The sequence below is a fragment of the Onychostoma macrolepis genome, chromosome 23 (genome assembly GCF_012432095.1).
Source record: "Onychostoma macrolepis isolate SWU-2019 chromosome 23, ASM1243209v1, whole genome shotgun sequence".
Classification (NCBI taxonomy): domain Eukaryota; kingdom Metazoa; phylum Chordata; class Actinopteri; order Cypriniformes; family Cyprinidae; genus Onychostoma; species Onychostoma macrolepis.
The window spans coordinates 18978670-19050758 of record NC_081177.1 but is presented as its reverse complement, the minus strand read 5'-3'; the positions used below and the strand labels follow the sequence as shown (position 1 = coordinate 19050758).

The window sequence follows — 72089 nt, the reverse complement described above, 5'->3', positions numbered from 1 at the left end:
CTGCCCTCTTGGACGTTGTTGTGACATGGAGTTCATTCACCTGTTTCTGTTTTTGACCATGATAATTTATGTTAACTAAGTTTAAAGCTTTATAGAGTTAAAGTGGATATTAACAGTACGCAAAAGAGTACCAGTTTAATAAAGCTGATTTAAATCTCTTTTAGATGCAGTCACGAGTCGCATGACCGCATTTTAATTTTCACTGCGAAACAACCATTTCATTCATTATGAGTTAGCTTAGTTTTTCAGGACCAAACAATGAGACCCACACATTGATGTCATAATCAAAAAGAATGCAAAATATCTTTCAGCTGAGTTTGGCTATTTAAGGCCTATGTAAATATGACAAGATAATTATTAAAAGGTCAGATATTAAAATAAAGACTTGTATTCTTGAATCACTATTTTTACAGTAAATCCTTTGTCACTGTATAACTAACATATATTTTGCTTTTTTTTGGACACCTTCCATAAGTATACCGAGAGAGAAAGAGAGAGAGAGAGAGAGAGATGGAGGGGGTGGGACGTCATTCATGGTTCATGGGTAGAGTGGGCAAATGGATGAAGACAATGAAGAGAGGGATGTTAGTTGGAGAGGTATACATTACAGAAGACGTCTGCTTGGATAGACACCTATTTGAATGCAACAAAAACATTTGGTATTGGAATGACATTTTTGGAAAATGGGGCAATGACGACAGATTAATATTAGCATAATGAGGAAACAAACTGCAGGGCTGATATAAAAGGTAACAATCTCCAGATGGTGTACTTGACAAATGTGATATTTGTGTAATATATCAATATTTGTGGATTTTGTGAATCCTGGATACTCCAGTTCAGTTGGTATGCTGGTTTGTGTTCTAATTATACACACAGGCTATAGTTTTCCCACTTTAGGAGACTTATGAAGTAGAATGCAGTAAGTAAATTATGCTATTTTACAAACACATGCATTATGTATTTGAAGAGTTTATTTGCAAAAACAGATTTTCTAAAATCATGTTTTATTACGTTATCATGTTTTTATTGTGTTAGCTAGCTGTATTCTTTTCTTTCTTTTTTTTTATTATTATTATTTTTACTTAATCAAAATAACCCAACTGCAGTTTGATTGAGATTAATTGGAATGCACAATGAAAAAAAAACATGATTTTTGAAAATGGTTAAAAACGGAGTTATCTGTTTTTGCAAATGAATCCTTCATTTGCATATGTATATCCTATTGAATTATTCATGCAGAGCAGTTGAATACCTTCCTGTTTTTGGTCTTTTATCTTGTCCGTTTATATTTTAACGGCTGTTTCTTTAAACATATTAATATAATCGTATATTAAACATGCACATATAATGTACGGTTCGGTCCATTTTAAAATGCAAAAATGCATGCATTTGTGCTTGCTCTGGATGTAACACTATCATTGACGCAGTAGGATTACGCACAGGGTACGGAGGTGCGTAAATGCAAATAGCTCTGTTGTGGGCAGCGAATCACAGTTGCGGAAAGCGGAAGAGGGCGGGAACTTAAGATAATACAACCAGCGATTCATTTGCATATAGAATAGTTTGGTTTGTCTTACAAACTCTATAGCAGCGAGCTTTCGGTTTACCATTAACTTTACGCCACTCATACAAAACAAAGCAAAGTATTAATAATTATGAAAACAGATAAGTTATGAATTAACAAACAAGGAGATTCGAGATAAGCATATGTGGGGCAATACCTGAGTATTTTGTTGTTATCTTAGTACTGGTGCTAGTATTTTCTGTTGTTTTTTTTTTTAGGCCACCATAAGACAGAGGCTGTATACAGCAGAGATGAGAGCCCTGAAGTGTTGGAGGATTCTTGCCATACTTACTATCCTACAGCAAACATGGATTTTAGCCATGGAAATTCCTCCTGATGGTGAGGAACTTGTCCACAGCTGGCCTTGTGACCAAAGTTCATTGTTGATTCTCATAAGTTGTTCTTTTAATTAATTTAACATGATATTTTTATGTGTACTGTATATCCCCACAGTCAGGCAGCCTCCAATGATCTTTAAAGAGAGTCCTCAAGACTACATAGTAGATCCAGTTGACCCTATTGTAGTGGAGTGTGAAGCAACAGGGAATCCACCTCCAGTGTAAGTATCCAACAAGCTCTTTAGTGTACACACATTGTAATATATAATTATACATGTCGATTATTTTATTGGACTAACTTGATTACTTGCCTTGCCTAGACCTTTTTTTGGCCTTTGCTTCCCTATGATTTGCCTTTGTTTGGTTGTGTAAAAAAGTGCTAAAATATTGTTTGATCGCAATTTAAAATGTATGCATTGACTGATAAATGACACTTATTGCACTTAGCTTCACATGGACACGTAATGGAGTGTACCTGAATGTGGCTCGAGATCCTCAGGTCAGCATGAGGTGGCGTTCTGGCACATTAGAGATTTTTTTCTATGGTCGTCCTGATGACTATGAGGGTGTCTATCAGTGCACGGCGACTAATGAGTTTGGCTCTGCTCTGTCCAGTTACATCAATCTGCGTGTCTCCAGTAAGCCCTTACACAGCACACAATTGTTAATACACAGCAATAGAATTTGGTAAATGGGTTTTTTGAACATGTCATTTCTGTGATCAGAGGCCCGTACATGGTTGAAGGAGTATCTGGAGCCAGTCTCAGTGGTGGTTGGACTTCCTCTCATCCTTCCCTGCAATCCTCCTGTAGGTCCTCCAAAACCTGACACTTACTGGCTGAACAGCAGTAAGTCTCCGACTCAGATGTTTCTGATATGAAAGATAAAATGATCTAAAGTTGTAGGATGTACACTACCGCTTAAAAGTTTGGGGTCAGTAGTTTTTTTTTTTTTGTACCATTGTTTCCACTAAATTAATAAGCAGCACAACTGTTTTCAGTGATTATTGAAAGAAAACTAAAAGATAATTATTTCAAATGCATTAAAAATTTTACCGAACCCACACTTTTAAATGGTACTGTATCTGTATAACAAGTCTTCAATTTAAGTTATGTTTGTTTAACCTTAAATAAGCCTTTAAATATACTGGCTATAGTTTGTATCCAGTTTCTTCTTTATTCCATAGCCATGGCACCAATCCGTCAGGACCGTCGAGTATCAAAGGCAGAGAATGGAGATCTGTACTTCTCCAGTATTGTAGCAGATGATGCACTTACAAACTATGTCTGTGTTGCGCGGTTCCCCTTCACAAACACCATCCAGCAGAAACCGCCCCTCATTCTGCAGGTGCTTACAGGTCTGTGATGAATTATTTTCATTCTGCTTTAGGATTAAACTTTAAGCAAATCTGGTTTAATATTCCTCCATGCCTATGTCTGTGTGTGTTCAGTTTGAGGAAGAGCCATGATTAAAACCATCTAACAATCTAATGCCATGGTGAGTTAGGACTCTTTCTTATGCTTCTTTATTGTAAACGCTCAACAGACTGATCCACTAACTAGTCACCTCTGCTTTGGCCAGATTTGTAAAGTGTGAAGTTCTCTATCAAATGTGTGTTATTTTATGTCTATGTAGCTCGCATGGCAGCCCATACGGCACCCAAGTTTTTGAAACCCAAAGGAACCATCAGCACAACCATTGCAATGCTGGGGGAAGAGCTTATTTTGGAGTGTTTTGCTGCTGGAGTGTGAGTTTTAAAATCATTTTGATGACATATCTGAGACCAGTTGAATGCAGTTGATTATTTGATTAGCTTGTTGTAAAACCTGCTTTTAACCATTAGTAACTCTGATTCTCTCTTTCTTCTTGTAGTCCGACTCCCTTCATCAAATGGACTAAAGATTGGGAGGAGATGTCCATGACAGGAAAGAAGTTGGAAAACTTTAATAAGACACTTAAAATAAAGAACGTCTCTATGGATGATGGAGGAGACTACATCTGCACCGCTTCAAACAGGATGGGCAGCCTGGACCACGTCATCACTGTCAGGGTCAAATGTAGAATACTTCATTACTTTATTATGACTGTCACTGGGGATTCACCCAAATATGTAAATTCTGTCATTATTTGTTCATTCTTTTCTATAGAGCAAAATAGAGAATTTGAAGAAAGTTCTCGCTGCTCTTTTCCATACAATTCCAGTTAATGCTTCACAGTGACAAGACCACAAAAACACATTATAACAGCACCATAATGACATTCCAAACAACTATATATTTTAAGTATATGGGTAGTTGACAAATAAAAATTGGACTGTGTCCTATGGTGTGACATAGCAAAAATGTAGAAAAAAAAACTTAACATACAAATAGCATGAGAGAGATTTATCCTCAATGTTAGAGTTTTTTTTTTTTTTTTTGCTGTCACACCATAGGACACATTGATACGTCAACTACCCATATGTTGTGTGAGGAACAGACCAACATTTTTGTCTCCATTCACTAAAAATCGTAGAATTTAAAAATCAAATTTGACACCATTTCACCTTATCACATCAGCTTTGACATTTACAACATCATCTAACATAAGTGACATTACACCTGGTTCCATATTCATAGTACTATTCAAAAGTTTGAGGCCTGTATAATTTTAAAATGTTTTAAAGGAAGTCTCTAATGCTCAGTAAGACTGAATTTGATTGAACAAAAACAGTAATATTGTGAAATATTATTGCAATTTGAAATAACTTTATATTTGGGTATATCTTAAGTTTTTAACTTTATTCTTGTGATGGTAAAGCTGAATTTTCAGGAGTCATTACGCCTTCAATGTCACATGATCCTTCAGAAATCATCATAATATGCTGATCTGGTGCTCAAAAACACAAATCTATACTGAAACATAAGCATTATGGAACAATATGAAGATGAATAAATAATGACTAAATTGTATTAAGTATTACTTAATGAATGACAAAATCAAGATCAGTATCTATTCTCAATTCTCTTTCCATCTGCAGCGGTTCCATTCTGGGTGGAGAAGCCTGAGAGTCTGGTTTTGTCTCGTGATGACAGCGGTAGTATAGTGTGTAGAGCTGATGGAATTCCTCGACCCCAGATACAGTGGCTGGTTAATGGAGAGCCAATCAGTGGTGAGAAAAAAACAGCTTCATATACAACCAGGTGCTCTGCTAAGCTTTTTAGTGCTCATTTTTTCTGTGTTCTCTTTAGATGCTCCTAAGAGTCCAGGCAGACAGGTTTCAGGAGACACTTTGACATTCAGGGCTGTGGTTCCAGACAGCGCTGCTGTGTTCCAATGCAATGCTTCAAACCAGTACGGCTATATCATGGCAAACGCTTTCTTGGCTGTAATGGGTAAGAGCTAGAAGAGGCTGGATTGAAAAGTGTAGAATTTACATGCACCATCAGCTTTAATGAGTAATTGCAACTTTACTATGTTGTCTGCAGATATGAGACCTCGCCTGTTAGGTCCCAGAGATGAACTCATTAAAACAACTGAAGGCAATCATACTCATTTAGACTGCCCATATTTTGGGTCTCCGCAACCTGACCTGCGTTGGTAAATATATTGTCTTACTATCATTTTATATTGCCACAAATACAAGCATAAAAACAGGAAATATGTCTATTGTGATGTTGTGAGTAATTGCATAAACAATTTCAAAAGTGTACATAACAAAGTTTCCAATCAACGTGTGTATAGGTCAAAAGGAGGACTAGGTACCTTAGAGGGAAGTCGTCATATAATTCTTCCAAATGGTACACTGGAAATCAGAAATACAAAGCTACAAGATCAGGGAAGCTATGTGTGTGTTGCCAGCAACGTCATTGGACGAGATGAGAAGGAGGTCCAATTAGAGGTCAAAGGTCAGTATCTAGAAGAGCTTCTTCTTTGAAATTTCTTCTTAACATACCTATATTTCATATGCACCTGTGTCCATTTAAAACATCAAAATAATTAGCCAAGAAGAAAATACAAACTTTTTGCTTTATAGATTCTTGATTCTCCATTTTACTTGTAAATGTTTTATGTGTCATAATAACCCAAGTTGACCTGATTGTTTGAAGACATATTTTTATTTTATAGAGCCAATTAAAATCATCCGTGCCCCACACAATACTGTAGTCATAAGAGGAAGTCTGGCTCGCTTTGATTGTAAGATTAAATTTGACCCGACTCTGGATGTCACTGTCACTTGGCTTAAGGACAAGAAGTTCTTGATCTTAGGAAGGAGGTAAACACACATCTGGCCACAAGCACATACTGTATGTCATTCATATTCTAGTGGTTTACTGAATTAAAAGATACTGTATTTAACTGCTTTGTGTCTTACAGAATGACCAAGGATGAGGATTCTCTGAGCATTGCTGACGTGTACAGAAGAGATGAAGGCGTCTACACCTGCAGGGTTAAAAGTGAACTGGAGGAGGTCACTGCCTCAGCCAAACTCACTGTGATGGGTACCAGCACATAGACTGTTTCTATACTTGTATACAGTATAAACATGAGCATATTATTCATGTATACGTTTACTTTTAGATCGTCCAGACCCGCCCAGTGACCTAGAGATATCAGACCCATCAGAGAGGAGCGTTAGACTCACCTGGGTACCAGGACTGAGCAACCACAGTCCTGTTAAAGGTACACAAATACACACATCCACACAAACGTAGATGCAAACAAAATGTTTAAACAATCTAGCCTTACAATAACATAATTCTGAATGAATTCTCTTTTAGAGTACCTGGTTCAATATACCGAAGATCTCCTTGCAGACTATTGGCTGCTGCCAAGCGGCTGGAGGAACCTGTCCAGCTACCCAGGGAACCTAAACTCTGTCATTTTACAGCTGACACCGTTTGTAGAGTACAGATTCCGGGTCATCGCTGTAAACGGTATAGGTCCCAGTAAACCCAGCTGGCCATCTGAATACTACCAGACAGGAGGAGCTGGTAGGTCCTTATTCTATTCTATTCTGTTCTATTCTCGTTCAAAATTTGGGGGTCTGTAATATTTTTTTTTGGCAATCACAACTACAGAAGGAGTACATTCACACCAAGAACGACAACTATAATGATAACAACAAAGATATAGTTTTAAAAATTGTTCTAAATTTCAAAATAGTTGCAAAGTCCACACCACAACTATAATGATTACAGCACAGAGGAACAATATTGATGGAATCACTTTCAGAATGATGAATAATAAAAAATGTTAACAGCCAATCAGAATCCACCTGATTTTAAAGAGCTTGAACATTTAAAGAAGCAGACAGCAAAACTGCAGCATATGCTTATAATAAACAAAATGTTATCATACGTTGACATGGACACTTATAATTATCGTTCTTGGTGTGAACAGGCCATTATTGTGAAATATTATTACATTTTAGAAAAGCTGTTTTCTATGTTTTATACGTTTTATACAATGTAAAATGTAATTTATTCCTGTGATGCAAAGCTGAATTTTCAGCATCATTACTCTAGTCTTCAGTGTCACATGATTCTTTAAAAATGATTCTAATATACAAATTTGCTGCACAAGAAACATTTATCATTATTATCAATGTTGAAAACAATTGATAATATTTTTGTGGAAACCATGATAAATGTTTTCAAGATACTTTGATGAATTCGAAAGAACAGCATTTATTTGAAATATAAATCTTTTCTAATATTATAAATGTTTTTTACTGTAACTTTTGATAAATTAAATGCATTCTTGCTGAATAACTGTTTCAGTTTCTTTAAAAAACAACGTTGAATTGTATATTATATATTGAATTGTGTTTTGTGTCTTTAGTGCCTGATGCCATCCCAAGAAACATCCAAGGAATGGGAAGTGGAGTGTTCAGAAATAACATGGAGATCAGCTGGGAGGTGATGTACTGTTGATTGATGGATGTCAGTTTTGTAGTCAGAGATGCTGACTGTGATGTAATCTCATGCATATGATTTATATCAATTGTGATGTTTTTGTTGTGTCTGAAGCCACTGGAGTACAGAGAATGGAATGGACCGAAACTGGGCTACATGGTTTGGTGGAGACGAAGGGATTCAAGGGAGGAGTGGAAGAACTATACAACATACTGGTGGTGTAGCTACATCATCTATGACACTGACACCTTCACACCCTATGAGATTAAAGTTCAGGCCGTCAACTTCTTCGGCTATGGCCCAGAATCCCCTGTTGTGATTGGCTACTCTGGGGAGGACCGTAAGTTCACATCTATTTCATTAACCCTAAAGTTCTGTTCAACATACATTAGTCAGTGTTTCACTCATTGGGTTCTCTAACAGGTCCTGTTGCCGCTCCATCTGACCTGGAAGTGTCAGACATCGAGGACTCAACGCTGACAGTCCATTGGGAACCAGTGTCACGAGCTGACATCATGGGTGAAATAAAGGAGTACAAAGTATGGCTTCTTAGATGCACAGGTCAGCTCATTTGCATGCAGTAAATGATATGGCCTGCTGATGGAGCTGTGGTTGGTTTCTCAGGTTTATTATTGGAGAGAGAGCAGTCGCCTGCCCTGGCACATTGTGAGCAGGAGGATTAAGACCAAGAGTTTTAAAGCTAATGGACCTCGTTTGTCTGGGACCCTGACTGGTCTTGTACCGTATAGTAACTACAGGATGTATATTGTAGTGGCCAATAATCGCTATGAGGGTCCGCCCAGTAACACCATTGAGTTTCAGACACCTGAAGGAGGTATTAAACTGTTCACCTAACATTATAAAACATTGAACACATACTTGAATTCTTACATGCATCTTCCTTTTCACTCTAGTGCCCTCAATTCCCAGATCATTCAGAATCATGCACCGGCACTATGACACCATTTACCTGGACTGGGAAGAACCTGCAGAACCCAATGGCATTCTGACCGGATATATTCTCAAATATCAGACATGTAAGTGCACTTGCATCACTTTGCATGACTTTTTTAAAAGCATTAGAGGCACAAATTCTCTTCTTTTTTTTAATGTAATTTAAAAAAAAAATGTTTTTGAAAGAAATCTATTAAGCTCACCAAGGCTGAATTTATTTGATCAAAAATACAGTCATACAGTGATACTGTGAAATCTTATTACAATTTAAAAATGTTTTCTATTTTAATGTATTTTAAAAAGTAATTTATTCCTGTGATGCAAATCTGAATTTGCAGCATCATTACTCCAGTCTTCAGTGTCACATGAACCTTCAGAAATTATTCTAATATGCTGATTTGATGCTCAAAACATGTTTCTTATTATTATCAATGTTGAAAACAGTTGCACTGCTCAATATTTTTAATATATAAATCGTGTTACCTTTTTTTTTCTTCAGGATTTTTTTTTTTTATGAACAAAGTTTAAAAGAACAGCACTTATTTAAAATGCAAATCTTTTGTAGCTTTATAAATGTCTTTATTGATCATTAATTGAATGCATTCATGCTAAATAAAATATTAATTTATTTTAAAAAGTCACTAACTTTTGAATGGTAGTATATGTGTAAATTATATAAACTATTCTAGGTCTCTTGAACTACTATTTAGTTCACTGTGGTAAAAAAACGATAATCATTATCTGATTTTCAATATCAGAAATGCACACAAACCTTGTGTGTCTTTTCCCCAAATACCATTACTTAAAATTATGACATTGTTTGTAGTTTTTATTTTTTGTAATCATTAACATTTTGTTGTTTGTTTATTACTATAAAATGACTAAATGACCACACAAATCAGGGTTCTTAATGGTATCTAGCCTTACAAGACTGTGATCATAATTTCTCTGTAGTGAACGTCACTCTGGCTGACAGAATCCAGGTTGAATACATTCCTCCGAACATCACCTATTTCTCCCTGCGGCGATTTGACCGTTACACGCGATACAAGTTCTCACTGGCAGCACAAACCGAGGTTGGAGTCGGGGAGGCGTTCACAGAGGAATCACCCCATTTTACAACTGAGGGTAAGGTGTCTTTGTTTACATTCATATGGTCATTGTTCTGTAAACACGATTCCTAACATGTGTGCATGAACAGAATATACCCGGGATCAAGTGGACATTGTGACGCAGGGTTGGTTCATTGGCTTAATGTGTGCAGTCGCTCTCCTCGTTCTTATCATGCTCGTAGTCTTTTTCATCAAGAGGAGCCGAGGAGGAAAGTACCCAGGTACAATAAGAATTACTTGAGACAAGTTACATGTAATTATTATGCATTATATGTAATATATGTGGCAAAACATTATTTTGTTTGTTTGTTTTTTATAAGTGCGGGACAAGAGGGACTTTGCACTGGAGACATTGGATGATAGAGAGAATGGAACGTTTGATTACAGGTGACTTTGTTTGATTTTGAAAATGTTAAAAATTTTCTTAAGTTTATTTACTACAGACACTTTATTTTCAGTGATGCACTTACATAAAAACAACACGTGAGGATGAAAAATTAATCAATCCTATCATTTACATCATAACATAATCACATTAGCACAGGTTGATTTGGAGTATGTACTGTATACCACAATAATTGTTCCTTTTTCATCACTCCATCCATCACACATTTCTCACTTTGTTTATTCCTCCTTTATTTTTGTTTTATGTCTTTTGCGATTGGACCACTGAAGGTCTCTTGAGAGGTATGATACATGTCATTTTTAACGGTGTTGACTTTTTTTGGTTGTTTAATTAAATGGCTTTATATTTTTACTACAGTACTTTAATACACTACAAATATTCCAGTCTAACGATTAAGTGTTTTTTAAACCATTTTTACACTGCTGTTCAGTGGTTTGGGAAATGAATACTTTTAATCAGCAGATGCATTAAATTGTTCAAAAGTAAAAAATTTCAAATAACTGCTGTTCTTTTGTACTTTCTGCTCATCAAAGAATGGATCACAGTTTCCACAAAAATATTATACAGTAAACATTGATAAATGTGAACTTGAATGTTTCTTGAACAGCAAACCAGCATAAGAGAATGATATCTGAAGGATCATGTGACACTGAAGACTGGAGTAATGATGCTGAAAATTCAGCTTTGCCACCATAGGAATAAATATATTTTTTAAATATATTCAAATAGAAAACAATTCTTTTTAATTGTAATAATATTTTACAATATTAATGTTTTTAAATGCAGCCTTGGTTAGCATAAAAAACTTTCAAAAGCTTTAAAAAAAAATCTTACCACAAACCTTTGAACGGTAGTGTATTTTTAATTTCTTTTTATTGACTACTGTTGTCACGTTTTATGTTTTGTATGTAATGTTTATTTTTGTTGCTTCACATTGTATTCATTTTGACTTTTTGGCTTCTATATCAGGATAACACGAGTGCCCACAATGCCCTATACCAGACGGTACGTATCTCTTTAAGCTTTGTTATGTGCATTGTTTACAATAATGAAGATCTTCCCTGTAAAATTAGTCTCAAATGAATAATTTCCCCCTCAGTGAGGAAGAAAGTCGACAGGGACGAAGTCAAGGTGCGGTCGAGCACATTGGCAGGAGAACGAACAGTGACGACAGCCTCATGGAGTACGGTGAGGGCGAAGAGATCGAGTTTAACGAGGATGGCTCCTTCATCGGCGAGTACACAGGCGTCAGTAAGAGGAACATGGACAGGAGCCCGTACCATGACAGCTCTGAACCCACGTCTCCGGTGGCCATCTACTCTTTTGCTTAGAGCTCATGGTGGGATGCCCACAGTGTCCCGCTGACCCAACGTTACACAGACCTCAAAACACACAACACAAGATTATGATCCATTTAATCTGTCGGACAGGCTGCAAATGAGTAGTGTAGAGGTGTGATTTAAAGCTAAACCGGTGTTTCTGGTGATTTACAGTAAAAGTACCAATCAGTGTTTTCCACAAATCATGTGAGAGGAAGCCAAGCAAAGATGCCTTGATGTGTTTATCATGTTGATAAGAAGACTGAAAAGAAACGGCTGATGGAAGCTCGATTCGCTGAACAAACTCATGTTCATTTTATAAAATAACATTCAGGATCATTCCACACAGATTTACTTGCACAGACATATGAAGAGATGTTGAGCATCAAGAACACCACAGTGCTTTGTTGTTTAACCAGTGTTTGATCTCACTGATAGTTGCTACTAATTCATGCACCATTTTTACTTGTATTTTGTGTTTGCGCTGTACTGTAGGTCACATTAATGGACTACAAACCATTTACTCTCACACAGAATACAATCTAACCCTTCGCTGCTTATTATAGTATGATGTACATGATGTTTTTTGTATATTTTTCGAGTCTGTTAAGAGTACCATCATAAGTGTAATGCTTTAGTTATTAAAATGCATCAAGAGAATTAATGTATTTGTCATAACTGAAGTAAAGTACATAAAAGTTCACAGTGACCAGGGTCTATGAAGCTCCAAAAAGTGCAAAAACGCAATATAAAATCACCATAAAAGTGTTCCGTGTGAGTCATTCACTTTATCTTCCAACTCTTCTAAAGTCATATTACAGATTTGTGTGAGGAACAGATCAAAATATATAATCTTGCCCTTCTCCGAAGCTCACATCTGTCCCACAAACGGGTTTTGAACTACATGAGAATAAGTAAACAATAACAGTGTTTTCATATTTGTGTGAACTGTTACTTTAAGGGTCCATTATGAGTCTGATATGCCAGTATTCTCCATTAGAGGGCAGAATGAACTGACCAGATCCTCAACAAGACCTCTAGAGCAAGCACAGACACGCTTCCACACCTGCCCTGTATTCAAACATTGAGAAAGAACAGTCTGTAAGTTGTTTAGTTTTTTTTAATCACGAAACAGAAAAACAAACATGTCTAACAATACCAGTGCTAATAATCATGTAAATGTTCAAGTTCAGTGAATTATTTCATGCCTGAGTCACATTTCCTGTGCTAAACAAAGAACGTTGTGTGATTTGCTTGTGATAGTGTTACTTAACGTTTATAATAGCCTACAGCATTCTTTGCAATCATTGAAGGAAGTTCACAAATCAGGGAAGTGAAATATTACCACACTTTGTTTAATGACTAGCCAACTTAATTGTTTTGTAACAGATTATTTGATATGCTTAGACTTGTTCCATTTTTCCTCTGTGAAAATTTAGTTATTAAATGACTAAAACAGTCTTTAAAAGTATATTGCACGATGCATCATTTGACCCTGGGAGACTAACAAGTCTAATTGAGTTAAAGAGAGACACAGGATAAATGAGGGATAATGTCTGGGTTAAGCACATAATACATTCAAATTCAAGGTTTCATTGTGGTTCTCATATCAGAGGTCTGTAAATCACCAGTTGTGACCATTCTCAACAATATGGACAGGGGTGGGTTACCTTGAACATTTGTTTTGGTAGTGCATGCCAACATCTGTTTTGTCAGTTACTAATGAGAGCTTATTGTAAGGACCTACAAGTTATGTGCCAACAGGATCACATGCAACACTAATGCCTCATATTTCACAAGAAACAAGTCAGATTAAGCAGAGGAACTGTTTGTCATGTTCTTGTGTTGATGGCCGTTGAGGTGATGAAGTTTTAGCAGAGAATGTGTCAAAATGTGGCTTTCAAAGGAAAGATTGCTATCAAATAGCACACATAGGTTCCTAACTGATGACAAAGAATTAACAGAGCAACCATCAAGTGTTAAACAGTGTTCTAGGTTTATTACATGCTGAGGTTTTTGTTTTGGTCCGATAAATTACTAGTCATACAGTTTATATCAGCTAGGCCTATGTATTCCATTGGTCTTGCGAATTGTTTCGTATGGCTATGAAGAAATATAGAGCTGAGTATCATTACCATAACAGAGAAAGTGATCTGAACTTATTACTGACAATTCAAATTAACTTGTAACATACAAATGGAACTATGACACACTTTTCAGATCCTTGAAGCATGAAGAGCAGGTGATCAGACTGGATAAGCACTGAATATGTTGACACCAGTAGCAATGTAATGTTACCTAGTCAAAGATTTGTAATAGGAATTAATGGTGCATTATATTGCTGCCTGAAAGTTGTGTTCCATAGAGAAGAAAAAAAATTATCTTTCTTTTCTTAATTTCCCCTCTATCTTGCCTCCTAATCTAGATTTCTTTAAGCCTCGTTCAGACTGTCAGCCCAAATCCGATTTTGTGCATATCCGGATGGAATCGGATTTGAATAACTGACTGTCCACACAGCATATCGCAACTGTTCATATCCGATTTGTGTGTCCATAAGCGCTCTTTCGTTTTTACTGAATGTGCATTGGTTTCTATGGTAATGCCGTTGCGTTGTTATGACTAGCTAAAAACAACAGTAACAGCAATACAGATGTTGTATACCGTCGCGGTTGCGCTGTAGTATTAGGGACTACTGCTGGAACGGCAACGGCATCCCAACGTCATATTGCGCGTTCGCGACTTAAACTGCTACTTCGTGGCGTTCTATAACCGTCTACTAGCGGAGAACAGCTGCTTTGCCGTAGTCCTTACAATGTGACAGTTTATGTAGTTAAATGTTGCGTTTTATGGTATATACCATTTAATTCCATCACTATAAGATTCTATCATTAGTCTTTCATTTAATCTGTGTTGATTATGTTTTAAACTTAAGCTAATTTTAACGATTTTTTTTCGACTACGGCAAAGCAGCAGTTGAAGTCGCGAACGCGCAATATGACGTTGGAATGCCGATGCAGTTCCAGCAGTGGAGGCTGCTAAAGTCCCTATTTTGTCTTGTGAGGCAGCGGCAGAAACGCAGGAAGCTTGAATCTGCGGCTTTATTCCGTGATGCTGTCTCCGCTACTTTGCTTTTTTTCTTCTTTTTTTTTTTTTTTTGGTCTCCGCTACTTTCAAAACACAAAGAGGTATGTACTAGAAGTATGTTTTTTTTACCGCTTGACTTGCACTTCGCAAAGACACAAGCTTGTTTCTGCAAAGATGTTCAGCATATTTTCTGCAACACGTCTTGTGTGTTCATGTTTTAAGTGGAGTGAGGACGTGAAAAAGCTACGCTAAATCCGATCTGACCATTCAGACTGAAACGGATTTCCAGAAATGCGATTTGAATAGGATTCCAAACCACATATTAATGTAGCACGAAACGATTTCATGTAGTTCGTTGCCATTCAGACCATTTCAATATGATCGGATTTGAGCTGACAGTCTGAAGGAAGCTTTATTAAAAAAACTGATATACCGATTTTTGTGCAAATCCTATTGAAATCCGATTATATTTAAGTAGTCTGAACGGCAACGAACTACATGAAATCCGATTTGTGCAAATCCGTTTTAAGCTACATTCGTATGTGGTTTGGAATCCATTTCTGGAAATCCGTTTCAGGGCTCTAATCAACAAGACATATGAACTAGCAAGCTCGTTTTGACCAGTAAGTATAATTAAATATACTGAAAATAAATTTTTACATTTAACATAGGCTATGTTTTGAGGAGGATGTTTGGGCTACTTGCATTGCTCGTTTCACATAATCATCGCTACCTGAGGTGTTGATGCCAACTGCAGACACATCTTTGTGCAAACGGGAAAATCATTAAACTTAGATTAAGTTAAAAACATATAGGTATGTATTTCATTAAAAGGCCAATTGTAGAATCATATGCAGACACAATTAATATGCAGCAATCCATAAAACATAACATTTACTTACCTAATCTGTCACATAGTAGCGACTATGGCTAATTAGCTGCACTCCCATAGTAGACTGTTACAATGTACATCACGAAGTAGCACAAAGTCGCGCATGCGCAATCGCACTTTATTTGCCGTTGCATCAGTAGTTGTTGCTTAAAGTCCCTACACTATACTACAGCGCAACCGCGACGGTAAGACAACATCTGTATTGCTGTTACTGTTGTTTTTAGCGTAGTCATAATGCAATGGTATTACCATAGAAACCAATGCACATTCAGTAAAAACGAAAGAGTGTACAATGTCAGGTTTGTGTGTCCATAAGCGCTATGAATATTGTTGTCTCTATATGTAGCAACGCGGCGTTGCGTAACAGAAACGGTGGAGAGACGACTACGCCACCCCAGGGAAATACAGGGGAAGCCTGACAGAAGCCCCTGCTTGACGCGAATTCGCGTCTGTTGTGAAGTGAATTTCACGCCGAATGAAGCAAGTAAACTCAAAATGTTCACGCCTCCAACTACGCGCGATTTATTCGCGCAAGTCGCGTCTGGTGTGAACGCTTCTTATGAAGCTGGGCCTCCACTAGAACGCACCGCTGCAGACTGTAGCGCGGTGACGTCAGGTATCTACGTCAGGTATATATTTACCGCGCATGCGCAAAGTGACGTATGGTATGTCTATGACACGCATGCGCATTGCGTGTGTAATTTGCATTACGTGGTGACGGTAGGTGTTTTTGCGTCGTGCGTGACGTAACACGTCATAAAAACGCATGCGCATACTTAACAGAATACTCTAATAAAATGTAAAAGTATTAAGAACCCTAAGGTGGAAAAAAAATAAAACAATAAAATGTAATACAGCACATATCCATGATTTTAACCATGTCTCATCTCAGGTAAAATGATACGGAATTACAGAGTTTATTCTGTAATATCTGTGTAGTATTTTATTTACAATTTATTAACATTCTGTTGCACTTTACTTCACTGTGTATATTGTAATATTACCCTTTAACGGCGCCTTATATATTTCTTATGAGGCTAGTCAACATTACAAAAGATGCCTTCAGTCGTCAGCTCTAGTGGCGCAGATGGTAAAACGTGTGATTTTTACATTTTGACGCGATCGACACAGGTTCGAATCCGCCTTTTAGCAGATTTTTTTCTTCTCCCTTTTCAAATTTAAAATCACATCAAAAAAGCATTTATTTTCAATAAAAATTAAGGAAATAATCAAAAAGTTGTAAGGGAGGGCTTTATTGTCCCAATAAGGTGATATCCATTTAATAATTTGAATTAAAATTATAATTTACACTCAATACGTTATTATTGCATAACGTTAATGTTTTATAATGTACTACAATACTGAGGTACAGGTAATTACCACTGTTTGCAATAAGTAGTTTAAATAGCAGAAAATCCTGCTATCACTAGCTGCTGCCTTTCTTATTTTAATCTGTCCTCTGTCATGGTTCTTGTTTATTTATTTATTTTGGATAATTTTGGACATTTTCCTTTTGCATTGGCAATTCTGCATGTGAAATATTTAAGCCAATGAAGTAGTTGTAAATTCAATTGACTACATACAGTATATTTTCAGTGTATGCATCCCATTTTATGCATGGTGCCTCCAAAAAAACCAAACTGATAACAGTGATCTTTTTTTAAAATTATTATTTAAAAGAACAAAACAGAAAATATAATTGTATATACAAATATAGATTAAGACTATAGACTATAAACATGACACAAGAGAAAGAAAAAAAAATTGCATCTGCTCATTCTGAAATTCACCTCCATCACTGATAAAACAATCAACCGAGCAGTAGCCCTCAAATTCTTTGAATGAATAAAACCCACACAGGACTCCCCTCCTGTCAGTCCTGACATACCTAGGTGTGCAGTCTTTAAATACAGTATCTCATTGCACCGTAGGCACTGGGTCAGTGAATACGGTACCCGACACTCCTGTCTGTATTGTGCAGAAAATGCACTCCAGTTCACGACACCTAATTTACATAAAATAACAAACAATATTAAATAATTTTGAGGAAAGGCAAAAGAGCCATACAAGGAAAATATTTTAAATGTATTTTTAAATATTATAGGATGGTGTTAGAAAAAGAGTGTTGTTTGCTTTGTCTGTAAAGTACCTAAGAGATTCAATTTATAATCATCATTAACCAACTAAATTAAAAAAGTTTGTCAAGTCAAAATTTAGGTTGGCTTGGCTTGAGAAAGCATAGCCTGAAACAATTTGAAAGTTTTACAGTTGAGGGCAATACAGTCTATAAGGGGAAAAAAACAAAAAAACAGATAGTTGAGATGAGACAGACAGAAAGATGAGAAGAGAGACAGACACTCAAATACTTTTTACAGTATTCACTACATGTTAAAGAACTATCTGTCTAGACATATGAAGTGGGCCTCTTCTCTGAATTTCGTCTCACTGATAATGTCCCTAAAAAGTCATGAACATGAAGGTAAATTTAAGAGGTAACACTTTACAATAAGGTGTCATTTGTTAACACTAGTTAATGTATTAATTAACATGAACTAACAATGAACAATAAATTTGTTACAGTATCTATTAATTTTGATAATGTTAATGCAAAAGATGACAAATATGAGAAACATACATACATACACACACACACACACACACACACACACACACACACATATATATATATAAATGTATGTATGTATGTATTTATTTGTAAATTTTTTTGCAATGCATGCAATTCATTACTTTATTAATATAAGTATTTCTGCTCTATTTTAATACATCTTTAAAGGCTAATTTTAGGCGAAATAAGACTTTTAAAGACCAGCAGCAGAATCCCTGTCACGTCGAATACTAACACATATCATAAAACATGTCATAAATGTTTGAAATCGCACACATTTGCAATGACACTCTCTATGATTATGACCAAAGCATCCTTACAATTAAAAGCCAACACAAACGCACATTTTTTAGAAAACAAAAGTAAGTGAATGAACCATTATTGAACCTGCGTATTTACGGTAAATACATAGGTAACGTAGGTACGTGACGTCACCACGCTACTGCGCCTGTATTTTATAGATATACCATACGTCACTTTGCGCATGCGCGGTAAACACATACGTGACGTAGGTACCTGACGTCACCGCGCTACAGTCTGCAGCGAGGAGTACTTGAATGATTGAGCCACCAGGTGTGATCAATGACAGGACGCCACTTAACGCCAGTGGGCGTGTCTTCCCATTTCTTCTTCTCTTGGTTTTAAAGGTGCTGTATGTAGGATTTTGACTCTATTAAAGCATAAAAATACCATAATATGTTTGCAGATATTTAAGAAACATGCTAAGTTAACATACTTGTTTATCTGAAAAACAATTCTAAGGTCAGTTATTCTCCTTTGAAAATGTGCATTCCGGCTCAGAATGTCTCCCTGCCTCCCAATGTTCATACTATCCATCCTAAATAGTATGTGAGATTGCAATAAGTGTGTCCCAAAGCATAGTATGTTGAAAAGAGTAAGTCCCCAGATGGTGTACTATTTCAGGTCGATTTTTGAAGTGTGGATCTGTGCACACTCTAATGGCTAAAATTGCCCACAATCCATTGCGTTTTGGCAAAGGATTCGGTCCAGAACTACAAACACGAATGAAACGCGTTAGAAAAACTACAAACGTGGCGGATGAGCGCGATCGACCGTTAGGTAGAGAGATTTACAAAAAGTGGTTTGAGTTACTAATAATCAACATTTAACCTGGTAAAAAATATTTATTTATTGTTATCCGTGTTATATTTCATCTGCAACAGCCATGTGAACTTTTATAAACATCCATTTGGTCGTTATAACTTTTAAATGCATCATGCAGAAAATATAAGCAGAGTTCTTGCCAAGAAAGAGAACAGACTGTCAGATCAACGAGCTACTTTTTTCTCTCCAATACGGTATGAAATGAAATGTGGAGGATGTAAACAGTGACAAGATGATTGACAGGCCAGTTTACAGTGACAGGGTGCGTGTAACAGATGCGACAGAGCGGTCCGTTAAAGACGCAGTTGTGTGACGTGATAGTATGTCCCAAAGCTTGCCTACTCTTCTACTACTAAAAGTGTGTACTTTTTCTTCACCAAAATAGTACATACTTTAAGGGCGTAGTATAAGTATGCACATTGGGACACAGGGTCTGTGTTTGTTATGGTTTGTGAAACCTGCCCACTACCAGTTTACCCAATAGAGTGGGGGAACTATGATGTCACTTTGTAGGCGAAAACCCAGAAGCGAGTTAGCATTTTAGCACTTCCGGTTCCATAGTCCCAGAGTCAATGGCTGCGTCCAAAATCGCATACTACTTGTACTACATTTGAATTCGAACGTACTACTCGACTGTTAAAAAAGTACGTTATATATAGTATGAATGGAACTCGGACGTATTACATTCGCCATGTTGATGTTGTCACGTGTCATGCGTCTTCACAACAGCGCGAAAATTTAAAGAGCCCACTTCACTGCGCGAACATCGTTAATGATTTAAATTCTTACCTCTTAACGAACCATCTATTTAAAGAAAGCAGCATTAAGCTGATGTACTACATTGAGGTTAACGTAACTCCATCTGATCGGTGATGATTAGAGATCTTTTTACACCCAATTCACAAAATCGTTTCATCTGTTTGTTAAACCCTCAACAAGTCAGTCGTTTACTTGGATGGTTAAACATGTCACGAATCCTGTCCATGCACTTCCGTTCATTCACCACCAGAGGTCACTCGCTCATCATATTGACTTTCACACCACACATCACAATGGACTGCGTTTCCCATCAGCCATCTCACCAATCACACACCTGTAACCAATCACACACTCTATTTAAACCCAGGACTTTCTCTCCCTTGTCGCCGAGTATTGTATGCATTATTGCTGCCCTACAGAGCACCGTTAGTTTGCCTAGCCTAGCCTAGCCTAGCCTTTTTTGGATTGTGTTTTCCCCTGCCTGGACTATCGCTGACGTTTGGATTACCTCTCCTGTCTCGCCCCTTTGGATACTGTTCGCCGATCGTCGACCCACGCTTGTCTCTGTTTCCTCTTTGTCTCGCCCATGTTATACCTGTTTGCCACTGTTTGACCCTGCCTGTTATGACGTCATGTCAATGTGATGTAACGCCGCGTTGAGTTCTGGGAAACTGTTTTGTTTATCCGCCATATTTGCAGGACAGCGCTGGCTTTGCGCTATTGAGTGTAGGGCAGTATTTTTTTTTTTTGTCGTGATTGTGAAAAATGTCACAATTGTATGTCATTCATGCTGCACCGAGAATTGCAATAGTAACTCCGATCATCGTTCTGGGAGAAAACTGAATAATGCAGTATGTTTTTTCGCCTTTTTTCTATGTGTAAAACACCAAAGGAAGCAGGTCGCGGAGAAGACGCCGAATAGTACATCTGTTAGTCACTGATTAAACCCACTGCCTCCCACTCAATAAAAGAATCACATTTCTGTGTGTTTTTGAAAGATGTGATTTTGTTGGTTTAATAATTAACGTTACCGTTGTGAATTAGAACTTGAACAGGGGACTTTCTAAACTGATTAAAGTGGCTTAATGTACCAAGACAGTGATGAAGACAAAATTGTAAAGCCTATACTATGTGCAGATACGCATATAAGCTGAAAATGTGAAAGCAACGCGTTTATTTATGCATTAACGCATTTTCCTCTCATAAGAACACGCTTAATGCACCGAGACAGTGATAATAAAAGACCACATTCTGCACAGTACCTTACTAATAAATCATAATATGTGCAGAAAAACAGATGAGCCCAAAATATGAACATTAAATATCACTGTCTAAATCCATAAGCGCTTTCTACATTACGGTTTTCTAAAAGAAACGTTTAAACTTGTCGCGTTAATATTCTGGCTCACCTGCATGTCTTTTAGCATCACTGTCTTAGTACATTAAACCAGCATTTTAAAATGCTATAAAGCTTTTCACAAGCTCCTAGGGATTTGATTTTGCTTGTCATTTGTTGAAATATAAAAAGTATAATGAGTTCGTGACTGTTCGCTGAATGTGACCCACAATCTCTGATTCTCCTCCGTGGCCATGGAAAAAAATGAATATTTATAATGACAACAGTTATACTTTGTCATTTAAAAGTTTCCAACAAAGAAATGGATCGACTTCTGTTTGCTTGTTGAACACACTTTTATTTGGATAATTTAATATGACGGCTGAAGCAGCAGCGAGCGTCTAGCGGGTGACACTGACTACGTTTACATGGACATCAGTAATCTAATTATTTACCTTATTCTGAATAAGACAATATTATGATTAAGGTGTTTACATGAGTTGCTTTTAGAATAATCCTTTCATGTTCCTGTTTTACATAAGTACACAGATCGATTAATGGCATGCGTCATTACGTCACCACGCAACGCTATCCGACGTCTCCTCCAGAATTTCACGTATAAACATATAGTTCGTCTTCGTGATGATGCCTTATACAGTTTTGGGTGTTTAATTTTATGAACGCTTCAAGTGCAGTTAATTATTTGTACGTGCATACAGACGACGGCAGTGTTGAAGCTCTTTTATTTGCCGTCTAACGGACCGCAGTAAAGATAGTTTGCGGTTCGATATTCAGATTTCTTTTGGCTATTAATGTCATAGTGCAAACAGATCAGAATAGTGATGTTAGTGACCCAGAGAAGGGTCAGCTGACCCATACTGATCTCAGAAAGTTTTCACAGTTTTCACAGATCAGAATAGTGATGTTAGTGACCCAGAGAAGGGTCAGCTGACCCGTACTTATCTCAGAAAGTTTTCACAGTTTTCACAGATCAGAATAGTGATGTTAGTGACCCAGAGAAGGGTCAGCTGACCCGTACTTATCTCAGAAAGTTTTCACAGTTTTCACAGATCAGAATAGTGATGTTAGTGACCCAGAGAAGGGTCAGCTGACCCGTACTTATCTCAGAAAGTTTTCACAGTTTTCACAGATCAGAATAGTGATGTTAGTGACCCAGAGAAGGGTCAGCTGACCCGTACTTATCTCAGAAAGTTTTCACAGTTTTCACAGATCAGAATAGTGATGTTAGTGACCCAGGAAGGGTCAGCTGACCCATACTGATCTCAGAAAGTTTTCACAGATCAGAATAGTGATGTTAGTGACCCAGGGAAGGGTCAGCTGACACGTACTTACCTCAGAAAGTTTTCACAGATCAGAATAGTGATGTTAGTGACCCAGGGAAGGGTCAGCTGACCCGTACTGAACTGTGAAAGTTGTCACAGATCACAATAGTGATGTACATGACTCAGAGCAGGGTCAGCTGACCCAAATTTGTATATCTTTGAAAAATATTTTTACATTTTAAATACATTTAAATAAAAAACATACAAAAATGTAAAAAGAAAAATGCTATATTGCCTTAAATAACATATATTTACCTATATTTAGGTAAATAATACATACATCAAATATATAATAATAAATATATTAATATATAATATGTAATTAATATATTTTTTAAATTTAAAAAAAAATATTTACTTAAATATATTTTCTACCAATACGTCTTGGGCCATTTATTTTATTTTTTTGTATATTTTTGAAAATGTATTTTAAATACAGAAATATATATTTTTAAAAGCATTTGACAGTCCAACAAAATGCATTTTCTTGCCCCTGAAAAACCCAATTTAGAAATATGCTTTGGTATGTAAAGGTTGAAACTAAATATATGTATTTTATTAACAAAATATTTTTCATTCAGCTTCCTTGTTTGCAACATATATTTCATATATGTTTTGGCTAAAAACATTTAGACTATATTTTAGAATTATGACCCGTTATTCAATAGCGCCATATAACATTGTTATACAAGAAAAGGGGCCAGAGCAAAGAGAAACACTGCCACGCGATAAAATGCGATTGTGAAAGTTTTCACAAATCGAACTCGAGCTAAAACAATAATTTTTTATTCCAGCCGTCTGCGTGTTTATTTGGCAGTAGACGTTTAAACATGAAGAACGCCTATCTTTCACTTTCCTTATAGCGGACTTACCAAGGGGTCTGTGGACAAAAGCTTTTCTGTGAAAAAATTCACAGATCAAGCTGGTGAAGATGACACCGTTTTCAGTCTTCCAAGTGTCCAATTTTTGGAGCTATAGCCATTATAAAATTAAGGATCCCTACGAAAAAAAAACCCGATTTCGGCCCGGAGGACACTGTAAACTGAATTCACAAATCATGGAGAATGTCATTCAGTATTATTTGCGTGTCTATGACAGCGCACTGCGTATTAATAGCCAAAAGAAATCTGAATATCGAACCGCAAACTATCTTTACTGCGGTGTCAAACCGTTGATCACTGCCGTGTGTGTGTCCTTTCGGAAAATGCGGCGAAAAGTCCTACACGACGGTAATAGTGTGATTAAGGTGTTTACATGTCTGTACTGCACTTCAGTAATGCGACTAAAATAGGAATACTCCATATGTCTTAATTCGATTTGTGTTTACTTCGAGTATGACTTTAGCCGGATTAAGGTGATCAAAAATCTTTGTTTACATGGTAGACTCTTAATCAGAGTCTTAATCGTATTAAAATCGGAGTATTGATGTCCATGTAAACCTACTGACTGTTTTCACGGTAATCAGATCAACATTGTAAATTAAATTCTACAAAACCTAAGATTAAAAAAAATCTAATTATCGTGCCCTGCAAACGATACAATGAAGAATGAATGATTGTTTAACTTAAAGGCAAAAACAAAACAAAAGATAAGCAGTTATCCGAAGTAACCATGGGAACGGATAGCCTATCCTGCTGGCGGCGCCTTCCCGAAATGCAACGTGGAGTGAAAAGATTGTGACTTAACTCCTCTTTCTCAAACGGAAGGCTGCATCCTCTGGAGGTCGCATTTGTAGGCTGCATATGTCATCAAGCCTGGTTTATTTAAGTTAACTGAGCATTACATTTGCGAGTCAAAAGCATATTACAACAATTTACACAACTAAGAATAATGGTCAAATTTATAACTGTTAATATTCTAAAATAAGATCATCTTTATGACGGATGCAGCCTACAAATGCAACCTCCGGAGGATGCAGCCTTCCGTTTGAGAAAAGGCCTATTTCTGCAGCGCGGGTTGCCAGTTGGCGGAAAACACAGCGTATTTAATTTCATTCTTCGTCACGTGCGCTTGTTTCTGTTGGTGTTGTTAATCTGGCAACCTGAGTGTGCGTCAAGTCTGAGGAGGAGGGGCCGGGTGAAAAAAACCGTCTCCAATATTTTGAATTTGGACTGCAATACCTAGTTCAACCGCTACATGCTACATACAGCACCTTTAATGGCGGGTTGTGAACCAACTTTGTCTTCTCATTTGAAATACACAAAGATTCAAATAGAAACTGATTCTAATGAATCCACAAACCATAATAAAACTCATCCGGTCACATATATATATTACAGTTTGTTTATGTTCCTCTAGTTAAGCGGTTCTCAATTCCAGTCCAGTTCTATTCGAACTTAAGTGCCCTGCGAAGTGGACGCGTTTATGTCACACTTCTGTAGTACGTTTGGTCGGTTTGTGAGGACGCTGCAGGCAGTGGCGTTGCGCAAAAATGTAATGAATGTTCCGAAGAATGTCAATGGATTTCCCTGCTCAGGGAGTAGGGAGCAACGAACACTGTGTAGGGAGCATGTCAATTGGAACACAGTTCATGTACGGAGCTCTCTTCTAACGAGCTGATTATCTGAATCAGGTGTGTTAACTAATGAGAGACGTGCTAAAATATGCAGAGCGGAGGGCCTGGATTTGAGAAACGCTGCGTCTAGTTGCTTTGGATAAATGTAAATCTAAGGATCTAAGTAATCTACTTTTTTGATTAACGTGTATTCTTTGCAGTAGATGTAGTTTTGGGTCAGTATAACTTAATATGTTTTGAGAGGTCCTGTATCTTTGAAATGACATTTGATTCGCTGAACTCGATAACTGAAGTTTAAACAATGGAGCAAACGCTATAATCATAATGTACAAAACCTTGTTATAGTGTAATGTATTGTATGTTAACATCCAGGGCAGATGACAGGGAACAGCTATTTTAGGGAAATTAAGGTGGTGTTGTTTTTGGTTAATCATTGGTATTATGCAAGGAGTTCTGTGTTGGGGGTTATATAAACAGTAACTTCTGTCTTTCATACAGCAGTAGCAGACAGAGTTTCTTGACTGATACAACCATCGCATTATGAGGACCAAATTAATTTTCCTAGCTGGTAAGTGATTGTTGATCTTACAGAACGAATTTTTAAGAGCTTGATGGCCTTGGAGTCTTTTATATGTTAACATTTCTTTTTATCTTGTTTCAGGCTTTTCCCTGGCATTGTGTCACTTTGGTAATTTTCTTTTAATTTGGTGTTTCGTTCCTAAATACTAGATTCAAAAATCACTATATACTACTTCTAATAATAATTTATCCATTCTGCAAACCGCTTTTCTTACGTAGGGTCATGGAAATAAAAAAAATAAAAATTTTATATATATATATATATATATATATATATATAATTGCTTTTAATAATATTTCTAATATTTATTGTAATTAACAACTGTATATTATATTACTATGTTATATTATAAATTTACTAAAAAAAATTAAGGTAAGTGGTTGCAATCAATTTATTTTAACTACATTTAAATAAATTTAGTTGACTTTCAACTTTTTTTTTTATATTTTAAATTGTATTTATTTTTTTAAATGTGGCTAAAATAAATTGTTTGCAACTACTTACCTTTAAAATTACGTAAATTCAATTAATCTATTTTTTATTTTTTTTTGTATGTATTCAATCAGTGTGTATGTATCTTGCATTTCAGGAGGGGCCTCCCAGCTTGCATGCTACTTCACAAACTGGTCTCAGTACAGACCTGATGTTGGCAAGTTCATGCCAGAAAATGTGGATCCACATCTGTGCACTCATTTAATTTATGCTTTTTCCATTATTAATAAGGCAAATGAGTTGACCACTTTTGAATGGAATGATGAAACTCTCTACAAATCTTTCAATGGACTAAAGGAAAAGTATGTGCTATGTGCTGTTTTGTTTGTGATTTGCATTTTGTAATTGAATAGAATGCATTATGTAGTTTTGAATACACTCTTAAAAGTAGAAGTTCTTTATTGGCATCAATGGTTCCACAAAGAACCTTTACCATCCATGGAACCTTTTCATTCCACAAAAGGTTCTTTACAGTGAAAAAAAAGGTTATTTAGATAGAAAATGTTCTTCATACTAAGAAAAAACGTTCTTTTAAGAACCGTTCACTGAAAGGTTCTTTGGGGAACCAAAACTGGTTCTTCTATGGCATCGTTGTGAAAACCCTCTTTTGGAACCTTTTATTTTTAAGAGTGTAGTGATAATTTGTCAGAGACATTACAGAGAATAATAATACAAATATTTGACTTGACAGAAATCCCAGCTTGAAAACTCTCTTGGCTGTCGGAGGATGGAACTTTGGCACAGAACAGTAAGAATCCTGCTCAAAACACTGAATTTTGAAGGATGTGTGTTGAACATAAGTGTTTATTTCATCTTCATGGAACTTCTCGTCAGGTTTAGTATTGTGGTGTCCACATCAGCAAACAGGCGGACGTTTATTCAGTCCTCCATCACATTTCTGAGGAGACATGGTTTTGATGGTCTGGATCTGGACTGGGAGTATCCGGGTTCCCGTGGAAGTCCTCCAGAAGACAAGCAAAGGTTCACTCTGCTCTGTAAGGTACTGCAGTATTTACAGATTTTTTACACAATACTGTAGTGTAAGTCAAATTATGCTGTTTACATGATGAGATAACATGGTTGAATGCTTAAGTAAAAAAACAATAAAGATAATAGATAATCGGAGAATGATTGAGTATGCATGCACACAAGCCGACTGGTGAAAATGCTTTTTTGTAAGTATTTGAACTCCAAAAGTTATAAGACCTCCACAAGTTTGTTTTAAACCTCAAGGGGGCTGAGCATCTTGAGCTTCAGTGAAAGAAAAACATCTGACCGTCTGTAAAAAGAGTCGTGATCAATGCGACAAATTTAATAAATTGATTAGGGACCTAGAAATAGTCCAAAATATGAAATGCGTCTCATTCGTTTTACCTCATAACATTTATGTAACACTTCTCAAAATCCAAAACTTGGTTTACTTCCAGGTTTATATTAGATTTTGAATCCCAGGTTCAAAATAGTTTTTTAATATTTCCATTATAATTTACTTTGACTGTAACAGGAGCTCTTGGAAGCTTTCGAGGCAGAGAGTGCTGCCACTGGACGCCCCAGACTCATGCTCACTGCTGCAGTGGCTGCTGGGAAAGGAACCATTGATGCTGGTTATGAAATTGCAGAAATCGCCAAGTATGCCTTCTGAAGAGTTTTTAAATCAATGAATATGTTGTCTGGCCAAGACCCACACAGTCAGCCTCATTATTTGTTTGAATGTCTTGAGTCTGATCTTGTGTCTTCTGGTAATGCAGGTATTTGGACTTCATTAATGTGATGACCTATGACTTCCACGGCTCATGGGAAAGTGTCACCGGGCACAACAGTCCTCTGTACCGTGGCTCTAGAGACACAGGAGACAACATCTACTTCAATACTGTAAGAAGGCCTTCTATCCTACTGTATTCTTAACTTCATGTATATCATATAAATGATTGTGGGTGATACTATGAGTCATTGCAAATAACAAGAAGCTGGAAACATGCAACAGGAAGTAAGTGATTGGTCATGATAATGCAGGATTTTGCAATGAGATACTGGAGAGATCAGGGCGCTCCTGTGGAGAAGCTGAGGATGGGCTTTGCAACATATGGAAGAACATTTCACCTGTCGTCTGCAGCCGATGGAGCTGGAGCTCCAGCCAGTGGTCCTGGATCAGCTGGAAAATACACCAGAGAGGCCGGATTCTGGTCCTATTATGAGGTCTTGCCTTCAGCCTAAACGCATGCACTTACATTACAGCTTGTTATCTGATTGTGCAAAATAAAATCAGAAGAGTTATGAACCCATATTCTCCCATCAGGTCTGTACTTTTCTTGAAGGAACCTCTGTGAAATGGATTGATGATCAGAAAGTTCCTTATGCAACAAAAGGACATGAATGGGTGGGATTCGATAACAAGGAAAGCTTTGAGACTAAGGTAAATATGTCACAAAGGTTTGGAAAATAGATAAACTGTAATGCAGCTCTCATGTTCCAAATCTGTTCTGCTTCAGGTGAACTACCTAAAGGAGAACAAGTTTGGAGGAGCTTTCGTCTGGGCTCTGGATCTTGATGACTTTACAGGACACTTCTGTAAGCAGGGAAAATACCCTCTCATTGGACATCTCCGTACACTTCTAAATATAGGTACAACTCATATCTTAATCAAGTCCGTTTTTACCACAGAAGAAAAAAATCACGCTCTGGCAAATTATAATTGTCATGATTGTGACAAGTCTATAAAAAAAACTACTTCATAATTATGAGTCAAGAATTTGAAATGATGAGATACTAAATAATTATGAGACAAAGTAGAAACTGAGATTCACAATTATGATCTCCTAATGAGACCATTTCAACTGCTTATCTCATAACTTTGTATCTCATTTTGTCCTATTATGACTTTTGCCATAATTATGGTTTACCAATGCATGATTTATTTCTTATGATGCAAAAACGAGCTTCCATACATATGATAAATCATCATAATTAATAGTGTGATTGCCTTTTTAAGTACTTTTTTAAATTATAAAAAGTTAAAGAAGTTACAGTCAGATCTGTGTCACCCTGTCAGTTTTTTGCGACATTTACTGACTGTACAATAATTATGAGTATTGCACAGCTACTCTCCTTAAATGAATACATGCATGTAAAATATTTATTTGACTTGAAATTTGTTCATAATGGTTAATTACCTCTGCGTTATCTTCTAAAAAAAACGAAAAAAAAAAAAGTGTTCCAGAAAGTTGTGTAATAAGCTAGATAATAAATGAAATAACTGGAGAACTAAGATAAAATATCAAATTCATACTTCCTCCAGATTTCCCACCTGTCTCTCCAAGTACAACACATGAGCCTGGAAAGACCACAACAACAGCATCCACTGCTGTGTCTCATGCCACAAGACCTCGTGTTGTCCCGACAGCTCCCTCAGAGTTCTGTGTTGCCAAAATGGACGGGTTATACGTGAACCCAGATGACCCTAAAACCTTCATTCAGTGTTCTAATGGCAGGACCTTTGTAATTCCTTGTTCTGTTGGGACCGTCTTCAATCCTGCCTGCTTGTGCTGTGACTGGCCTAAGAATTAACCTCATGTTGTCACTGTTCCACTCCTGCCAGGGAAATGTATAGAACTTTGGCAGTTTTTTGCAATACTGTTTTGTGTCAGTAATGGCGTAATTTCACACTTTAACTTTTACGTTTTCTTTTCTTTTTTTTAACAGACAGCTATGATATAAACCTACTTTCATAAAATAATATGCTACATTTTGTTGTGTCTTAAAAAGGAAGCCCAGTCTAACTTACCTGATTAAAACTAACCTAAGCACTAATTTTCCAATGCACTCATTTTTACCTTTTAAAGTGGAACTGCTTTGGTAACCTTGACATTATTCATTTTTAAACAAAAAAAACTGTTCGTAAACTTGGAATGAAAAAGTATGCACCTGGAAATTTCAAAATTAATGGAAAATATTTAAATTCAAAGTGACATTTAAGCAACCAATAACACCACCTTTGTGTTCAGCAACAGCTTTGAGATGCAGGTGATATACAGAGCCAGACATAATCAGTCATAAATCACTTCAGTCTAACACAATATTTAATTAATCTATTGGCCCATAATGAAATCTAGAAAACTATCACTCATTTACCATCCATTCATTATCATAATGCCTACAAAGCAAATTTGAAAGTGTTAAATTCACACTTGGCATTCAGTTCAACTACAAATACATAGTGTATATTCAATAAGACCCAACACGTTGAATCAGTTTGAACCTTTATTTTCAAAAAGTTAAAAGAACACTTAAAACAAACATCATATCACCCATGTGAAATCTGAAGGTCAAAAGACCCGTAGAACTTCAATATGCTGGCTGTTAGAAGTACTCTCAACTTAAAATATCTTTGTAATTAAAATACATGATGCTCTGTCAAAAGTTTGTCAATGCTTTGCATGCAATTTCTTTACTCTTGGCAACTCACTGGTATGACCAACATCAATGTTGTAGAGTGTAGAAGGAAGATAAAGACATTGAAAATGACCTACTCCTACAACAGGTTGAAAACATAGCGGACTTAAAAGTTCAATAGTACTCAAGGAGCTGGTTCCTTCGGTATAGATGAGAAGCTTGTCCAACCACATAGAATAAGGTGATCCTGCCTCTGATCCTTCTCAATAGCAGTAGGTATGGCTGGTGGTCCTCCCTCTGACTGAGATGGGCTTCAATACTGGTGCAGGACTGTAAACAGCAAAAACTAAAGTTAGTTTAAACAAAGAAAAGAGACTGGAAAAAGATAATTACTATGTGCAACGATGCATAAACTAGTAACTTTTGATGATGAAATGTAATTTAAAGGGTTAGTTCACCGAAAATGAAAATTCTGACAATTTATTCACCCTCATGTTGTTCCACACCCGCAAGTCTTTTGTTCATCTTTGATACACAAGTGAATATACTTTAGTGAAAACAGATTTTTGTCCATCCATTGAGACCACACATTGACCACTTTGATGCTTCAAAAAGTTCATAAAGAGATTGTAAAATTAATCTATGGGAAGTGAGCAGTTTAGTCCAAATTTTCTGACGAGACATGGTTGACTTATATGATGAACAGATTGAAATTAGACTTTTATTCAAACAGTGATCAGCAAACAAACAAACAGTTCCTGTGAAAGCTCAAACAATACTGCATAACAGAGAATGAACCTCACTGCTTCTCATGCTTGAGCTTCCATTTACCATATCTGATGTTTGTGTTGATAAATGTTTGTGTGTGAATAAAAAGCCTACATTCAACATGTTCATCATACAAAGCGATCGAGTCTCTTCAGAAAATATAGAATAAATTACTCAGTTCATATGGATTAGTTTTACAATCTTTTTATGAACTTTCTGAACCATCATAGTGGTATTTGCGTAGACTGTCAATGAAGGGACATAAATCTCAGATTTCATTAAAATATTTACATTCGTGTTTTGAAGATGAACAAAAGTCTTAAGTGTCAGGAATGACATGAGGGTGAGTGCATGCCCATTTTTATTTCAGCAAATTAACCCTTTAATAAAAACAAAAAAACTTTGCAACAGTATTGTGAATTTTACCTTATGGAAGTGCACAAGTCTGTCTCATCTTAGTTTTCATCCTCATCACTGTATTGTTTTTCCAGGGTGTCTTGGACAATCTGATTAAACATGACAATACAAGTGACAACTTAAGACAAGTAAAATGATTGAAGGGAATTACATACAAATCAAATGTTAAGAAAAACATGCATGCATACCCGTTTGCCTTAGCATCTATGCTAAAGCTTTTGCTAGCCGATGCCTATTGATTTTGCACTGCTCTGTCTCATGGTCAGCTGAAGAGAGTGAGAGAATGAGTACTTGTGCTGAGGGTTGAGGATCCTGTGGGTGACTAAGAGAAAAGCAAAACAATTCCACGATTCATGTCTGTCAAGGCTTAATTCATACAGGGCTACAGATAAACCTTTTACACTATCATATTATGGACACCTTCAAAGAATGTGTGAGAGTGTGAAGTGTTTATATATTTAAGTATTAATATATTTACCTTCAGGTATGCCAGCAGAAACAATTTCTTCTGGACATCTTAAATGCAGATGCCTTCAATTTGCGTCCTCTTCCACATCGGTGTCTGTCTTTTAACTGAAAAAGTAATTTTAACAATAACATGAATACAGACCTCATTTATTTATTTTTATATTTAAGTAAAATCTCAGTGATTTAAAAGCAAATAGACAAACTTAGCTTGGTTGCTATACGACTGGTTTTAATTAGTTAATTTCTAAGCAATAGCACTTACCTTCATTGAGAAAAACTTGGAATGCACAATCGTTAAGCAGTTCCACAAATTTCTTCACTCATTGATACTGAATTTTCACCAGCATGAGGACAGCTGTTGGTCAAGAAAAACGCAAATAGTCGTCAATTTTAAATAAAGTCCAGCAAGCAGCTACAGTTAGAAGCTCCATTTGTCATCTCTCAAACCATATAACCTTATAATGTAATATAAACAAACGCGCGCTTCAGACACATCTCTGGTGTTGGAACGGTTCTTTTCATACGCGTCCAAAAAATATAGTTCAGCAAAACACTGAATTGCATGATCGTTCTCTGTACTGTACTTTGGACAAGAGTGGAACTGCGACATGTAGCTTGACTAACATTATCCGAAACTGTTTATAAAAGATTCGCGCCTAAGTTAACGTTTGCGGTTCACATAAGTAAACAGAACATGACATGAAGCACAGAAATTATCGTGTAAATTTTGCAATAATTGCTAATCAGCATTAACTAGTCTTACCTCAATTTGCAAGCTGCCTCTGGCTCTGTCGGTGGTCTGCCACACTAAACAGAAATAATGTTAGCACTCCGACAAAGTTGTGGAATTTACAAGATTATTCTAAATGTTAAGAAATGTAAACTTAATATGAAAACTGATATAAGTGATTTAAAATATGTTAGACGACACTAAATTTTTTGGTGAAATACCCCTCTAGAATGATGGTTTTAGATTACTTTTAGATTAATTTTGTGCTAACTCGTTTATTACATTGATCTAAATAAGATAATCTTGTATCATACTGATTTAAAATAGAAAGAGAAAGAAAATATATTCCATTCATTGTTTTTAACAACATGAAGTTCATGAAGATACTGCAGGGGGTTTGTGAGGTTAATTAAAAGCTAATAATTCGTTTAATCATAAAAATATCAAATTAAAATCATTTTAAATGAACAACAATCAAAATAAAACATTTACTCAAAAAGATGAAATATTTTCTTTCTTTGCAAGTCATGTGACCATTAACCAACGTCAGAGAACAGTGAGCATGCAAATGCATTACTTATTAATTTATCACCTTAAATTCAAGTAAATATATCAAGTGAAAGAGGTTCATCTGACAAAAAAATATCTTATGTAAATAAGAAATAACATTAATTTATGCATTTTAATTACTTTGAAAGACAAAAGTCTTCCAAAGACATGATACTACATAAATAAGGAGTGATAATTCAAATAAACATTAATGTTAACAATTTAGTTAATTGATGCAATGTAGGTAGGTAGAAGACTTTCTGAATCTATATAAGCGGTAGGCTGTTTTAGGAAGGAAAATTTAAAAGATGAAAAACAAGAATCATTCATAAATTATGAATGATTTGTTGCTATTGTGTGAATAATATGCAATCAATAAAAAGTAGAGTATTTTAAAATGTAATATAATCTAATTATAAGCACTTAATCTTTGGAATCTTATTACGTAATCCACATTACCCAGCACTGCCTGCCAAAGACATGCACATGAAATTTGTGTTCCTTCCTTTCTATGGCAACAGTAGAGTCCTGGCACCTTTTTCAGAATCATCATTGGTTCAATTCAATTTCAATATTAAAAACATAGAAATACACTGTAATTTGCACAATGCTTTAGTGGACCCTGGGAGACCAATGCAGAAGCAGCACTGGTGGCGGGTTGGCAATGAAAATAATAATAACCTCTCCTGCAGAGGTGTAAAAATTTTACTCAAGTGAAAGTAAAAATACTCAGTGAAAATTTTACTCAATTAAAAGTACAAGTATCTGGCCAAAAACATACTTGAGTAAAAGTAAAAAAGTACAACTTTAAATTGTACTCAAGCATTAAAAAAGTAGAAGTACTTTTTTTTTTTTCTGACAGACATACAGAAGTTTGGTTAAAGGGAGAAAACAAAACAAAATGCAGTGGCACAGGTCAAACATATATCTAGTGCAGCGATAACAATTAAAATGCAGCACAGCGAAACACAAACACACACAAAATTGCAGGGAAAGGAATTAAAAGGAAACTCCATCCTTTCCACCCTCACGCCATCCCATATATATATATCTTTTATTTATCAGATGGACACAAACTAAGATCTAAATCATCTAAACTAAATCATCTCTCTTCGTATAATAAGACAAGTATGGGACTTCCAAAAATGACACTTCAAAAACTACACAAAGTGAATATGACAGTAACTCATACAACCCCTGTTAATGAATCAGTGTCTTAAGTGAAACGGTAGGCATATGTAATTACAAATACTAATATTTTAAACTTGACCATCGTGTTCACTTTGTGTGGTTTCTGAAGTGGTCCTGTCCCCTTGCATTACACGGACTAAAAATCTTTGCTTGTATTCATCTGAAGAAAGAAAGTCATGAACATCTGGGACGACATGAATTTGGAATGAATTTTTGGGTGAACTATCACTTAATAACAATGTGATGCAGAGGTTAGAAACGTATTCCAGATAGGCATTTTTATTTGGGCATTTTCTCAGCAAATATTGCTACATAATTATTTGCGACTAATTATATGAATTAATGAGCAAATCATGTAATTATTAAGATTCAAAAATATTAATTGAGAGTCCAAATTCCTACTCAATGCGTCATATAATGACATATTATTAAAACAACTTATCCACTACCTGGTAAGAACATCACAACATGAATTACAATTAAGTAAACATACAATGTTCATTTAAACACTTTTTTAAAGATTTGTAACATTTAATTAAAAAAATATTAATTAGGGTCCAAGCCAGAATGGCGCAGGGCCCTGTTGTTTCCTTCAGGATTATTATTTTTATTTAATTTTTTTTTAGAATATCCGGGGCTTTTTGGGGGACTTAACATGCTCAAAAACTCTTGAAAATTTGCACACACATTGGAATCTGCGGTAGAGCCCTGCACGGGCCTAAAATTTAGGCCCTAGCCCGGCCCTGGCCCGAGACGCTCAGGCCCTAGCCCGGCCCATGTCCGACAGTTCATCAGAATTCTCGGCCCGAGTCCGACCCGAGCCCGTCTTTTTTCCCCCTTCTCCCAAAACAGCTTATCTACTACTGTTTCAGCTATTAAAATAGTTCAGTTTTGTATGAAATGGCTAAGTGATTGTATTTCGTTTCGTTATTTTATTAAGTTAATTTAGAAAAACGTTTGGAGCATTTTTTTTATTCGTTAAATGTAAGTTTTTGTTTTTTAAAGTAACGACCAAGCGGCCAGCGGCAGACAGCGAGTTGATCATAGCCTATGTTTGATAAATTTAGCTTTCTCAAATCATCACAATTTCTCTAAAATTAAATTTATAATTATAAAACAGCTCCACAATGTTAGTTTAAACGCTTGACCTAGATAAATGTGCACTGATGCATATCCAGTAGTTTGTGCAGAGAATGGAAGCTGAAGCGCGCTTTACTGGACGCGCCAGAGCGATCACTTGCTTTGGAAACATTTCGAAATACGCTGTCATGTTTGCTCATAAAGGTAAGAGTAAAAGGCTACGTTGTTCGGAACTGTAAAGGGTCTACTTTTATTTGTGTGCACTCACAATATCAACAAAACATGCTTTTATAAAATAAAGAAGAAAAAAAAGCAGTTTCGGTTTTGAGCAAGCGGTGCGCTTCTGAAAAACCGAAACACAGCATATACTTGCCTCACTGACTTGATAAATATAGTATCTATAGAAAGCTTTGAATTACTACTTTAAAACTAAATAATTCGAATCGAAAACAACGCTCTCTAAAGGCGCATCCGGTGAGGAGATGGCAGTCAGGATCATCATCAAATGCATGGCTGATCAAAAATGCAGCTTTTCCCGAAGCATTGGGAACTTTTTGTAACTCCACGCTCCAACTTCTCCCTGATGCTCTGCATGGTCACTTGTATGCTAATGTGCACATATATGCGTTGCCTATTGCTTAGGCGATGTATAATATTTATAATATAATCAGTATTTAATACAGTAGCCATGTGTGCTCTGCGCGTATATGGGCACAATAAAAGGAGAGACGCTAAATGAGCCCGAGTCCGACCCGAGCCCGATCTGTAAAAAAAAAAAAAAAATGGCCCGAGCCCGGCCGGAATGGACTCAGCGTGTCGGGCTCCGTCGGGACCCGACGGGCTTGCAGACCTCTAATCTGCGGTCATTAGGACGCCGCCCAGGCTGGGACCCGGGCGTGGCACAGGGGCTCTACATCGCCCCCTGGAACACAGTCTGAAAACTTGATGTGTAGCTCACACATACTTGCACGTATTCATATGAAACTCGGTACACATATAGATCTCATTGAGCCGACCAATTTTCGCTCTCTAAGTCATAGGAACAACAGGAAGTAGGCTATATAGGGCTGTTTGAAAAGCGCACGCTCTGGAATTTGATATACTCCTCTGAGGACTTCCATACGATTGCCACCAAACTCGGTGAACATGATTGGGGATGCTAAATTGCGGAGGGATTTTTGATATCTCAAACGGTTTGCCCGTGGCCAGGCGATGAATTATGGCGAAAAATGAGAGACACGAAATGTCTAATAACATCCACATACATTGTCTGATTTTGATCAAACTTCAGGGTTTTGTTCGTTGTATGATGCCGATCGAATAGATGTGACTATTATGAGTAAAAGTTATAGCGCCACCAACTGGCAACAGGAAATGTGTCAATTTAAAAATGCTTTGAATTCAGCATCTTATTTTTACCCGATTTGCTTCAAACTTCATCAGAATAATGACAAAACACGGCCGATGTAAAACTGATTTTGAGGCAGATAACATGCTTAGAATTCCATGAAACTCAATACACATATCCGTATTAATGATAGTTAGACACCGGAAAAAGCTCATAAATGGGCGTGGAAGAGGCACTCTATAGCGCCACCTTTTGTCAAAAGTGGGGGGTTAGTTTAAGCTACAGACACCAAACTCGGTACATAAATTGTTTTTATTAAGCCGGACAACTTTCTAATTTACAGTCATTAGCTACGACCAACAGGAAGTCAGCTATTTTTATTTGAATGTTTGTTTTTGAAGAAAACAGGCTGTAAATAAATTCATACTCCTCCAAGCAGAAACAAGTAGTTCACACCAAACTTTGTCAACATCATGCCAATATACTGAAGATTTTAAATTGCGGACGGGTTTAGGATCTCTCGAACGGTGTGGTAATGGTGATTTATTAAAGTAACAGTAAAACAAATAGCAGTAATTTTCTTATATCTTTAAAGTGCAGTTTCCAAACACTTCAAAACTTTTTACATAAATATAACAAATCATTCTGAGGAAACATGCTTAGTTTCAAAAATGTATCATGCTCAGGGGCCACAAAACAATTTTCATTTGAATATTTGTTTTTTGAGAAAACAGGCTGGAAATAAATTCATACTCCTCCAAGCAGAAACAAGTAGTTCACACCAAACTTTGTAAACATGATGCCAATATACTGAAGATTTTAAATTGCGGACGGATTTAGGATATCTCGAACGGTGTGGTAATGGTGATTTATTAAAGTAATAGTAAAACAAATAGCAGTAATTTTCTTATATCTTTAAAGTGCAGTTTCCAAACACTTCAAAACTTTTTACATAAATATAACAAGTCATTCTGAGGAAACATGCTTAGTTTCAAAAATGTATCATGCTCAGGGGCCACAAAACAATTAAAACTATAACTGAAATTGGTTTAAAGGTGGAGAGTGTAATACCAAGGATGATCACAATATGGAGGCATGACCTTATTTTTCATGAGCTGCCTGTCTGTGTATCAGAATGAAAAATAATGCATAGAATCAGCTGAAATGTTCTGTACTGTCAGTATTCTTTTACACACACACACACACACACACACACACACACACACACATATATATATATACACACATATATGTATGTGGTTTTTTATTTATTTTTTTATTTATTTATTTGTAAAAAATTTTTAATAGTTATAGAATATAAAAAGTATTGGTAACAATTTGCATTAAGGTCTCTTTGGTTAACATAAGTTATTACATTAATTAACATGAACTAAAAAGGAACATTATATTTTTAAATCATTTATTAATCTTATTTAATGTTAGTTAATACTAACAAAAATATACATTTTATGTTAATTCACAGAACATAAACTAATGTTAAGATACACTTTACATTTTAATAATGTTATATATTTATCATTCATGTTAACTAGTATAGTTCAATAAAATAGTTTTTAACATTAGTTAATTCAAAACTAACAAACTAAGTATGAACAATATATGTTTTACTATATTTTTGTGTTAGTAAAACAATCTTTCTGTTAGTTCATGGTACAGTAACTGATGTACATTAAACAGAAATTTTAATTAATAATGTAGTAGTCAATTTTGAACATGTCATTAACCAAGATTCATAAATGCTATAAAATTATTGTTCATGCTAACTTAATATTAACTTATATAATGTTAAAAAATAAAAACCTATTTAAAAGTGTTACAAAAGATTTACATTGTTCTTTATGTGTGAGTTTGTGTGTGAGAGAAAGAGAGAATAGAGAGAGACTAACATTAATAAAATCTATATAATTATTGTTCATATTAATTAATATAGTTCATTTTAATAACTGAAACCTTATTGAAAGTGTTAACAAAATTTTATATGATGTTGTGTGTATGTGTATGTGTCTGTGTGTGTGTGTCTCAATGTCTTGATAGTTTTGATTAACCCTTTCATTGCTGTATCCCTCAAAACCAGACTGCCAGAAGGTTACTGTAATGCATGTGCCCGCTGGGCACAGTTTTCCTGATGCCACCGGCGTGGCGGTTGCGCTGACGGCTTGGGCCCGCCATCGCTGCTTGCAGCTATATTTATATTTAAATTTTCATCACTGATTTTATTTGCACTCAGTCTTGTGCATTCAGTCAATATACACAGCTAATGGCTCTATCAAAACGAAGAATAATGAATACACTTTTTGGGAGAAACACAACTTTTCTACCTCAACATGCTTCCTCAGATTTGATGGTGAACTTTTGAAACCAGACATTTACCTGATGAAAGTCATAACTGAAGCAGAACTGTGTTTGATGCGTGAAAACAATGACCATTGGTTCTCATGTCAAGAACACATGTTTGAGATTCCGTTTACCATATTTAATGTGCATAAGATAAAATAAAAATATAATGTACTTTTTAAGTTGAAATAAAATTGTAAGGAGTAAAAAGTACAGTTTTTTCTTCAGAAATGTAATCAAGTAAAAGTACAAGTAGTCAGTTTAAATTGTACTTGAATAAAGTAAAAATCCCCCCAAAATAATACTTAAGTAAAGTAATCAAGTAAAATTGCTCAAGTATTTTACACCTCTGATCCCTGAACAAAGACACATGTGCACATAAGTGCTGTATTGTAATACCAAACAAAGCAGCAAAATCATTACTTAACAAACATTGTTTGTCTATCACAGAAAGTAAATTATTCTACACCGGCCCCAGTGCACAATTCATGAGGCTGGTTGTGCTGTCTGAGGAGCAGAGGCGGGCTGTCCTGGAGGAGTGCCACAACAACCGTGGCACAGGAAACCATGGGGGCGTGAGGGTGACCATGGACAGGGTTGTCGTGGGGTACTGGGACAGCATAAAGGCAGATGTGGCAGATTGGGTACTTTTTTGGAACTCTCATGGAATTTAACACTATGGCTCTCAGGCAATGAATTGATTTATTGGCTTTGTTTGACCTCAGTTAATTATTTGGTCTAAATAATAAATGTATCCATCAGGTCAAAAGCTGTCACAGATGCCAAAAGAATGACTCCATAAAGACTGTGTCTCCTGCCCTTCGCCCTATTAAGGTAGAGCTTACCTTGGTGTACCACTTGAAGCAACAAGTTATGTATAAGGTGATGTGGTAATATTACATATCTCCACAGGTGAAAGAGCCGTGGGAGGTGGTCGGTATGGACCTCATTGGTCCACTGAAAAAAACTGTGAAAGACCATCAATACGTCCTCACGGTGACAGACCTGTTCACCAAGTGGGTTATCGCTGAGCCTTTGAAGTGTGCCTCCAGCACTGAGGTGGCTGAGGCACTTGTGTCAAAGCTGTACACATTTGGTATGGTCCGGAAAAACATCACTGACAGGGGCCGTGCATTTGTTAACGAGGTATGTGTCCTGATTACCCTCTCCCTTCACACAGGCCATATGACATCATCGCAATTCACGCTGTTTTAAGTGGTCATTGGTCATTTCTGAGACCAATAAATATTGAAAATAACCATGTGTGTCTGAATTAGGTACAGCTTAATGCACACATATTTGCAGCGCTGAACATCAAGCATGCCATCACAAGTGCATACCATCCCCAGTCAAACGGCCAAGTAAGTGTGCCATCATGACATCCCGCAAAACAGTAAAGTCAACTTTAGCCAATGTATACTAAATTGCATGTAGTAATTCCTTCCTATGTTGAAGGATGAGAGAACTAATCAAAATGTGAAGAGGACTCTCAGAAAATATGTTAATCAGCACCAGGATGATTGGGACATCCACCTGCAGGCCATAGTTTATGGAATAAACACTGCAAAACAGGTTATTATTCAAAATGACTAGATAACGTATATCACATACATGTTTTAAGAGTTTTATTTTGTGGTTCAATGCAATCTAACAAAACCTTTTGTTTCAAATTAGAGATCCACCAAGTACAGCCCGTACTTTTTAATGTACAATAGGCACCCCCGTCTACCACAGGCATTAAATGCCTGTGAGACAGACGCCGCCTTTGAATTGGCTGACCCAGAGGAGGAGCTGGAGCTAAAACTAGCTGGAGTCAAGGCCCTCAATGAAACGGTTTGTTCAGAGTTGTGTGGATGGCATGGTCAATTTGAATAAGAATGTTCGCATAGTAATTAATATATTCTTATCTTTAAGGTACGGATAAACATTGAAAAGGCGCAGGGGAAACAAAAAAGGCTTTTGAGGCAAAGAAAAGGAAAGGGGTTCGCCAGTGCTCAGTCAAGGCAGGGGACGAGGTCCTAATTGGGGAGCCCAAAAAGAAGGTGAAAAAGGGAAATTGTTCACAGGATCTCCACCAAGGGCCATTCACCCTCACATCCCTGACAGAGAAGGGTGTGGCAAGTGTGGCTATGTCAGGGAAAATACAGAAAGTCAATGTTTCGCAACTGAGGCCCTACTTTCGGCCACAAGGTATTGTAATAATCCTACTTGGTGACATAGCAAATATAAACATGACACTTGACAATGACGATTAGTATTTACTTTCCTGTTGTGTAGACCATAGCCATGCATCTGAGGGCAGCCAAAACGATACAGAAGACATTAGACTGGTGGACCACCAGTATGCCAATAATGGTCCACTGTGGTCCAAGAGGTTGGGTCCTCAGCAAGAACAACTGGTGAGTGCCAAACTAAACTGGATAGTTCACATGCACAGCTTGTTGGTGTGCTTCAAACAATAAATGCATGATTGCTCATTCCTAACAAGGATATTTTTTGTTATTTCTAGCTGACCTATGTGCTGGACAGAGCACGTCCAGCAAAATAATTTTTTGTTCTGGATGGTCCAGTGTGTCTTCAAAGGGAGGACTTTTGGAGCCTGGGGCTAGATGAGGAGGTGAAGAGCAATGTAAGTGGATATTGCCGTAAAGAGTTTGGATGGTTCTAATGCCTTTATTGCAATTATGCAAAACATTCTGTGCTTTCAGATTGGGAATGCGTGCTTCAGGCTGGTAGAGGAGGCAGCCAGGTGACATGTATGTATTTGTATTTACCTCGATGACTTGCACATAAATTTGCGTTACAGTATCTCACAAAAGTGAGCACACCCCTCACATTTTTCCAAATATTCTGTTATATCTTTTCATGGGACAACACTATAGAAATGAAACTGTGATGAATCTTAAGGTAGTCAGTGTACAGCTTGTATAACAGTATAGATGTATTGTCCTCTGAAAATAACTCAACATTCAGCCATTAATGTCTAAACAACTGGCAACAAAAGCGGAAGGTGGAGGAGAGCAAGGAGTGTAACATCCACCAGCTCTGTGATGTCATCATGAAGGAGTGGGAGAGGATTCCTGTAGAAACCTGTGCAGCTCTGATGAATTTCAAGTCCGTAGGGGTTAAGGCAGCACATAATAATGGTAGTCACACAAAATATTGACAGTTTGGGCACAATTAGGACATGTTCGCTGTGAGGTGTACTCACTTTTGTTGCCAGCTGTTTAGAAGTTAATGGCTGTATGTTGAGTTATTTTCAGAGGACAATACATCTATACTGCAAAACAAACTATACACTGACTACCTTAAGATGCATCAAAGTTTCATTTCTATAGTGCTGTCCCATGAATAGATATAACAGAATATTTGCAAAAATGTGAGGGGTGTACTCACTTTTGTGAGATATATGTATATGAAATGCAGACATACAATTTTATTCAGGGAATGGATGTCCACATTGCTGACCTATATGACATCCCTACATGGAAACTAAGGGAACCTAGTTTGCCAGTAAGTTGCATAAAGTGTTGACAAGTCCAGCAGATACACCTCTTTAAGTGAAGATATGTCCAAGGAGATCTGAACATTTGTTTTTTTTTCATAGGACAATGTGGAATCAAAAGATATTGTCATTTTGCCAGCATGGTCTAGGGGGTCACAAACAGCAAGCCACTACATGCTTTGTGTACAGTTACATCTTTTTAGTGTTTCCTCTATTTTTTAAACCAGTTGGTGGTGCCCCTATAGCTGGCATTAATGGTGTATGATCTCCACAGGTATTATTAGTTGCTAAGAAGGAGGCTATTTTTCTGGACTCATTAAGTCCAAATGGGTTTGGAGATGAGGAATACCGAACCATATTTAGGTTTGAAACACATAAGCAGAGGACATTAGCAAGGTTTGACCTGTGATAGCTTAAGGCTAACACACAGAACAGACAGTGCATGTAGTTACATGCTACTATGGGAATTAAAGTTAATACATGATAGGTGCCTTTTCTACAGTTCTTTCATCCAGTTAAGCCTGAACAGCACTCTGAAAATCTTCAATCTGATGACACTGTGTAACAGCCTTAACAAATACAGATCAAACCGAGTGAAATGGACTGATATCCTGTTCAGGCAAAGCCTTGTTCTTTGGCTTCAGATTTGAGTAAAAGCCTTGTTCTATGGCTTCGGGGTTGGGCAAAGACATTGTTCTATGGATTCAGTTTTGAATAATTTTTTTGTCAAGACAACTTGCAGGAGCAGTGGCTAATGGACTGTGGGTGGAGAAGACTGGCAAAGATTTTGATGTAACTTTGCTTACTATGTAATTTTGGCATTTCATTTTGCTCAGCGGATACTATGTACTATATACTGCAATGGTTGTCAACATCACATCTGAGTAACTGTGTATTACTTTTCAGCCATTTCCAGTTCAGTCAGATGGACAGAGCTGTGGGATCTTCATGCTTATGGTAAACTTATACAATTTCTACTCAGTTTTTCACATTTGTCCTACATCTCTGTAATCATTATCTTTCTCTTTAACAGTACGCCCTCTGCATCTGTACTGGTGCCCAGTTTCACTTTTTGGATGTAAGTTGTAATTCACGGAATGTATGTATCCAAGAATGTTAAAAAAACAAACAATGCAAGACTCCAATATTACAGGCTGACATAACATCTATTCAGAAGTGGTGGTGTCTCCAGATTCTGGAGAAATTCTCAATCGCAAGGTAGGACAAATTTCAAGCAGTAAAACATTGATCTGCTTTACAATTATGCTATATTAAAAGTACCATACTCTGACTTTTGAAAAGGCATGGGCAGCACTTCGGACAGCGCTTTGCCTTCTGGACAGAGGAGGCAGAACAGCTGATGGCAGGCACCCTACCACCTATTTATAGGATTCCTCGACCCCAAATAGTCAAGGTATGGCCAAACTAACCAGACAACCATTTTCATGTATGCATTCTATACAGGTAGGTCTCAAAAAATTAGAATATTGTGGAAAAGTTTAATTCAGTAATTCAGTGTAAAACTTGAAATTCATACATTATATAGATTTATACAACAGTTCAAGTCAAGTGGGTTTTATTGTCATTTCAACCATATACACTGTGTATAGTGAGACAAAACAACGTTTCACCATGGGTCAAGTGGTGTTACACTTAAGGTATATAAAAAGACATTTGGGACAGGTTACATTTAGTGCACACAGGCTAAAAAAATAGTGCACATACATTATTACAGTGCATCCGGAAAGTATTCACACGCCTTTCAATGTTTCACCCTTTGTTACATTGCAGCCATCTCCTACAGACATTTATGTTCATTTTTTCTCTCCTTAATCTACACTCAGTACAGCAAAATACAGAATTGTAGAAGTTTTTGCAAATTAATAAAAAATAAAAAACTGATTCTAATTTTGTGAGATACTGAATTTTGGGTTTTCTTTAGCTATAAGCCATAATCATCAAAATTAACACAAATAATGGCTAGAAATATTTCACTTAGTGTATAATGAATCTATATAATGTATGAGTTTAACGTTTTACATTGAATTACTGAAATTGACACACTTTTCCACAATATTCTAATTTTTTGAGACCTACCTGTATTTTCTTTGTGCATTATACATTCAAACAATCTTTTCCTTTTTAATGAGATCATTATTTTAATTATTCCTGTGTTTCTGCGTTGCATGGCATGTGCTAAAATGGAAGCGTATGCATTCAAATGAGTTAACGTTAGTAGAACAGTGCTGCTCAGTTAGCACAGCTGATAACCTGCCATTGACATTAGCCGAAGCTAACTTCGATGTAGACCTGTTGCAGTTTGAAATAAATAAATAAAACCGTTTTAAATCATGTTTAAATCATGACATGGGTCTTCAGCTTTTACACGTGGCTGATGAAAGCACTACAAATCAGTCAACCCAGTATTGCGTGATAATTGTAACCATGCAAAAAGTCCACACATTTACCATATTTTTACCATAGTAACTGTTTCTCTACCATGTCATGTGTAGCCAATTTACCATGCTTCTCCCACCGTGACAGTAGTTTTACTGTGGTATTTGTAGGTATGGTAACCACAACACTTTTCGTGATTTTACCATAGTAACTGTGTTTACTGTCTACTCTTTGCATTTAAAGAACAGTAACACAGTTTCTACCATGTTTTTACTGCATATGTGTAGTCAAAGCACAGTAACACAACACTTGGTTTTACCACAGTAGCCGTAGTTTTACTGTGGTATTTGTAGTTAAAGCAGTAATTGTACTGAAGTAAATGTAATTCAATATTTTTTTTCTGTCTTGCAGTTAAGTCAGATCACAGCAGCTCTTTTAAGAAGTCATCTCTTGTAAAAGCCATCACTTGTTCCTATTTTTCCGAACTGTAATCCATAATTCATTTACACATAGTTTTTGCTCTCTCTCTCTTTCTGTGCTTCGTGACATTTTTAAATCTCATATTTTTTACCTATTCTTTCCGAAAGCTGCTAGAATTAACAGGGAACTCAATGCTGATCTTGAAGAAACTGCCAAGGAGGCTGAACAAGTCCTTTAATGATTCAACTCTTCACAGTAATGTTGAACACATTCAGCTATAACTGATTTGCTTTAATGAACGCATCCTTATTTTATGTGTTAATAATAACTTTCCTTACAGTCCTTCCTCTCAAATATTTTGGTCACAGATTATATTTTGCACATTGTCTCAACATGTATATATTTCTCTTTGTTTCAGCTGAAAGGGAAGACCAAAGGAAGGCCTGTCCTGGGATTTGATTTTGGCCGTATTGTGCGTTTACGGAGAAGACCCAAAGCTGCAAAGGCAAATGGTACATCTGTGTTGGTCTGAGCACCTTGACTGAACTGTTGCAGATACATTTTGCACAGTATTTGATTTTTCTTAAACTTTGCTTATCACATTTATCCCACGGCCCCATCAGAAAGAACCCCCAACAAAGTGTCATGTCGAAGTAGTAATAATTCATACAATTTAACAGTCAGCAAATTCATACGCGTACTCGTACAAAATTATACGACTTTTACTCCTACTTCTGTCATTGGCCATTGCCTCAACTTTCATGCAAATTGTGCTCATAGTAAGTAGTCAGAGAGTTTATATCATAAAGATTATATTAAGTTAATTGTATTCTTTATTAATCTTTACAAATTGGCGCAGTCTCTTCCCGTTCTAACAGTGCATGATATCTGTCCACATCTCACAGTCTGCCTTTCTTTCCATGTTGATTTTTATTGAATGCATCTGTCTAAAAAGCAAGAGTCTGGAAATGCTAGTTTAACTTGTCACGTGACAAATTAGATCTTCAGTTAATTGGCCAAATCAGATCACTTAAAGCTGTTCACACCAAGAGCAAGAAATATATTGGTAAATATTTTAGCATCCACACCAACAAACAATAATGGTCTGTTTACTGTTATACATGCTGCAGTTACAGTATGTTGTTGTCTGCTATTTTTTGTTGTCAATGTTTTTATTGTTCATCATGTGATAAATAATTTTTCTTCCTGTCTCGCAGGATTTCTCACAGATTTTTAGTCCTTCTCCATCAGCTCTCCACAATATCAGCCCTTCCAAAAGCTTCCACATCTCTCTCATGTAGCACATCTGCTCTCAGTCCTTTACTGCCAACTTCCAGTCTTAACAGGTCTACTTGTATTAATTTCTCCTCTACAGTCAACTACTGTGAGCACTGCACTCCTGTCACAATCACTATATCCATATATATATATATATATATATATATATATATATATATATATATATATATATGTATATATATATATATATATATACATATATGTATATATATATATATATATATATATATATATATATATATATATATATATTTCTTGCTCAAAATGGTTGACTTTTATAATTATAATTGTTATTAACTATAATTTGTCTTGCACTTAGTCACAATAGAAGCAAACAATGATTACTGGAGACAGGAGATATATTTTTAAAGGTAATAATTGTAAAATATTGAAGTATTGTTCTTAATTTTTTACCTATTTGTTTGTTAAAGGGAAGAAAATAATATATTTTCAATTGGAGCCTTGAATATTATTTGGCATCTTATTTGTTTACGATTTCTGTAAACAAATTCTCTTTATTTGTGAATATTAGACAATTTTTTTAATGGGGTTTTCTATTGCATATTTCTTAGTTACCTCTATGCAAATACATGTTTATAATCAACTGCATTTTTTGTTTACATTTTTTTCCATAGTGCCACAAACTGGAGAGAGAATGCTGTTCTGAGCACTATGTTTATCTTGGAAAAGTTTGACACATCAATAAACATTGGAAAATGACTACAAAATGTGAGATTAAATTTTTTTATTTTTGTTTTTTGTTTTTTAATCTGCCCTAAATAGTGTTAAAAATGTCTAATATCACATATAATTTAGCATGGACAGTGTGCACATTGGGAAGCAGGCTTGTTCTTTGCAATCGTCATTGAAACTCTGTAAACTTTATTTTTGTCCATCTGTGTTTTCAATGCATTTTTTGCACATATGAACCACCGGTGCACACTACTGTGTGTCCCGTCTCCCTCTATGAACGTACACAATAAGAAGAAACAATCTAAAATGCTTTGAAACCTCACTACTCAAAAATAAATGCAATATGGTGATTTAAATGATGTTTGCACTTTACTTTGACGAGCCGCTCCAGCGCGCACGCGCTTCAGATGAGCAACGCAATCAATCCCAGTTCTAAAGCCCCTTTTACACAGAAACACAGCGCGGCTATCGCTTTCTCTCATTTTGGATGCGTTTTATACAGTCAAGGCGGTGCTCGTGTCATGGACTAGAGGCGGACGTTACCATAGTAATCGCAAAGCGTGACAAAATGACTATTCACTAAAGTCAGCTCATCCAAAACTTTTAATTCTGTGTCTGATAACTCACATGTTGTACTCATGTTGTTCTCTCACGTCAAGCACGCTTTTAAACGTTCGTGCGCTGTAAAGTGTGCTTTATTATTATTTCCCATTTCATATTTTATAGTTATTTCCTATTTCATAGCCCGCGTCTTGTTTTTTAAATGCAAAAACGCATTCTCTGTGAAATAGCCGCTTAGGACGCAGCTCACGTGCACGAAGCGTCGTCTATTTCCCTAAACAACCACAGGTCCGATTTGCTGGCACAGAATGAGAGCTTATTAAATAACGAACACGATTATTTATTTTTGCTAATTATTATTTTATTTTCGTTAGTTTTTCAGTTACTGTTGTTAGTTTCGTTTAGTTTTTCATTTATTTAGAAATTTAAATTTTATTTCAGTTTACGAAAATGTTTTTTGACCAATAGTTTGTCTTAGTTTCAGTTTTCCTTTACGAAAATAACCTTGCTTCCTATTGCTTGCTTGTCCATGTCCCTATCATAAACTTCTTCCATGTTTGCAATTTGTTAACCAGCACCCTACAGTACAACTGATGAACAAAAGACATGTAACCAATTCAAATCAAATCATTTTGTTGTCACAATACCATGAACGCAAGTGTACAGGTGGTGAAAGTCTTTTGTGCAAACTGCAACATGACATTATGGATGACAAATATTGAATATATATGCAACACACACATATAAGGAACTCAATACAGATAGAGAACACCATATGGTAAATATTAAACTATACAGACAGCATGAAATGAAAACAATCACAGTACACATATACCTTTGCAGTGCAGTACGGTATGAATTAGTGCAAACAGATTGTCAGGATGCAGAATAATAGTGAGTCAGAGTCCAGTCATTGTAAGTGATAGAGTGCAATACATAAGAGGTTGGTGTGCTGTGTGTGGTGTTACTGGTACGAGTTCAGTTCAGTCTGTGGAAAGAACTTGTCTTGCAGTCTGCTGGTGAAGGTTCTGCGATAACATCTGCCTGTTGGTAACGGTGAGAGCAATCCATGGCTCGGGTGGCTGGAGTCTCTGACAGTCCCGGTCTTGATGTCCTGGAGGGTCAAAACATGTATTTAGGGTGTGGTAAGTCAATAAAAAATATATTGTATTTTTATTTATAATTGTTGCACTGGACTTACCATTGATTCTTGTTGGAGGTATGGGCTAAAAGAATCCCTCCACCACTATCTTGTTTCTTTTATGGGCTGTAACTTCTGCGCTGTCACAGAAGAGTTGTTCGTGAATGCAGTCTTCACAGCAGATATCTGATGGGTTCAGGCAGCAGTGCTTCACTTGGTGGCCATTGAATTGATATCTTCATCAACGGGCTTCATCCTCCTTCAAACAAAGAGAGAAAACAAGTCAACGATAACTCCAGAGAAGTAGTGTAGGTGAATACAGGTGCAGGTGTCAGTACTCACCATATTCAGTCATTTCCTGCCTAAATCCCAGAGATGATGCACAGCTGATTTGCTCATTCTAGGATCTATAAAAAAAGATGTACTTTTGTAAGATGTGTATGTGAAAAATGACAACTGGTGACTTGAAGAGTCTTTTGAGAGATCAACATCAAATGCTGTACCACATATAACTGCATTGCTTGAATACAGACATACCAATGGAAATTTGCAACTTTCTAGCTTTCTCTTTTCTGTTTGGGCAGAAGACGACCATGTTCATTCCTCATTCATCAGGACTGGTTTGCCTGTTGACTTGCTGTGACTGATTTTCTTTGCATTTTTGGTCTTCAGCTGTAAAACAAGAAAATATCCATCGACCCCATGTTTAATTATTACTGTTGTTTAATCATAAATTAAGCAGTTATAATAGTAAACTTCCCTGGCAACTCTAGCGGGCTCCTGAGTTCATCTGTATACATCAGATTCAGAGTCTGAGAAAAGGCCATCATGCAAACTCTCAGTTTACACCTTACAACAGAGTATAAAAAAAATGTGTAAGTGAGTGACGGAGTAAAGGAATAAGATGCAGAGAAATAGGCAGAATTGTGTGTGTATGTGTAACAGAATGAGAAGAAAACAGAATTAGAAAAAGCTGTATTCTTCAATAGCAATCTAATATGAATTCTTTTAAATATGATTACATGCTGACGGTATTACAAGCAGTTTAAAGGCCTCTTCACACCAAGGATGAGTCCACACCGCAGCTATTTAACATTTAACGACACAGAGAAACAATATCATTGGAATCTCTTTCAGAACAAATTTTTCCAGATGATGAACAATCAAAACATTGACAGCCAATCAAAATCCACCAGACTTTAAAGAGCTTGAGCATTTAAATGGCAGACAACATAACTGCAGCTCGCACTTATAATAAACAGAACGTTATCATCTGTTGATGTGAAAAATAAATAGTTAAAATAGTTATTATATTTCTTGCTCTTGGTGTGAACAGCTTTAAGTGATCTGATTTGGCCAATTAACTGAAGATCTAATTTGTCACGTGACAAGTTAAACTAGCATTTCCAGACTCTTGCTTTTTAGACAGATGCATTCAATAAAAATCAACATGGAAAGAAAGACAGACTGTGAGATGTGAACAGATATCATGCACTGTTAGAACGGGAAGAGACTGCGCCAATTTGTAAAGATTAATAAAGAATACAATTAACTTAATATAATCTTTATGATATAAACTCTCTGACTACTTACTATGAGCACAATTTGCATGAAAGTTGAGGAAATGGCCAATGACAGAAGTAGGAGTAAAAGTCGTAGAATTTTGTACGAGTACGCTTGTACAATATCGTATGAATTTGCTGACTTGTTAAATTGTATGAATTATTACTACTTCGACATGACACTTTGATGGGGGTTCTTTCTGATGGGGCCGTGGGATAAATGTGATAAGCAAAGTTTAAGAAGAATCAAATACTGTGCAAAATGTATCTGCAACAGTTCAGTCAAGGTGCTCAGACCAACACAGGCGTACCATTTGCCTTTGCAGCTTTGGGTCTTCTCCGTAAACGCACAATACGGCCAAAATCAAATCCCAGGACAGGCCTTCCTTTGGTCTTCCCTTTCAGCTGAAACAAAGAGAAATATATACATGTTGAGACAATGTGCAAAATATAATCTGTGACCAAAATATTTGAGAGGAAGGACTGTAAGGAAAGTTATTATTAACACATAAAATAAGGATGCGTTCATTAAAGCAAATCAGTTATAGCTGAATGTGTTCAACATTACTGTGAAGAGTTGAATCATTAAATGACTTGTTCAGCCTCCTTGGCAGTTTCTTCAAGATCAGCATTGAGTTCCCTGTTAATTCTAGCAGCTTTCTGAAAGAATAGGTAAAAAATATGAGATTTAAAAATGTCACGAAGCACATAAAGAGAGAGAGAGCAAAAACTATGTGTAAATGAATTATGGATTACAGTTCGGAAAAATAGGAACAAGTGATGGCTTTTACAAGAGATGACTTCTTAAAAGAGCTGCTGTGATCTGACTTAACTGCAAGACAGAAAAAAAATATTGAATTACATTTACTTCAGTACAATTACTGCTTTAACTACAAATACCACAGTAAAACTACGGCTACTGTGGTAAAACCATTGTAAGTGCTGTGTTACTGTGCTTTGACTACACATATGCAGTAAAAACATGGTAGAAACTGTGTTACTGTTCTTTAAATGCAAAGAGTAGACAGTAAACACAGTTACTATGGTAAAATCACGAAAAGTGTTGTGCTAAAGCCCCCCTAAAAATGGCCTAGCGACGCCCATGATTGGCGTATCATATGCACGCAAAATTGGCATTTGGCGTATGCATTATACGCAATTGCAAAGTGTAAAACCGTGTTATTTATACGCAGATTGATGAGAACGGGATTCGCTCAGCAGTCCGGACTATCCACCATAGTCTTCTGAGGTGTATTAAACATTGTATACATTTTAAAATCTTGCTAATTACTTATAAAGCCCTGAATGGTTACTCCTCTGTACTTGAGTGAGCTCTTATTGTATTATAGTCCTTCATGTCTGTTGCATTCTCAAAACTCAAGCCATTTGATAACACCCAGAATATCAAAATCAACTGCGGGCGGCAGATCCTTTTGCTATTTAGCGCCCAAACTCTGGAACGATCTCGGAGGTAGACACACTCTGTCAGTTTAAATCTAAATTTAAAGACCCATCTCTTTAACCTGGCACACCGTAAACTGACAGAGTGTGTCTGCCTCCTGAACAATGTATGATACTCGTAACACATGATCACATTTCTATAATTCAAATCTGTTAAAGGATTGTTAGGCTGCATCAAATAAGTGCATTTTGTCATAATTATAAGATAAATCAAAATTATTAAATTCTAAGTTATAATCATAAGACAAAAAGTCGAAGTTATGAGATAAACCATCGTTAGGACATAAAGTCATATCTTAATAGTAATAATACTTTTGTTATAATTATTACTTAGTATCTCATAATTTAGACTTTTGATCTTTTAACTGACTTAATATGCCATTAATTTTTTTCATAATTATGACTTAGCATCTCATCATTTTGACCTTTTATGTCATAATTATGACTCTTTATGCCATTTTTTTTTCTTGTATGGAGAAAATGGGCTTCCTTACATATCTGATACATCATTATAATTAATTGTGTGACTGCCTTTTTAACAATTGTGAACTATAAAGATTATATAAAGATCAGTTCTGCGTCACCCTGTCACAGTTTATTTTGCGATAATGAGTGACTAACTGTAGAGCCCGGCTCCGCATATTGCACGGCTGCTCTCATTACATAAATACGTGTATGTGAATTGATTTGAGTTGAAACTCATTCATAATTGCCCTTTACTTGTGCATAAACCTAAAGCTTCTGCTAAGAAACATTGGTCCATTAATGTGTACAAAATGATCGGACAAGCAACAAGACTAACACTGCAACATCAGTAACTTTCATAAGGAAGTCCTCTGAGGTGATTTTCATTAAAGTTGATAACCTGCATACAAGATGGCACCAGATGCAATAGTATGAAACAAGACAGGGTGAGTTTATGTATGAGATATGAAAGTATCGCTGGTTTCCGTCACAGTGTTGCCATGACAAAACTTTATATTAGGAAATATCAGACAGTTGGATGCCATGACTGACCAGTCAGAATCAGGTATTCCAGAGGGCCGTGTAATAAACTAGATTAATAACTGGAAAACTAAGATAAAATATCCAATTCGAATTTCCTCCTTCAGCTATTTCACCTGGCCCTCCAAATACAACACATGAGCCTGATGCTGTTCCCTCAAGAGTTCTGTGGAGGCAAACCGGAAGCTTATACATAAACCCAGATGACCTTACAACCTTCATTCAGTGTTCTAATGGCAGGACCTTTGTAATGCCATGCCCTGATGGGACTGTCTACAATCCTGGCGGCTTGTGCTGTGACTGGCCTAATAATTAGCCGGTATTTTTTTACTTTTTGGGGCAAGTAGTGACAAAAAATAAATGTCACTTTATTTTTAAGTATTCTGTTCATTTCTTCAAATTTATCAGACACAAAATTATTTAATACTACTTTCTTAAAATAATATGCTACATTTTGTTGTCTATAAGGATGGAGCGCATCTGTCTAATTTGTCTGAATAAAACTAACCCGATTAAGCATTAATTGTCTGCATTTTTTTTGTTTGTTTGTTTGTTTGCTTTTTACATTTAAAGTGGGACTGCATTGGTAACCTTGTGAAATTTCTAAACATTTTAGACAAAAAGTTTTTTTTCAATATTTGAGCATTTATTAGAAAATAAATAAGAAAGAACACCATCTATGTTTCTATTAAAACAATTTATTCATTTAAACTTGAAATGAAAAATTCATGTAACATTCTTGAAATTTCAAAATGATTAATGCAAAGAATTTACAGTAATTTTCAGAACAGTCCATTTCAGTGCAAAAATGACTAGGGATTCAAAGTAACATTTAAACAACCAATAACAATACGTTTGTGTTGAGCTCCAGCTTTGTGATGCAAGTGATATGCAGAGGTAAATGTTTACAGAGCCAAAAATAATCAGTCATAATAAATCACTTCAGTCTAACACAATATTTAATTAATCTATTGGCCCATGATGCAAGCTTTGGAAATGTACCACAGCACTAAAATCTGAATTAATGGACAACACTATAAAGGTAAACACTATAAACTAGAAGAGCTTTATATTGAGCCCAGGCTGTAACGGCAATTTGAAGCAGACTAAACCAGAGTTAACTAGTTCAGTCATGTCCTCTGCACCCAGCAACTGTCAGGGCTCTGCAAGAGATGAGACCCAGATGCAAATGGGCAGACAAATGTTTTTATTAACAAGACAGTAGACTAGAGACAGCAAGGAGAGTGAGGTGTGAAACAGTCCAAATAGTGCAGGGCAGACAACACAATAACAGGCAGGAAGGATGACCAAGGAAGGCAACAAACTTGAACACAGGAGAGGCAGTGCCAGAGGAAAGACTAGGCAGGAACATATAGGGAACCTGTAGCTGGCTGTAGATCTCAAATGTATAGCACAAGTCTTGCTGCCAGGTAGAGGCTCACAAAACCAAGGACAAACTTGTAACTAGTAACTGGAAATGTGGAGGCGGGACAAGAGCACATGGCCAACACAAACAGAGACAGCATGGGCTCACACACAAAACAAACAAACAAAGAAACATTGAACAGAGACCAGAAAGACAAGACTGTCAGGGCAGGATCCAGACAGCAACATTTCAAAACACAAAAAGACACTCAGAACTATTGAAAATTATATCAATCTAGAAAACTATCAGTCATTTACCATTATCATAATGCCCATTTGGTCTGATTTATTCTCATAGCTTATTCTTTCCTGTGTATATTCTCTTATAGACCTTTTTCTGAACGCGGAAGTCTCCCCCGATTATAACGGTGCTTTACATTTCCGGTTTCTAGTCACATTTACATATTTTCAGAGCTGATAATATAATGTGAAACCTATGAACGTCATTTAAAAAAATCATGTGGCGCCATTGTTTCATCACGTTACTGTGTCGCAATGACCGTCTTTTTGCAGTAAAGGACCAGTCATAGCTCAATGAGTGGGAAGATTACACGAAGCGACGCGAGGTTAAGCTGCATTGAAAACAGTTGAGTGCACATATAGCTCCCAAGCGGGGTGAAGTTCATGGGATTTGTACACAGAATGATAAGAGCAAACATCATTTTAACATATATTATTATTTCACACTCAGTATTTTAACTTAAGCGCTGCAAGCCATATATACAGTGCGCCTGACAAGACAGATTTTCTGATATGCAAAACAAGTACTTTAAAGGAATTCCTTAGCTTACTGCTGTTACCGTGGCAGCCAACAACAGCACTGCAACCCTCCGCACATTTTTATATGTAGTTATATTGAAAAAGTTTCAATTCAGTCAATTTTTTTTACCCCGTTTTAATGGATTTCTGTGGAGACCGGAACACGAGAGCACCCAAACCGAAGTTAGAATCCATCATGGCGCCGCTCATCGGTTATTCAGGAAAAAGGTCTATAGACTTTGAAGGAGCTCAACTGTTAAAGTGTAATTGTGTTTAGCAGTGCTTCAGTGTGTGCTTTACTTTGTCATTCAGCCAACAAGCTTATAGTAATTCGGCAGGACTAATCATTACTCGTGGCAAATGCAATGACTAAACTCAGTACTTAAGAGTTAACAAGGTTTGAATTGAAATACACACAGTATGTATGTAATATGACATTAGTTATATTGTACTGTATAAAGTCACTTTGGAGAAAAGCATCTGCCAAATGCATGAATGGATGCACATAACCTGCTGTCAACACCTGGACATCTCGGTTGATGTTCTTGTAGTGACGGCTTTTGTGTTCCAGCACAGAAAGGAAGCCATACAGGTTTGGGACGACATTAGGGTGAGTAACTGATGACACTAAGTTTTTAGACACGCTGAGTCCATTCGGGCCGTTTTTGTTTTTTTTACAGATCGGGCTCGGGTCGGACTCGGGCTCATTAAGCTTCTCTCCTTTTATTGTGCCCATATACGCGCATAGCACACATGGCTACTGTATTAAATACTGAATATATAATAAATATTATACATCGCCTAAGCAATACGCAACGCATATACGCAACGCATATACGCACACATTAGCATACAGGTGACCATGCAGAGCATCAGGGAGAAGTTGGAGCTTGGAGTTACAAAAAGTTCCCAATGCTTCGGGAAAAGCTGCATTTTTGATCAGCCATGCATTTGATGATGATCCTGACTGGCCATCTCCTCACTGGATGCACCTTTAGAGAGAAATGCATCTTTAGGGATTTTATAATGAAAGAGTTTTTGTTTTCGATTCGAATTATTTCGTTTTAAAGTAGTAATTCAAAGCGTTCTATAGATACTATATTTGTCAAGTCGGTGAGGCAAGTAGGTTGTGTTTCGGTTTTTCAGAGGCACTCCGCTTGCTCAAAACCGAAACTGCTTTTTTTTCTTCTTTATTTTATAAAAGCACGTTTTGTTGATATTGTGAGTGCACACAACAAAAGTAGACCCTTTACAGTTCCGAACAACGTAGCCTTTTACTCTTACCTCTATGAGCAAAAATGACAGCATATTTTGAAATGTTTCCAATGCAAGTGACCGTTCTTGCGTGTCCTGTAAAACGGGCTTCAGCTTCCACTCTCCGCACAAACTACTGGATATAATGCATCAGTGCACATTTATTTAGGTCAAACGTTTAAACTAACATTGTGGAGCTGTTTTATAATTATAGATTTAATTTTAGAGAAGTCGTGATGATTTGAGAAAGCTAAATTGATCAAACATAGGCTTTGATCAACTCGCTGTCTGCCGCTGGTCGCTTGGTCGTTACTTTAAAAAACAAAAACTTACATTTAACGAATAAAAAAATGCTCCAAACGTTTTTCTAAATTAACTTAATAAAATAATGAAACGAAATACAATCACTTTGCCATTTCATACAAAACTGAACTATTTTAATAGCTGAAACAGTAGTAGATAAGCTGTTTTGGGAGAAGCGGGAAAAAAGACGGGCTCGGGTCAGACTCGGGCTGAGAATTCTGATGAGCTGTCGGACACGGGCCGGGCTAGGGCCTGAGCGTCTCGGGCCAGGGCTGGTCTAGGGCCTAAATTTTAGGCCAGTGCAGGGCTCTACTCTAGAGTGATGGTTTTAGGTTACTTTTAGATTAATTTTGTGCTAACTCGTTTATTACATTGATCTAAATAAGATAATCTTGTATACTGATTTAAAATTCAAAGAGAAAGAAAATATATTCCATTCACTGTGTAGAATATAAAATATATTCCATTCACCCCCGTCATCCAGTGTGAGGTGGACTATTCCTGAACTTTTCCATCGGAGTTCGCGAAGTGACAAAGAAGAGCAGCAGGTGGATGATAACGGGAAAGGAGTTTGGCTGAATATTGTAGATAGTTTGTAGTTGAAAGTAAAGTGTAGTGATCCAAATTGAAGGAGTTTTATCGATTGTGCGTGTGCGTGCATCACACCGTAAGTAATTATATCATTACTGAGCATTAATGTAAGGAACTGTAAGGATAAATGCCATTCCGCCTGTGTAAGTGTTTACATTTGAATATCTTTACATGATTGTGCTCCGCTGCTATTATATCACTATCATTCAGAATTGTTTACGTCATTTACGGTCAGTTCATGCATATTTAGTCAGTATAACCACGGATGCACGGCCGCATCTCAGGTTGTTTACATTCTAAGTTACAGCACTTGCACAGCCGGGATGCTCACGTGAACAGTTCATGCACAGTTTAGCACACACACATACTTAGTATACGTTTGTACTGGACACTAATGCCCACTTATATAAGTAGTTTTAGACTTTGGTTGTTATATCGTATGCTACATTTATCTCCATTGAACAGTCATTTTCAAATAAGCTTTATTAACGTTGTGCTGTGTTTTATATATATATATCTATATTCATATTTGTGTTTGTATTCTATATTTTCAGAACCACACTTCTATGCACAGTCAATAAAGACAATTTGGATTATTTGAGTGAGACATTATTGTTCTAACCGGACAAACTGTAGCCTTCACCCAAACCCGGACTAGCAACAGAGTGCAAATTCAAAAGATTTTTCATGGTCCTTCGAGCCGGATGGTGAATTGTTTCAGAGACGTCTCAACCCGAGAAGGAAGTGCCCATTGTGCGTCTACGAAGACGGATTAACCTGCCAGCTCATCTAGTGGACTACGAGCTTGGTGAGTCATTGCAGCATCGACAGCCACTCCCAGGCTGCAGTCAAAGCAGAGTACAGTCACCAAGTACCGCAGGACATACAAGATCAAGTTCTCCTGCCAGTCAAAATTTTGAACTTGATAAATGGATACTGAGAGATGAATGGCCAAGTGCATCTGATGGGAGAGGAGAAGAGGAAGTAAAGCTTACAGCCATGTTGCAAGAGATGAATCGAGAGAATGCAGACCTGCGACGTCAAGCCAGTCAACTTCCAGAGATCATCTCAGCATTACAGGAGATGCGGCAACAGAATGCCATGTTACATAACGAACTTCAAAGTCTTAAGGCGGAAATGGGAGCCCCCTCCAGGCCAGTGTCTCCAGGTCTCTTTACGCCAGTGGTGAGCCGTGAGAGCCCACAACAGTTCCGTCCGACTCCAGCCCCACGTACAAAGCCACCAACACCGCCTACTGCCGTGAGAGAATTGCGCCCAGCTACAATGGATGAGTACCCTGGAATAGCTGAGGATTTTAGGAACATGGTCATTTCTTCTTCAATGCCTGAGAGAGTACCACTACCAGCACATTACAGTGACCCACCTCAACCCAGGCACTCTCGTTCCCCCCTGCAAATTCCATCTCATCAGGCAGCGTTCGAGACCTCAGCGCACGAGTGGATGCCATCTGCTCAAACAGACGACAGACAAGTTCATGAACAGCCTCCATCCACACAGGAGAAAACGTACAGAGGCCCTGCTCCAACTATCCCCTTTCTGACAGCCCCTGATCCTAGAGAGTTCTCTAGACTGAGGATAGCACTGGAGAACATTCTACCTGAGGATGCAACGGAACAGTTCAAGTACCAGATCCTCACTGACCACCTGAAATTGGAGGAATCACTTCTTGTGGCGGACTCATACAGCAACTCAAGGTTCCCTTTCACAAACACCATGAGAGCCCTCAATAAAATGCATGGCCAGCCCCATCATTTAGCATTACAGCGCTTTGCCGAATTGATGGATGGACCAAACATTTGCAGTGGAGATGTGAAAGCCTTTCGGATGTTTGGACTTCAAGTGCACTCCCTGGTTAGTATGCTGGAACAGTTGGGCCTGAAAGGCAATGTTGAGTTGGAATGTGGGTCACATGTCTCCAGATTGATGAGTAAACTGCCACATGACCTCAAGTCCAGTTTCAAGAGGAACACTCACCCTCTTCGCGTAGCCATCCCCACCTTATTGGACTTTGCAGATTGGCTTGAGTACGAGCTTCAAGTTCAGGACGAGCACACTGACTATACTAGTCAACCCAAAGTTTCATCACTGCAGAGAAGGGAGGTGAGGAGAGACTCTAAGCAGCCTCATAAACCCACTACCATCCTCCTTGGTACAGAGAATCCGAGACCCCAGCCCAGCCACATCAGTTCATCCACCCCAACCAGCTGCTGCAAAGAGAGAAGTGGTGAAAGCATACTGTCCTTACTGCGACAACAACAGACATTTCTTGAATGGCTGTGAGAACTTCAAGTTACTCGGTAAGGAACAGAAAGTCACTTGGATTAAAGGCCAAAATAGATGCTGGCGCTGTGGGCGTGGTCATCATGCCGCTAATTGCACACTCAGAGCCCTCTGTCCAACTTGCAACAGGAAACATTTGCAGGCACTACACGATGTAAATGAACAAAGTAGAGCCGCAGAAGAAGCATTTCCAGCCAGTGCAGTTTTATATGTAGATCGTCCAACGTGTGACAAAATTCTACTGAAGGTAACCAAAGTTCTGCTTCGAAATGGCAACAAATCCATGGAGGCGTATGCAATTTTGGACGATGGGTCAGAGCGGACCATCATTCTACAAGAAGCTGTCCAGAAGTTGAATTTAAAGGGACAGCCAGAGGACTTGGTTCTTCGCACAGTCAGGCAAAACACCCAGACCATTCACGGGGCGGCTGTGACCTTCAGTGTGTTTTCAGTAGCTAACCCCAGGAAGTGTAGAAGATTTTTATGGATATTAATCAGAATTATTTAGACATAATCAAGGTGAATTTTGCTTATAAGGTATCTGTTGAATCCTCCAATATATTCTGAAGGCCTCGGTGTCAAAATGTGTACGTGGCAAAGCAAGGCCTTTGTGTCAAAGTGCGTACGTGGCAAAGCACATCTGGAAGAAATGAGGAGGGGGCTTTCTCCCCATAACAAATTCTAGAGGGTCTCTTCTCCTCTGGGACAGATAGAGTTACATACACAAGTGAAATGTATGCATATGACTTAACCTTAGAATCCGCCTTAAATGGCTTGTATATAAACCAGAGACAAAGAACAGTCGAGAAGCTTTTCTGAAGAGAGAGCTTCGGTTTTATATCGACGAATAAAATCTAATTTTTCTAGAATCAAAACTCCAAGTCTTTGTTTCATTCTTCGAACTGCGGGGCGCGACACTTCATTTGGCGTCACGAACAGGATCTGGAAAAGAGCCACAAAGTGTACCACCGCTTGGAGCAGATTTCAAACAACACGTAAAGGTGGCCACCTTTTTTTAATCAGGTAAGCATTTTTGCTTATATAATATTGTGTTGTTTGCAAAATCTGTTCTTGGTGGTAAGGTCACTTAAATTTTGCTCTTCCAAAATACTAAATTTAAAGATGAGAAGATTTAAAAAATAGGAGTTTTTATTCCAGAAAAAATAACTGCATGCATTATCTGGTTTATTGTTTGAGGCTTTGATGAGTAACTTAATCTGAACTGAGATGATGCAGGCAAAAATACATTGCTAGCAATGGTCTTTGTTTATTTGGGCTGGGCCTGAAGAGACGGAGATAGACGTGAAGTAGATATAGTATAGAGAGCGCGCAAGACCTACGATACCGCCCTGATTAAATTAAAAAAGACAAAAAATATTGTAAGGTCACAGGGGACTGCTTGGGTAGGTTAAAATTCCTGACAGAATCTTGTTCTTTTACTGCGAAAAGAGAATACAGAGAGGTTACAGTACCAGTACCAGAACCAGTATTTTGGAGCAGGTGGAAACTCGAGAGAAAAAAGCTTTGTTTTGTTGTTTTGTTTAGGAGAATGTTTGAAACTGTGTCCGTGTCTGAATGCATGTGTGTGTGAAAGACAGAGTTAAGAGAAAACACATAAGTTCCGATTGGGTTTGGGGAGAGAAGTGTGCCTTTTTCTAAATGGAGAACGGCCGCAGCTCGTGTCACACTCAAGAGGGACTTAGAGGTGTGCATGTTGCTAGGGAAATAGGGTCAATAGAGATTGAATCCAGATGTGTGACAAGATCCTATGTTGGGTGTCTGTGTGAGAAAAAAGCAAGAGGGAGAGAAAAATTTCTGAGAGCAGCGCTGTGCAGAAGAGATATTAAGTGAGGAAGTTCAATAAAGAACATTAAAAATAATAAGTGCGCACTAAATAAAACGATAGAGACGAGAGATAATTAAGAAATGAATAAATAAAAATCATTATTAAAGATATTATGAATACTATGTGATCATAAAATAAAGAAAAAGCATATAGAAAGTGTACATGCATCAGATATAATAAAAAGGTCATAAAATGAAGAATAAAAAATTAATTGAAAAATAGTGGCAACATTATTATGAAAAATTATAAAAAATTAATAGATGAATAAAAATATTACACGTGCTTATAACTGAAGACTTCCAAAATTTGTATCTTGTTGTCCCTGGGAGACAGTATGAAGGTTAATCCATTACAGAATTAGAGATTTGGGTTTGAGCTAACCAAATATAACTTGTGTAGTGCAATGTTGAATGAGAGCAAGATTGGGTGACCAAGTTCATAGACATTTTGAATCAAGAGCTTTAGGATATTTAAAAATAATAATGGAATTTGTTGATTAAATAATTAAATTAAATAAAAGGAATTATTTTATGTTGGTTGGGAAAATCCATTCACAATTACTAGATTATTTTAAACCATGCAAATATAGAAGAAAAGTTATGATTGATGTCTTTAGTTTACCATACATACTGTTGTAACAGAAAGGATTATTTTTTGATTATAATACATAATAAAGGTAGATTACTGCTGCTTTCTGCATTTTGCAAAGAAAAACTGCTTGCTATTTTCCTGCAATGAAGAACTTGCTTTACTAAAAAGAATAAGGAACTGCTGTTTTTAACCAGATTACCTTTTTATTTATTTTATTTATTTACTTATTTTTACCTTTTATTAAGGGGCCATAGAAAGAGATGGTTGAAAAGTGAAAATTAGATGAAGAGCTGATTGCTCAGAGACAATTTGCTCACAGTTTACAAAGGTGCAATTTGAATAATGCAGTCTCTGAGTGTTAAGATTTCAGATGGCTTCTGGATCAGTGCCTTGACAAAGCAATGGAGTCTGTCTAACAAAGTGGCGAAGAAGCAAAGACAGCTGTAGAGAGAAGAAGAGGGAGGGGCTGATGGATTTTCAGCTACCCGCCGAAAAGAGGAGTGAACACTTCTGCATGGAGAAGAGCTGACTTAAAGCAGGAAAAGGTGAATCTTTCACTTGAGACTTTTCCTGAGTGTGAAGAGAACATCCTGAAATGCAAAACTCTGGCAAGAACAATCAAAAGCCAGACTGAGGAGAGGCAGAGAAACAACGGAGATCATACACCACAACATCAGGCCTTTGAGTGCCATCACAGACTGACAACCCAGTGCAACAGCTAAACAGCTTCAACAAACTGATGATCTAACCAGAAGCACTTCCATCCCTTCCCATTGTGCGCACAGGTGAAGCACATTTATTTGATCACTTTAGAGACTGTTTCAAAATTTGTTAATCATTTTATTAACTTTATTAATCTTGATTATTCACTGGTCTCACAGCAGTTCTTTGAATTCTGTGTTTTAACTAACATTCTGAATCTGCTTTTCAATAGGTACCAGTCCAGCCTTATGTCTTAAAAAATAAGAAATTTTGACAGACAGAAGTGGGTGCTTGACTCAACAATTTAGGAAAAAATCGAGCTGGATTTGGCATAGTGAGGGCTATTTCATTAACCAACGAGGGAAAAATGCACAACTAAATTATTGACAACAATGCTGAATTCTTTGGGAAAGAAAAAAAAAGTAGACAAGATGTCTAATAGAAAAATATATATGGCTGATAAAATAAAAATATTGGTCACTCCATTTTGTTTAATGGTAATTTTCTGGGGCTGGATTGCCTAAAAGCATAAAAAAATTACGCCAAAGATCCAAAATCGCATATGCTGCCGTAACTGAGGATAACAAGATAGAAATATTGATGGCCATGGATCCTAAATTATGCAGAGATCTCTAAGCATCATCTCAAAAGTAGCTCATGAGCAATAACAAAAAATTATGACTAAACTTTAAATTAGACAAACAAGTGGCATTTGAGAAATTACAATTGACTCTCTCAACTGCACAATGCCTAAATCAAATAATCTAAACCAATTAATCTATTAGATTTTGTTTGAGAAAAAGAAAAAGGAGGTTTATACTGCAGTGTTAAAGCAAACCTTATAGTGACTGACGTTGTCCAGTTGCATAATGACATTTAGACACTATGTTGAATGCTACCAGGTATACGCTTAGTAGAGTGTAACAAAAACTTCATGTTATATTCGAATCCGTAGCATTCCACAACTAAAACCATTCAGTTCACAATCAGCTGAAATCTCAAGACAAAATATGTTTTTGGCCAAAAGAGGGTGTGAAAGGGTGTGAAAAAGTATGAATGATGGTGTTGTATGGAGTGAAAGAAGGTGTCTGACGAGACACTGAAATAAATCAATTATTTTGCCAAATAGCTGTATGCAGATTTGAATACAGTATGTGGGCCCACAGGGCAAATAACTCCCAGTAAAATAAAGACCATGGATGAATTCGGTTAAGTTTCCTGGTCAGTACCTAGGTTATTGTTGTGGCAGAAAGAAAAACAGTGCCACACTTGCGCAGCGCATTACATGGGAAGACAAAGCAAGCAAGCTTGCTCTGTCCACCCCACATCTAACTTTCTTTTCAGCATAACATGATGGAGCTGATTCTGTCTCAAAAGGATAAAATATTGCCTTTCTGACTGTTAACATAAAGTGGGTTGAGTGTTTTCCAGGTCAAAAGGCCAACGCTACTGAACAAGATAGGCCTAGGAAATTATCTAGTGATTTAGTGGAACTAAGTTTATAAAACAAAGAGATAACTGAATTAGGAAATTGTTAAGAATAAATTTGAAATGAATTGAAAAATTGTAAGGATGCAGATAACAGAGTAAAACCAAATTCTTTATCATATTATAGAAAATAGTATACTCATTTTATTAACAGCAATGGAGTTCTGAGAGCTCAAAAATGGGGCCAGGACAGCCCTCAACCCACATGGCACTTCCACAGGTCACACCAAGAAGGATAACTATCCAGATGAGCAAATGAGCATGTTTGATATCACTAACAAAAACTCTGAAAGTTTCCATTTACAGGTGACAGCAGTTATATCAAGGCCCAGGAATGGTTTGCTCCACCATTAAGAACCAGTGAGTGTGCAGTTATGGCCTCAAGGAAGAATCTTGCATTGATCAGCAAAATAGTTGCAAAGTGACACCTGGGTCCACATCTCTCACCTTAAAAATACGCCAACCAGCTTCAACAACCCCACACAGCATGAAGTGAGGGATGAAGGGCGTGCTAGTAACGACCCTCCCTTGCCAACGAGGGAAAGACCATTGCAACGATTCGCAAAGAGTCACCCTGGTGAAGATGGAATGAGTGATGGGACAGCTAACGAGACGATCAGAATACTTGGGAGCCAACAAATGGAAAAGAGGAAGTGGAAAGATATCTGATGATCATCACATGCCTAATGCATATTGTCATTCTACAAGCTCGAGCTGAAGACAACGGCAACCAGACTTCCTTTCAATTGCAAATGCAAACGAGAACCAACAGCAACCAGACTTCCCAAGAATTAACTTTTCAGCCCTCAAATAAATCTAACAGTGACTTCAACTTAATCCAAAATGAACAAGCACAAATAGAGGAGGAAAAAATATCTAGACAAAATAGACACATTGCAGATGACAATCATAACATCACTATTAAAAGCAATTCAGATATATTATGGGAAAAGGCAGAAGATAATAGTTGGTATAAATGGGTAAATTACACAGCCGAAAAAGAAGAATGGGAAAACTGCATAGTTTGCCTTGAAGCGAGACCAATTTTATATATTGTACCAATACCTATACACAGTTCTAGTTGCAAAATATTTCATGATGAATGGTTGAAGACATGTCCAGGACTGTCTAATGCAATGGGGTTAGATGTATTAAAAATGGGAAGTAAATGTTTAGTAGAACGAGGCAAAGCGATAAATGTCTTTAGAAACTGTACCCAAAAAATGGCATCTTTGCCCATATTGGGGCCAGTTTCTCCAATCCACAACGATCTACAGAGAAGTGATTGAATTGCAGTGTGAACGTACCCGTAAATGGCCTATTATACAAGAAACAAAAATACAAAAGCCGCAAGGAAGAATACAATTAATGGCAGATCAGGAATTTGAATGTTATGAGAAAAAGGGAAATGTTGACGTAGGAAGATTTAAAGGAAAGTGTAGCAAAATATGGCAAATACCGCGATGCACAGTTGACTATTTAGTGGTAAAAGAAGGCCCAACACCTATATTTGATGACATTGATATTCCATTAGTAGACATGGTGGATGTGTGGATTAGAATATGGCCTTTTGACAACAGTACCAGAAAATGGTCAGGATTATGCACTAGGGTTATGTTGACGCATAAAATGAATCACATCTCTTTAGAAGAAGGAGAAACAAAAGAAGAGAAATCTAGATCGAGAAGGGCCTATGAAAAAGACCCTGCAGTTTATATAGATGCTATTGGTCAACCAAGAGGGATACCTTATGAATTTAAGGTAAGAGATGAAGTTAAATCAGGATTTGAATCAATATTCATTTAGATTGCAAAATAAAAATACAGAATGGATCAATTATATATATTACAACCAGCAGAGATTTATTAATTACACTGATAACGCCTTATCACTTTTAGGAGAACAATTGGATGCAACAAGCGAATGACATGGCAAAACAGAATAGCTTTAGACTATTTGTTAGCTGAAAAGGAGGAGTCTGTGTTGTGTTTAGGGATCAATGCTATACTTTTATACCAAATAATACTGCGCCAGAAGGAGATCTGAACTATTGTTTCTTGAAATATTCAATGTATTATGTTTTGAAAGTGTTTTTATGTGTTTTATATACATAACTTTGACATCCACAGGCAAGCGCTGAACCAATTGCACGCTCATTCTTTTAACATTGTATTTTACTGTAAAGGGGGAAAGGAGACGGGATCTTTTACTCTCTTTTAAGTTAAAAAGGAGAGATGTTTGGTCCTGATTCTCCTCTAGAGTGCTGCCGCATCATTTAGTCGTTGATGGTAAACCTGCGTGACTTACTTAGTCACTAGATAGTGTTAGCTGAAAGGACTGAATTATGAAGTAGCACTCTGGGTAGACGTAAACAAATTGTGAGACTTAATGAAGTCTCAAAGGGAGGAATGTAGAAGATTTTTATGGATATTAATCAGAATTATTTAGACATAATCAAGGTGAATTTTGCTTATAAGGTATCTGTTGAATCTTCCAATATATTCTGAAGGCCTCGGTGTCAAAATGTGTACGTGGCAAAGCAAGGCCTTTGTGTCAAAGTGCGTACGTGGCAAAGCACATCTGGAAGAAATGAGGAGGGGGCTTTCTCCCCATAACAAATTCTAGAGGGTCTCTTCTCCTCTGGGACAGATAGAGTTACATACACAAGTGAAATGTATGCATATGACTTAACCTTAGAATCCGCCTTAAATGGCTTGTATATAAACCAGAGACAAAGAACAGTCGAGAAGCTTTTCTGAAGAGAGAGCTTCGGTTTTATATCGGCCGAATAAAATCTAATTTTTCTAGAATCAAAACTCCAAGTCTTTGTTTCATTCTTCGAACTGCGGGGCGCGACACTTCAGAAGCCCTTCAGGATATGGAGTGCCTTCACAGCCAACAGTCTGGGCTTGGCAGAACACACACGTCCAGTCAAGGTACTCCAGAAAAGGTACAGGCATCTTGCCGGCCTGCCACTACAGTACCTTTATAAAGTGAGACCAGTGGTTCTCATCGGCTCTGACTGCCCTCACCTCATCACGCCAATCGAACCAGTTAGACTGGGTCCGCCTGGTGGCCCTGCTGCAGTGAGAACACGTCTAGGATGGACACTACAAGGCCCAGCGCAGGAACTAACCAGCAGACTTTCCCCCCAGCAATGTCTCTTCACCAGCTTACGGCCTAGTAACGACCTTCATGCGAATGTGGAGAAACTGTGGAAAATGGACATTCTTCCATATCAGAACAAGAAGATACTAACGAGGTCAAGGCAAGACCAAGAGTGCATCCAACTTCTCCAAGACAAAACAGTAAGAGTGGATGTGAACCAAATCCAGCGCTATGCCACCCCTCTTCTACGTACCAAAGGCATGCCATGTCTACATGCACCCAAAGAAGCTGTTCTGCCACAATTAAGGGGAATAGAGAATCGGCTTAACAAGAATCCTGATCAAGCAGCTGCCTACCAAGAGGAGATAGTCAGGTTACAGCAAGCTGGTTATATTATAAAACTCCCTCCTGAACAGGTGGACCATTCCAAAGAGAGTTGGTACATCCCACATCATCTGGTGGAGCACAATGGAAAGAAAAGGGTCGTCTTCAACTGCTCATTTACTTACCAAGGCTACAATCTGAACGAGTACTTGCTCCCAGGTCCACCATTCAGTCCTTCTCTTCTGGCAGTTCTCCTGCGTTTCCGAGAACATTCCATCGCCGTTAGTAGTGACATTCGTGGGATGTTCCACCAGGTACACCTTTTACCTGAAGACAAACCGCTGCTGAGATTCATTTGGAGAGATCTTCAGAGAGACAAAGTACCAGATGTGTATGAATGGCAAGTTCTACCCTTTGGAACCACGTGTAGCCCTTGCTGTGCAACATTCGCTCTACAGAAACATGTCCTGGATAACAGCGAGTCTGAAGACACACGGTTCTCGGCAGAGAAATCTTTCTATGTCGATAACTGCCTTCAGAGCTTCACCTCAAGTGAAACAGCAAAGGATTTTGTGGACAGACTCCGCAGCCTCTTACGTTCAGGAAGCTTTGACTTAAGACAGTGGGCAAGCAATGATCCGTCAATCATCAGTCACCTACCAGCTGCTGCTCGATCCCAAAGCAATATCCAATGGCTCAGCGAAGATCATCAAGATGCACAGGAGTCAACTCTCGGGCTACTTTGGCAATGCTCATCAGACACTCTCTCCTATAAGCAACGTCGGATAAACCACCCACTTCCAACTATGCGGAGCATATACCATACCCTCGCTAGCCAGTATGACCCCATTGGCTATATTACGCCATTCACAACACGGGCCAAAGTAATTGTACAGAGGTTATGGGACAAGAAAAGAGAGTGGGACGACCCTCGTCTGCCTGAGGAACTTTTGAACTTGTGGCAAATTTGGGAGAGTGAGCTGGATGATCTACAGCACATTGTATGTCCGAGGTGTTACTACAGTAAAGAACTAGATCACCCTAATAGCACCAGGCAGATCCACATTTTCTGCGATGCTTCAGAGCAAGCTTATGGTTCTGTGGCCTACTTACGAACTGAAAACCGCGAAGGCAAAGTGGAAATATTTCTCAGACAAACAACTGAACACTGGCCAGAGATACCGTCGTTAACATCCCTTGATCAAGACGGTGAACTGAGAAAGTCATTTTTCTGTGGTCTATCTATCTCCTCTCCACCCATTCCTGATCCACAGAAGTATCAAACCCTTCCAGAGTTACTGAAGGCTTACATCCAGCAAGTCAATGGGGCGGCCACTGATATCCCAACAGCAGACGATTACAAAGAGGCAGAACTCACAGTCCTTCGGCAAAGCCAGTACGAGTCATTTCCAGAGGAACTGTCCTGTCTCAGAGCAGGTAAACCCTTGCCAAGAGATAGCCGCTTGCTGGGCTTAACTCCTGAATTTGATGAGGACACCAAACTCATACGAGTTGGGGGTCGGCTCCGTCAAAGCAGCCAACTGGAAGAAGATATTTTACATCCCATTGTCCCCGAATCGCGTCACCCGCTCACCAAACTGATAATCAAGGACTATGACAATCAGTTGCATCGCCCAGGGCCGGATAGGGTGTTCGCTGAACTCCGGAGGAAGTACTGGGTGATACGAGGGAGAGTCGCAGTCCGAAACAACCAACGACAGTGTCCAGAGTGTCAGAGATGGTGGGGACAACCACATCCCCCCCAGAATGGCAGACCTCCCTTCTGCTAGGCTAAGGATCCATCAACCTGCCTTCTACTCAACAGGTGTGGATTGCTTTGGACCTTACACCATAAAGGTGGGACGTAGAACTGAGAAAAGATGGGGAATCATCTTTAAATGCATGACTTCATGTGCAGTTCACATTGACATCCTCAACAGTATCGACACTGATTCCTTCTTGATGGCTTTGCAGCGATTCAATTCAAGATGTGGTAAACCCTTTGAATTCTTAACAGACCAGGGTACCAATTTCAAAGGAGGAGAAAGGGAACTAAAAGAGTCATTCAGCGCTCTTCACCCCGAGCTACAAGCACAACCCGCCAACCAACAGATCAGATTCATCTTCAACCTACCCAGTGCACCCCACTTCAGTGGATGTTGGGAGAGAGAAATACGCTCCCTAAAGGCTGCACTTCAAGTTACCATTGGCGCCCAGACGGTTACGGAAGAAGTACTGAGAACTGTCTTCATAGAGATAGAGGGCATCCTCAACTCCAAGCCCATTGGCTACACCTCGACGGACATTGCCGATCCGGATCCAGTGACTCCTAACATCTTGCTGATGGGGAGGCGAGATGCCTCATTACCACAAGTGCTATATCAGGACTCTGAACTCCTAAGCCGTAGGAGGTGGAGACATAGCCAGGTCTTAGCTGACCACTTTTGGAAGCACTTTATTCGGCACTACTTACCCAATCTTCAGATCAGACAGAAATGGAAAGCTGAAGAAGCCAACTTGCAGATCGGTGACACAGTCATGATTGTGGACCAGCAACTACCCTGTTCTCTTTGGCCTGTAGGGAGAATTGTTCAGGTCTTTCCTGGGTCAAAGAATTCGATCTGCAGAAATACGGATCAAAGACAAGACTTACACCCGACCTGTAACCAAGATTATTTGTCTGCCCCCTCTCCCTGACTAGCAGAGACAATTCAAGTTAGCAAATTCACACTGTGAATTCGGGGGCGGCTGTAATTGTTAAGGCCCAGCAGGTTTAGTTTGGTGATGAACTGTTGTGGGATTATTGTGTTGAATGCTGAGCTGAAGTCAATGAACAGCATTCTAACATAAGAGTCTTTGTTTTCTAGGTGGGTAAGAGCCAGTTGGAGGGTGGAGGAGATTGCATCGTCTGTAGAGCGGTTTGGATGGTATGCAAACTGGAGCGGGTCGAGTGTGTTGGGGAGGCTGGTTTTGATGTTGTGCATGACTAACCTCTCAAAGCACTTCATTATGATTGGAGTCAGTGCTATGGGACGGTAGTCATTTAGACAGGACACAGGTGATTTCTTTGGTACCGGTATGATTGTTGTGGGTTTGACACATGTGGGGACGACTGCCTGGCTCAGCGAGGTGTTGAAGATATCTGTTAGGACATCTGTCAGCTGTACAGCACAGTCTTTCAGTACACGGCCAGGTATGTTGTCGGGACCCGCAGCCTTGCGTGGGTTGATCTTAGATAGGGTTTTCCTTACGTCGGCTGGAGACAGACAGAGCGCCTGGTCGTTGGGAGGTGTGGGCAGTTTTTGTGCAGGTGTGTCATTCTGCATTTCAAACCGTGAATAAAAGTGGTTTAGTGTATCTGGGAGGGATGTGTCATCATCACAGGCCTGTGGCGGGGGCTTGTAGTCTGTGATGGTGTCTTTGCTGTCTGTGAAGTGATTGTTGATTTTTTTGAGCATATGACCTTTTTCCATTTTTGATGCTGCGGGACAGATTGGCTCTTGCTGTTTTGAGGGCTGCTTTATCTCCTGATCTGAAAGCTTAATCTCTGGTCTTTAGCAGCCCATGAACCTCTGCTGTCATCCATGGCTTCTGGTTGGCGCGTGTGGTGATGGTCTTGGTGACTGTCACATCATCAGTGCACTTTTTGATGTAAGCAGTCACAGTTTCAGTGTACTCCTGCAGGTCTGTGTGGTTGTTGTAGGTGGCTGCCT

General features: G+C 37.6%; 3 protein-coding genes and 3 long non-coding RNA genes across 15 annotated transcripts in view; 4 read left to right on the top strand and 2 right to left on the bottom strand.

Moving 5' to 3' along the window:
- nfascb (neurofascin homolog (chicken) b) overlaps positions 1-12315 on the top strand; it is a 13619-nt gene extending 1304 nt beyond the window's left edge. Inside the window, exons 1-27 of one of the 6 annotated variants that reach the window (XM_058763223.1) lie at positions 613-749; positions 1786-1906; positions 2021-2126; positions 2353-2543; positions 2631-2753; positions 3092-3262; positions 3541-3652; positions 3778-3962; positions 4925-5056; positions 5136-5279; positions 5373-5484; positions 5629-5792; positions 6013-6160; positions 6262-6386; positions 6466-6567; positions 6666-6878; positions 7729-7805; positions 7917-8142; positions 8226-8341; positions 8427-8637; positions 8717-8839; positions 9711-9884; positions 9958-10089; positions 10189-10255; positions 10544-10555; positions 11244-11279; positions 11374-12315. In XM_058763223.1, the coding sequence (XP_058619206.1) occupies positions 1819-1906; positions 2021-2126; positions 2353-2543; positions 2631-2753; positions 3092-3262; positions 3541-3652; positions 3778-3962; positions 4925-5056; positions 5136-5279; positions 5373-5484; positions 5629-5792; positions 6013-6160; positions 6262-6386; positions 6466-6567; positions 6666-6878; positions 7729-7805; positions 7917-8142; positions 8226-8341; positions 8427-8637; positions 8717-8839; positions 9711-9884; positions 9958-10089; positions 10189-10255; positions 10544-10555; positions 11244-11279; positions 11374-11605 (3522 nt within the window). In that variant the 5' untranslated portion in view covers positions 613-749; positions 1786-1818 and the 3' untranslated portion in view covers positions 11606-12315. Of the gene's footprint in view, positions 1-612; positions 750-1550; positions 1907-2020; positions 2127-2352; positions 2544-2630; positions 2754-3091; positions 3263-3355; positions 3403-3540; positions 3653-3777; positions 3963-4924; positions 5057-5135; positions 5280-5372; positions 5485-5628; positions 5793-6012; positions 6161-6261; positions 6387-6465; positions 6568-6665; positions 6879-7728; positions 7806-7916; positions 8143-8225; positions 8342-8426; positions 8638-8716; positions 8840-9710; positions 9885-9957; positions 10090-10188; positions 10256-10543; positions 10556-11243; positions 11280-11373 lie in introns of those variants that run through there. The other 5 variants (XM_058763222.1, XM_058763221.1, XM_058763225.1 and 2 more) reach the window with 5 other exon arrangements.
- Positions 12316-25308: 12993 nt separating this feature from the next.
- On the top strand, positions 25309-30152 carry LOC131531983 (acidic mammalian chitinase-like). 5 transcript variants are annotated; one of them, XM_058763232.1, is made up of 12 exons: positions 25309-25330; positions 25772-25841; positions 25935-25961; positions 26443-26647; positions 27037-27093; positions 27180-27345; positions 27850-27974; positions 28094-28217; positions 28359-28541; positions 28642-28758; positions 28835-28967; positions 29641-30152. In XM_058763232.1, the coding sequence occupies exons 2-12, from the start codon at positions 25814-25816 to the stop codon at positions 29907-29909; spliced, it is 1434 nt and encodes a 477-aa protein (XP_058619215.1). In that variant the 5' UTR covers positions 25309-25330; positions 25772-25813; the 3' UTR covers positions 29910-30152. The 5 variants fall into 5 exon arrangements, with proteins under 5 accessions (XP_058619215.1, XP_058619210.1, XP_058619212.1 ...); XM_058763227.1 differs by lacking the exon at positions 25309-25330 and adding an exon at positions 25343-25488; XM_058763229.1 differs by lacking the exon at positions 25309-25330 and adding an exon at positions 25360-25418.
- A 754-nt stretch (positions 30153-30906) lies between these two features.
- LOC131531984 (uncharacterized) lies at positions 30907-33204 on the bottom strand. Its single transcript, XR_009268826.1, has 6 exons — positions 33151-33204; positions 32650-32742; positions 32398-32492; positions 32108-32241; positions 31929-32008; positions 30907-31064 (listed from the first exon to the last, which is right to left on the bottom strand). It is a non-coding gene; the product is annotated as an uncharacterized LOC131531984 (long non-coding RNA).
- An 8565-nt stretch (positions 33205-41769) lies between these two features.
- On the top strand, positions 41770-46518 carry LOC131531552 (uncharacterized). Its single transcript, XM_058762388.1, has 9 exons — positions 41770-41830; positions 41918-42039; positions 43067-43153; positions 44052-44102; positions 44179-44223; positions 44299-44363; positions 44448-44559; positions 46130-46217; positions 46381-46518. Exons 1-9 carry the CDS (start codon positions 41770-41772, stop codon positions 46419-46421), a joined length of 672 nt encoding a protein of 223 aa, XP_058618371.1. The 3' UTR covers positions 46422-46518.
- A 686-nt stretch (positions 46519-47204) lies between these two features.
- LOC131532680 (uncharacterized) lies at positions 47205-47976 on the top strand. Its single transcript, XR_009268944.1, has 3 exons — positions 47205-47346; positions 47581-47632; positions 47897-47976. It is a non-coding gene; the product is annotated as an uncharacterized LOC131532680 (long non-coding RNA).
- A 1515-nt stretch (positions 47977-49491) lies between these two features.
- Positions 49492-50228, bottom strand: LOC131532504 (uncharacterized). Its single transcript, XR_009268915.1, has 4 exons — positions 50194-50228; positions 49999-50063; positions 49717-49915; positions 49492-49629 (listed from the first exon to the last, which is right to left on the bottom strand). It is a non-coding gene; the product is annotated as an uncharacterized LOC131532504 (long non-coding RNA).
- Between the last annotated feature and the right edge of the window lie 21861 nt (positions 50229-72089).

What these genes read in the sequence shown, in the direction of transcription:
- LOC131531983 (XM_058763232.1), top strand. Translation starts at nt 25,814, where the DNA reads ATGAGGACCAAATTAATTTTCCTAGCTG. An exon ending in AGGAAAGCTTTGAGACTAAG is followed by an intron (nt 28,759 to 28,834) that starts GTAAATATGTCA and finishes GTTCTGCTTCAG; the next exon opens with GTGAACTACCTAAAGGAGAA. An exon ending in CCGTACACTTCTAAATATAG is followed by an intron (nt 28,968 to 29,640) that starts GTACAACTCATA and finishes TACTTCCTCCAG; the next exon opens with ATTTCCCACCTGTCTCTCCA.
- LOC131531552 (XM_058762388.1), top strand. Translation starts at nt 41,770, where the DNA reads ATGTCAGGGAAAATACAGAAAGTCAATGTTTCGCAACTGAGGCCCTAC. An exon ending in CCCAGTTTCACTTTTTGGAT is followed by an intron (nt 44,224 to 44,298) that starts GTAAGTTGTAAT and finishes CCAATATTACAG; the next exon opens with GCTGACATAACATCTATTCA. An exon ending in CTCGACCCCAAATAGTCAAG is followed by an intron (nt 44,560 to 46,129) that starts GTATGGCCAAAC and finishes TCTTTCCGAAAG; the next exon opens with CTGCTAGAATTAACAGGGAA.